This window comes from Vicia villosa, linkage group LG2 (genome assembly GCF_029867415.1).
Source record: "Vicia villosa cultivar HV-30 ecotype Madison, WI linkage group LG2, Vvil1.0, whole genome shotgun sequence".
In the NCBI taxonomy this organism is placed as follows: Eukaryota; Viridiplantae; Streptophyta; class Magnoliopsida; order Fabales; family Fabaceae; genus Vicia; species Vicia villosa.
In genome coordinates this window covers 46,574,087-46,646,175 of record NC_081181.1, presented here as the reverse complement: position 1 = coordinate 46,646,175, position 72,089 = coordinate 46,574,087, and the positions used below count along the sequence as shown (strand labels likewise).

The window sequence follows — 72,089 nt, the reverse complement described above, 5'->3', positions numbered from 1 at the left end:
AATTATGCTTCGTGTCTATCCACGCATCTGAGCAAAACTGAATCATAGTTTCTTTTGTACAGGACGTCTCCTGACGAGAAGAATTTGGATGCTAACCTTCGAAGCGTTCGCTTATCACCAATCGTAGCATCTTCGGGATACTCTTGCTTCTCAACATACCTTTTGATGTCATAATACCATGGCTTTTCGTCATACACATCTTCAGTAGTGAGACAATGAGCAGGGAATACATGTGCAGGCTCTTTGTAACGGAGGATCCTTATGTCTGGCACTTCTTTAGGGGAGCTAACTCTGAACATAGCTGCCAAAGTAGCCAAAGCATCTGCCAATTGATTTTCTTCTCGGGGGATATGATTGAAAGTGATTTCCTCGAAAGCGGGCAACAACTCCAAGATATAGTCCCTATAAGGAACTAAGTTGGGGTGTCTTGTCTCCCAATCACCTCTCACCTGATGTATAACCAAGGCAGAATCCCCATAAACCTCAAGGATCTTGATCCTCATATCAATGGCTGCTTCGAGGCCCATTATGCAAGCCTCGTACTCTGCGACATTGTTTGTGCAATCAAAACATATTCTAGCTGTGAAAGGGATGTGAGTTTGACGAGGAGAAGTCAAAACTGCCCCAATACCATGGCCCATAGCATTTGATGCACCATCGAACGTGAGAGTCCATCGCTCCCCTGGTTCGGGTCCTTCATTATCATCTAGTTTCATGATATCTTCATCAGGAAAGTCAAACTTCATTGACTGATATTCTTCTAATGGGTGATGAGCAAGATGATCTGCAAGGACACTTCCTTTGATGGCCTTCTGTGTGACATACTGGATGTCGTATTCTGATAAAAGCATTTGCCATCGGGCTAGTCTTCCTGTAAGGGCCGGTTTTTCAAAGATGTACTTTATCGGGTCCATTTTGGAGATCAATAGAGTGGTGTGAGTTAACATATACTGCCTCAGTCGGCGAGCAGCCCATACCAAAGCACAGCAAGTTTTCTCGAGTAGTGAGTAGCGGGATTCACAATCGGTAAACTTTTTGCTCAGGTAATAAATGGCGCACTCTTTTCGACCAGACTCGTCATGCTGGCCCAGCACACACCCCATGGATCCTTCAAGCACAGTTAAGTACATAAGAAGCGGCCTCCCAGGAACCAGAGGCATGAGAATTGGTGGCTCTTGGAGATACTGTTTGATCTTTTCGAAGGTTTCTTGACAATGATCATCCCAACGGATATCTTGATTCTTGCGCAGCAACTTAAAGATGGGTTCCCAAGTGTCAGTGAGATGAGAAATGAACCTGGCTATATAATTTAATCTCCCAAGGAACCCTCGAACTTCTTTTTCATTCTTCGGTGCTGGCATATTCTGTATTGCTCTTACTTTATCAGGGTCGACCTCAATCCCTCGTTGGCTCACGATGAATCCAAGTAACTTTCCAGATCGCACTCCAAAAGTGCACTTGTTTGGATTAAGCCTCAACTTGATTTTTCACAGACGAGCAAACAATTTTTCAAGATATACCAAGTGTTCCTCCTCAGTTTGGGATTTTGCAATCATATCATCAAGGTATACTTCAATCTCCTTATGGATCATATCATGGAAAAGGGTCACCATCGCACGTTGATATGTTGCACCAGCATTCTTAAGACCAAAAGGCATTACCTTATAACAATACGTACCCCACGGAGTGGTAAAAGTAGTCTTGGTCATATCTTCAGGAGCCATCTTTATTTGATTATAGCCAGAAAAACCATCCATGAATGAGAATACCGAATACTGAGCAGTATTGTCGACTAACACATCAATATGAGGCAGAGGAAAGTCATCCTTCGGACTTGCCCTATTCAAATCTCGGGAGTCGACACACTTGCGTACCTTTCCGTCCTTCTTAGGAACAGGTACGATGTTTGCAATCCAAGGAGGATATTCACACACAGATAAGAAACCAGCCTTCAACTGTTTTTCAACTTCCTCCTTGATTTTCAGAGCCATATCAGGTCGAGTTCTTCGCGGTTTTTGCTTCACAGGTGGACATTCTGGTTTGAGCGGTAACCTGTGCATAACGATATCAGTGTCTAAGCCAGGCATGTCTTCGTATGACCAGGCGAAGATGTCAACATACTCTTGAAGCAGCTCAATCAACCTTCTCTTTACATTACTTTGCAAAGCGGCCCCTATCTTGACTTCTCTCTTTGTCTCTTCTGTACCGAGGTTGATGGTTTCTATAACCTCCTGATGTGGCTGAATGGATTTCTCTTCTTGTCTCAAGAGTCTTGCCAATTCCTCAGGGACTTCACAATCTTCCCCACTATCTTCATCAGCTTGGTCAATTGGATTCTCAAGGATATCAGGACGTGGAACTGTAACATTATCATTTTTGATGGAATCCGAGCCGGATCTGCACGATGGATGATTTATGCCTTAGAATGCAACACATAAAGGAAAAGAAAAAGAAAAGCTTTGCCATTTTTGAAAAAGTTTTTAAAGTAAAAATGAAAGAAATGGAACGGTAATTGCATGCGAAAATATGATTTTCATTCAATATTAAACAAATTGAAACACATGGGGGGCCCTTCTTTATACAAGTGATCAAAATGCTTTGGGCGAAGCACATGATTTATCAAAACAAGAAAATTACATCTCCATAAAAGTGACTCTGGGGATGTCCAATATGGTCCAATTGTTGAGTTCCTGTCCAGGTGCAGCATGGCAAATGAATCTGGAGAGATCTTCTTCATCATCATCATCCACGGCGAGAACCTGACTTCCAGAACTAGTACTGGCACTGACGAGCACCTGAGAAATCGGGGGAATCACCTTCTTTCCAAGGATTGAACCAAGCTGAGTAGAGGAGGATGGTTGGTATCCAAGCCCATACTTGTCTCGCTTCTCATGGATATTAATCAACTTGCCCCAGGCACTATAGGGGACACCAGCTTCTAGGAAGGCCTTGGCATCATTCAAGGATGAGAGGGGGGCTCCAGGTTCCCTCTTGTTTTCAACCACAGGGAGTCTGTCTACCGACACAATCTCTAAGGCTTGAAAGGGTGTCTCTTGTATCTCTCCCTCCACTTCCACATAACGGTATGTTGCCAGATTATTGACTATCAGATCCTCTTCACCAGTGATCACAACAATCTTGTCATTCACAACAAATTTCAAACGCTGGTGGAGAGTAGATGTCACAGCTCCAGCGGCATGAATCCAAGGACGACCCAAGAGGCAAGTGTACGAAGGGCGTATATCCATAACGTAGAAGGCAATGTAGAACATATGAGGACCAATCAAGACAGGTAGGTCAATTTCCCCTTCTACGGACCTTCTAGAACCATCAAACGCTCTGACACTCATAGTGCATGGTCTCATCATAACCCCATCCATACTCAGCTTAAACAAAGTAGTTTTGGGCATCACATTAAGAGAAGAACCTGTATCAATCAAAACTCGAGACAACACAGCATCCAAACACTTTATGGAGATATGCAACGCTTTGTTGTGTGCTCTAGCCTCAGGTGGAAGTTCATCATCACAAAAACCCAAACAATTACCAGCAGCAATGTTGGTCACAACCCCTTCAAACTGTGGCACAGTAATGTCTTGAGTTACGTGAGCGGAAGCCAGAACTTTCATTAGAGCATCGCGGTGAGCTTCCGAGTGCACCAAAAGGGACAAGATGGAAATCTTAGCTTGAGTTTGGTCAAGTTGATCAATCACCTTGTAGTCACTTTTCTTAAAGATTCTCAGAAGTTGTTCAGCGTCTTGTGCAGTACGGGTCTCAGGAGGATCAACAGCAACTTGCTTCCCCTTCGCTTGTGCACTGGCATCTTTGTTGGTCTCTTTAGGAAGTGGAGGAGGGGCAGCGAAGATTCGACCACTACGAGTGATGCCACTAGTCCCAGCAATATTAGTGACATTCGAATTACCCACTGGAGGACAATCATACTTCTTCCCTCGAATATACACAACGTTATAACTCCAAGGAACAGCCTTAGAGTCACTCACAGAAGAGGGAGCGGGAGATGAAATTGAAGGAGTCAGAGAAGTGTTTGGAGCCTGAATAACCAATGGAGTTCTCGGAGCCTGAATAGCCAATGGAGTATTCGGGGCCTGAATAACCAACGGAGTTCTCGGAATCTGAATGGCCAATGGAGTACTCAAAGTCTGAATAACCAAAGGAGTGCTTTGAGTCTTTGATACCTCAGCAGGATTATAGGGAATTTCTAGAACAGCCACTTCTTCTTTTGTTTCCAAGTAAGATCTTCGGGGACAAGTCCGGATGCCTTAAAATTTGCTAGATCAGCAAACCATGGCCTTTCCTCAATCATGAGTAGCTTTTCGTCAGGAAATTCTTCAAGAACTTCTCTTTCTTCCTTTGTTATTTCTGGATTTACCAACCGGGACAGGTGATCCGCAACCAGATTTTCGGTGCGCTTCTTATCACGGATTTCTAAATCGAATTCTTGCAAGAGGAGCATCGAACGGATGATCCTTGGTTTGGAATCCGCCTTATTGATTAGATACTTGATGGCTGCATGGTCAGTATAACATACTATTTTGGATCCTATGAGATATGACCGAAATTTTTCCAATGCATAAACAATTGCGAGTAACTCTTTTTTTGTGGTTGCATAGTTAACTTGTGCATCATTTAGCACTTTACTCGCATAGTGTATGGCATGAAAAACTTTGGTTTTTCTCTATCCTAACACAGCTCCAACCGCGTAATCACTTGCATCGCACATGAGTTCAAAATTTATTTTCCAATCGGGTGCAGTGATTACGGGTGCCGTGACTAGTTTTTCTTTCAAACTTTCAAAAGTAGTAAGGCAGTCGTTATCAAAATTAAATAACCTGTCTTTGTTTAGGATATTGCTTAATGGCTTTGCTATTTTTGAGAAGTCTTTGATGAACCTTCGGTAGAAGCCGGCATGACCAAGGAAGCTTCGAATCCCTTTGACGTTTGTTGGTGGTGGTAGCTTCTTGATAACATCAATTTTGGCTTTTTCCACTTCAATTCCTTTTGCTGAGATTTTATGGCCAAGCACTATTCCTTCAGTCACCATGAAATGGTACTTTTCCCAATTTAATACCAGATTCGTTTCCACACACCGTTTCAGTACGGTGTCCAAATTTTCCAAGCACAAATCAAATGATTCTCCAAATACCGAGAAATCATCCATGAATACCTCGATGCTTTTCTCAATTAAATCGGAAAAAATTGCTTGCATACATCGTTGAAATGTTGCGAGCGCATTGCACAATCCGAAAGGCATTCTTCGGTATGCAAAGACACCGAATGGACAAATAAAGGCTGTTTTCTCATGGTAATCTGGATTGACAGTGATTTGATTATATCCGGAATATCCATCAAGAAAACAGTAGAATTGTTGTCCGGACAATCTCTCCAACATTTGATCCATGAAGGGAAGCGGAAAATGATCTTTTCTTGTTGCTTGATTGAGCCTTCGGTAATCAATGCACATCCGCCATCCCGTCACTGTTCTTGTTGGAATTAATTCATTTTTCTCATTTGTGATCACTGTTATACCGCCCTTCTTTGGTAGGACTTGTACAGGACTTACCCAAGCACTATCAGAGATAGGATAAATCATACCTGCCTCGAGAAGATTGACAACCTCCTTTCGTACTACTTCCTTCATTGTTGGATTCAAACGCCTTTGGGTTTGGGCGATTGGTTTCAAATTTTCCTCCATCATAATGCTATGCATACAATATGAAGGACTAATTCCTTTTAAGTCGGACAGCACCCAGCAAATTGCGTTCTGATTTTCTTTTAACACTTGGATCAGTTTCGTTTCTTCAGAATTGGTTAGAGACTTGCTGATAATGACTGGTTTGGAACCTTCCTCGTCGAGAAACGCATACTTTAAATGATCCGGCAGCATTTTTAGTTCCAGCTTGGTGTCTTTTCTTGCGATATCGTTGTCTAACTTTTCAATCTTTGTTTCCTTTGGTGGTATTTCTTTGGCTGAATCCAAATTGGTTAAGTATTGTTGGATTTCCTTTTCTTCATCAACACTAAGAACTTCACAAGCATTCATGAGGGCTCTCTCTAAAGGAGTTGTTAAATTTGCTTGTTCTTGTACTTTGGTAATTTCCTTTTCAATGGTGTCTACCTTGAAACAGGCTCCTTTTTCTTTCGGATATTTCATTGCGTCAAAGAGGTTAAAACTGGCCTTTTCGTCTTGAACACGTACTTTCATCAATCCATCATGAATGTCAATCATCATACGAGCGGTTTTCATGAAAGGGCGCCCCAAGATCATCGGCACATCATCACCCTCTTCGATGTCCATAACAACAAAATCAATTGGAAAGAGGAATTTGTCTACCTTGACCAAAACATCTTCAGCAATGCCGGATGGTTTTGTGACTGATTTGTCTGCCAGCTGCAACGTCATTCATGTATTCTTCATGTCCAGATCACCTATTATTTTTATCACGGAGAGTAGAATAAGGTTGATGCTTGATCCAAGATCGATCAATGCCTTTACAACATTTACGTTTCCGATTGTTACTGGTAATGTAACTCGTCCAGGATCTTTTTCTTTTTGGGGAAGGGTCCGTTGTATGATTGCACTGCAGCTTGCGTCAAGATGGATTGTTTCTTCATCGGTAATACGTCTCTTCTTTGTGAGGATTTCTTTCATGAATTTTGCATACGTTGGCATTTGTTCGAGTGCTTCAGTGAATGGAATGTTGATTTGTAAGCGCTTTAAGATGTCTAAAAACCGAGCATATTGCCGTTCTTTATCTTTTTTAGTTGGAGCATGCGGATATGGTAGGTTTTGTACCAGTGGACTGATCAGCTTTCCTTTTTCTTCTCTTGTTTGTTGATTCTTCCTTGTACCATTTGTTTCTATTGTATTTTCTTCTTTCTGTCTTTCTTCAATAATCTCATCATGACTTTCATATAACTTTTCTTTTTCCTCATTAACTTGCTCTCTCTCTTTTTCTTCCAAAATTTTCTCTTCGTTTTTCTCATTACTTCCCGATCCAAGCGCTCGACCACTTCGTGTTGTAATAGACTTACAATGTTCCTTTGGATTCGTTTGTGCTGTAGCTGTGAAAGTACCTTTTTGTCGGTCTGCCAATTGCTTTGCAATTTGTCCAACTTGGGTTTCGAGATTTTTGATGGAAGCATCGGTATTTTTCTGATTTGCAATTGAGAGTTGCATGAATTGTTGCAGAGTATCTTCAAGCTTGGTTATTCTGTCTTGTTGATTCGGATTCTGTGGTTGTTAATAACTTTGGTATTGATGTGGTCTATTTGCAGTTCCGGTGTCTTGTCTCCACCCTTGACCATAATTGGCGTTGTTTCCGCGTTGGAAATTCTGATTGTTTTGATACGGTGTTGTCCTTTGCTGATTTCCCATATAATTGACTTCCTCGTTGGGTGGAGGGCAAAAACCAGTCTGATGATCTCCAGTGCATAATTCGCAATAAGCCACTTGTTGTGAAGAGCTTGCCGGAGCATGCATTTCTTTGAGTTGTTGAGGAAGTTTGGACTGCTGTTTTGTTAGTTCTTCAACAGTTTGAGTGAGGAGTTTGTTTTGTGCTAAAATTGCATCATTTGTTCCTAATTCGAGTACTCTCAGTTTTTTTTGGATAGCACCTCGATTATGTTGAACTTGATGATCCGTGAGGGCCATTCTATCAATAACTGCGACTGCTTCCTCTGCACTTTTTGCAAGTAAAGAACCGTCGGCTGTTGCATCGAGTAGAAGTTTCGGTTGAGGTAGTAATCCATTACGAAAAATATGGACTTGTGATAAGCTATCGAAACTGTGATTTGGACATTTTCGTAACATGGATTTGTAACGCTCCCAAGCCTCGCACAAGGTTTCATTTGTCGCTTGAGTGAATGTTGCTATTGCTGTCTTTGCGTCCATAAATCGATTGTGAGAGAAAAACCTGTTGAGAAAATGTTTCTCCAAGACATTCCAGTTGGTCATTGTCTCCGTTGATTGGTCAAGATACCAATCTTTCGCCTTTCCGATCAATGAATGTGGAAAGAGTCTCATAAACACGGCTTCCTCTTCCGCCTCAGGAGCACCTAACGTACCAGCGATCTCGTAAAACTTTGTGAGGTGAGTGTAGGGATCCTCATGGTCAAGACCTGCAAAAGGGTTAGCATAAATGATTTGCAGCAGTCCTGTTTTCATTTCAGCGCGTCGTGCAGCTGGATTATTGGTGAGACGGGCGAACCGTCTTGGGCTGCTTTCGCAGGGAGGTTTCACATGATGTTCTTCCGCCATTTTTGTGACTGGTGTAGCTGATGTGGATTCTTTTTTTCTGTTTTTGTTAGTTTGCTTTAGTTTCTTTGCACGTCTTTTGTTGTTTTGAGCAGTTCTCTCGATCTCGGGATTGAAAGGTACTAATTCCGTTGAGTTTGTACCTCGCATACAAAAAGCCTTGCAACTCTAACAAGAGATGTTAGGAGAAGTTAAGTATATGTACAATTATATATGCAGTATTTTGAACAAATATACATACTTCTGAAAGATAACAATAATCGTTTTAGGTTCGTAATATCTAAACGCCAGTCCCCAGCAACGGCGCCATTTTGATGTTTAGTAACTCAAAAGAAAGTATTTTTATCGTATCCACATAGACTGGAGTGATATTACTAACGATCCGATAATTGAAAATTCTTTAGAAGCTAAGTTGTAAGAATTTGGTTTGATTTAATGAGACTCTATTTTGTAATGGACTATAATCAAAATGCAGATTTTGTAACAGAAATTATAGAATTTTGAGAAATCTTGCAGGGATTGGTTTTCCTCTACTGCTAGTATATGTAATTCACTGATATATCGTTTATACTCGTGCTATTATTCAGATCTCCATATACTTTTCAAAAGCGACGTGTATGTCTACACGAAGTTTTCTCGTTCCTTCAGTTTATTCAATTGATGATCTCTCACTCAAATTGAATATGCTGACGGTGATTAAGTACAAGTATTCTATATGGATCCCAAATATAATTGTATATCTAGCAATTATTATTTGAGTGATTAAATATCTTTTATTCAAAGATTGGAAGCAATTGTCATTAACAATCCAATTCATGAGATTTGGAAATTAGGATCAAGATATAATCGATAATCATAATAGCATGCTTGTATCAAACTAATAATCAGAAAATATACATACTTTTTTAGTAGAGTAATCAAATCCCTAGCAAGAGACAAAGTTAGTTATCCATTTGTTACGACCGGCTTTAAATTTTAAGTTAAATAACCTAAATTATAGAGTCGCCACCTATGTTTTTATTTTATCCTAAGGATAAGGGTAAACATGGGAGAAAAACCTAATTTTAGAGAAATTGGGTAAGTTGAGAAATTAGGGTTGAGGGAAGGTGTTAGGCACCCTTAACCCTTCCTTAAGGTCTTCTATATGTCTCTAAGGTTTGTAAGAGTATTATGGTAAGATTTATAAAAAAGTTGCGGTTAAAAGTGCACAGTAGGGTAGAGAATAAAATCTCAAACCTACTTAGTTTTGGGGAAGGGAACTCGCCTTGTTGACAAGTGCCTACGTACCTCCTTAATGGAGGATTAGAGTCAACGTAGTTCGTAGTTTTTGTTGGTGCTTTTTATGGGATTATATGCATTTATTTGTATGTGTGAAAGTGTTTTAGCAAGGATTCGTAGTTTCGCAGTTACCGTAGTTCGTAGTTTGCTGTTTTAAATGGTGAAAATAAGTTTTGCATACAATCCCTTTTTGTATTTTTTAGTAATTAATAATTAGTGTTTTAATTGAATTAGGATAGTTGTATTTTGAATTTTTAATTGTGTTTTGGATATTTGATCGGTGCGACATAGATAGTCGACCCATTCGAAAACGGGATGAAATAGATATTCACCCATCATTTATCAGTTAAAGGGAAAAATATAATTAATGTTTTTGTTTTTTTTATTTAGATTGTTTGATATTTTTATTATAGAATTAAATACTAGTATTAAATTTATACTTAATTAAATCTAAGAAATTAAGAGCTAATGAAATTTTAATTATAAAAATAAATGGACCTAAAGGGTGTAATTTGGTAAGCGGGGTATATTTTAGTAACAAGGGTGTGGGGTTTAAAAGTGTAGAAAGTACAAATTTAATAATCCTAAAACCTAACTAAATTAAATAGATAATAATAAAAATGAAAAAAAAAAGTTAGTACAAGGGCGTGCACCTTTGTTTCATCATGGCCAATTCAAAATAAATTTTTTCAAGGAACTACAAGGCCGCTAGATCGATGACACGTGGCATGTGTTAATTTAAAAAATTAAAAAAACTAGTGAACATGATATATGCTAAACACAGTAACAAGAAAACCCAAATTTCTTTCTTATTTCTCATATGCTATGTCTCTTTCTATCTGCACCATGTTTCAATATTTTATTCTTTCTCCTCTATCTTCTCCCTTATCTCATAATCCAAACACACACAGAGAATCAAAGGAAAAAATCATCTTTCTCATTCAATACAAATCCCAAACAGAGATCACATAAAGGAAACAAAATATGAGGATAAGAACATACCGATCGGTGACACAGTGACTGGACTTACGGCTCTGGTGGTTAACCGCGGGGGATCACATCGGTGGTACCAAAAGAGACGGTGGTGGATGATGTCGTTGCCTGGGCGGAAGATCCGATGATGTTCGGTGGAGCACGAGGATCTGCTACGCGGGTGAGGTCGGGGATGGCGGTCACAGTGGTATTACCGTCGATGAGGATGTCGGAGATTTTCCGACGTAGGTTGTTGATGTGGTGGGACTTCGTTGTTGACAATTATTTTTCAATGTTAATGTGAGGAAGTTTTTATGAATGTGTATATTTTTCGGTTCCTTTTCTGATAAATCTCAGTGTGTTTTTATAATGGAAAAGAGCATTGAATTTGATTAATGTCTTGCTTTTCATGTTAAGAAAGTTTTGAATGCGCTTTATTTCAATGATTGGATTCTGATTTGTGAGATTGAGGTTTTATGTTTGATATATTTGGAAAGATACAATCTGCTATGATGTGGTTTATGTTATAATTTAAATATTGAAGATTTGATCTCATGCCGAGTTAAACCAGCGGATTGTAGAGGATTTGAAATTGATTAGAGACTTCATGAAAATTTGATGCAAACAGAATGATATGATCCCATTTCCACGGCCACTTTTACTCTCTTGTCATTTTTGTTTCTTGACCTCTTGGCAAATAATAACTAATGAAAATAGTAATGACAGCAATAATAAATATATTAATAATTATAGTTAAATATTATTATTTTATATTAATAACAATAATGAGACTGTAAAAAGATGACTATCATAAACTTTCCTTTTATTTTGATTTTTTTTAATATGAGCAAAATAGTGAAATAAAATCTACCGAAACAGTTAGTTTCTAATAATACCAAAAATTAGCATTAAACTCTAATACATAAATCATTTATTAATATTATTTTTTTTAGTTATAACAAATTAGACACATAAATTAGATATAGCCAATTATACTAAACAATAATTTAAACATTTAGTCGAAATAGATTTAATTATATTTTAAATACTTCTAATTACATCTAATAGACCCAATTTACATCTTAATGGACTATCTAGTTAATTAATTTTTTTTTTTAGAAAAGAGCCCCATTTGATAAAACATAAAAATGAATATTCCTATCTAAAATGATAATGGTCTTATAAATATAAATATGATTGTAATCAAACGTAAAGAAAAAGAATTAGTAGAATAAATCGGATTGACTATTAACATAAATGCGGGCAAATTTGGGGTATGACAGCTGCCCCTATTTAATAGATCTTCGATCGAAGGGCGCGAGAATACGAAGGTCTCGCGCATTTGAATGGGAGATATATTAAATACCGGAAGACCCCAAAATTTGCCCCGAGTTTTGAAATAATTTGTGAAAATAAACAATAATAGGCTTATCAGCGTTGGTAAGGTTACCAGATGAAAAACATAGTAAAAACATTATCTTCGGTAAGGTTACCGGAAAGGGATCAAGATAGAAAGGTTACTTAACATTGGTAAGGTTACCGAGATACGTCAATCAGGTGATTGGAAAATGAACAAATAGTAAGGTTACTGGCATCGGTAAGGTTACCGGAAAACGTCAATCAGGCGATTGGGAAGGATATCTCAGTAAGGTTACTGGCATCAGTAAGGTTACTGGGAAGCAGACGTGTGATTGGATTTTGAAATAATTTTCCAGACGGAAATTGGGTTTTTATGTAACAGTCAGACGGGAACTGACTACCAAACGAGAATTGGATTTAGACGTAACAGTCAGACGGGAACTGACTACCAAACGAGAATTGGATTTTGCAGTAACAGTCAGACGGGAACTGACTACCAAACGAGAATTGGATTTTTATGTAACAGTCAGACGGGAACTAACTACCAAACGAGAATTGGATTTTCATGTAATAGTCAGACGAGAACTGACTACCAAACGGGAACTGGAATTTGTAAGGATTTTCCAGGACGAGAACTCGACTTTGTAATGATTTTCCAGGACGAGAACTGGACTTTGTAAGAATTTTCCAGGACAAGAACTGGACTTTGAAAGGATTTGCCAGGACGAGAACTGGACTTCGTAATGATTTGCCAGGATGAGAACTGGAATTTGTAAGAATTTTCCAGGACGAGAACTGGACTTTGTAAGGATTTGCCAGGACGAGAACTGGTCTTTGTAAGGATTTGTCCGGACGAGAACTGGTCTTTGTAATGGTTTGCCAGGACGAGAACTGGACTTTGTAATGATTTTCCAGGACGAGAACTAGACTTTGTAAGAATTTGGCAGGACGAGAACTGGACTTTGTAAGGATTTGCCAGGACGAGAACTGGTCTTTGTAAGGATTTGTCAGGACAAGAACTGGTCTTTGTAATGGTTTGCCAGGACGAGAACTGGACTTTGTAATGATTTGCCAGGACGAGAACTAGACTTTGTAAGAATTTGCCAGGACGAGAATTGGACTTTGTAAGGATTTGCCAGGACGAGAACTGGACTTCGTAATGATTTGGATGTTTTGATGTATGGGATAATGCTTATGATCATGCATATGTTGATTGATGTAACGAGTGGAGTGAAATAATGTCTTCTATAAGACTACCTGAAAAGGTTTCCGGAATGGATATGAACATTTGTCTTAAAGAAGACTACCTGAAAAGGTCCTTAGAAAGGATAAAATTTGTCTTAAAGACTACCTGAAGAGGTTCTTAGAAAAGGATAAGGAATGTCTTAAAGAAGACTACCTGAAGAGGTTCCTGGAAAGGATGATGATTGTCTTAGAAAAGACTACCTAGAAAGGCTCTAAGAAAAAGAAAGTCTTAAAGAAGACTACCTGGAGAGGTTCCTAGAAAGGATGACAATTCGTCTTAAGGAAGACTACCTAAAAAGGTTCCTATAAAGGATCGTAAGATTTGTCTTAAAGAAGACTACCTAAAAAGGTGTGATGTAATGTATCAACCGATGCATGACTTATATGTATTTGCATCATGCTCCAATGGTAGGTTGTTGATAACCAAAGCGTATATAACTCGCTAATGTTGTACGATAGGATGTTAGCGCGACTTCCCAATCCTGTTTTTTTTAACTTTGAAGATCGTAGTTAAGAGGAAGATTGGTTCGAGGTTGTAAAGTGTGAGGATGCCTTTTCCTTTTGCTGTGCGTCTTATGGATTTGATATCCATTGCCCCAATATTTTCGTGGGAAAAGATGCTTATGATCTTCAAGCTATGAAGGAAGTGCCCCGGGAAATAATCTTGTCACATGTTTCGACTTTTAGATTGAAGGGTATGCCCTTGATCTCCAGGATATGGAGGGTTATCCATATTGTTCTATTCTTTTAGTTTAAATACCTCCCATGTTTGACATGCCCCTGATTGAGATTGCTTCGAGATGTGACCCAAGTCAATTGGACCTTAGGAAGAATGCCCCTAGTAAATAGGATCTTTGATCGCATGCCTTTATAATCCTTGAGATTTTTCCCCTGTTTAGGAAAACCCTCTGAAGGTGGTTCCCCATTCAAGAGTTTTTTGTTAGAAATGATCGCCTTTGGTTAAACCAATTTCGAGATTTCTTTGATGCTAAGTATTTATTTGTAGATAAAGTCGTACCCTTTGAAAAGTAATTCTTAGTTATGCACATGCCAGTTTTGAAATTGAAGTTCGTTATGAAATAAAGATGGATGATTAGAGATGGATGTTTGAACAAACAAAGTGGTTAGCAATAATTTAACAAACATAGGAGTCAGTATAACACAAATTATGCTTAATATGCTTTCATAGTCGACCTAGCTTCAATTAGGACTTTCGCAGGTTGTAATGTGGCCTTGGTTCGCGGTTTAAGAAACAAAGGATATAAGGCTCAAAATTTATTTAAACCCACCCAATTCTCCTTGATTTTCTCCAATCCTAAAATCCGCTTAATCCAATGAATGCATTCAGTTTGCAAGAGAATTTTTCGTAGTCGTAGTATTGATAAAGATTCAAGCGCCAATGAAGAGCATTAATAAGATCCAAGCGTTGATAAGAAGCTTTTGATGATTTTTGAGATGGCAGTCAAGAGATTATTCTCCAATTTCCTTGTTTTTAATCCCTTATTTTTGCATGAACCAATTCTTTCGAATTTGCGGTCCATCGGGATGCCCTGATTTTTTTTTGCCTAAGTTTTACTTAGCGGGCTTTCTTTTCTTAGAATTGTTCTTTTGAAATTTTGCTTTTTTGATTTTGAACGTTGTGACTGCCGTGTTGACTTTGATTATTGTAAGCTTTGTCCTTATTAATTCATTGATCATGGATGTGAGGAAACAAATGTGCTTGAACCATTGCTTTAATTTACCAATTCTCCTGAGAATAAAATGCACCATTGAATTAATTGAAATCTACCCTGCCCCTGGTTAAAAGTAAGGTTTATTTGAAAAAATAGAAACAACTCCAACTTTTGGCTCGAGGGGGTTGACTATGGATTATCTCCTTATTTCTCCACTGTTTAGGATTTTGAAACAATGCCTTACATCGTCAGCTCGGTCTTACATTGAAAGCGTACGTTTAGCAAAATTTTAGTCATTTTAATTCGTCATTCTCCCTCGAAGTTTGTTAAAATGGAAGTGGAAAGTTGATAATTGCAATGGAAAAGTATTGATATTCACATATATGAAAGAGTGAAACGAATGGATTTCATTCAAAACATGCATGATTATTTTTTTAGAATTATTGATCGAAAAGTACAACGTTTATACCAAATAACACTTAGCGATCATATAAATTACAATTTGAGATGATAAAACCTATTGATCCTATGAACATTCTCCTTTGTTGATCCAATGACTTTGTTTTACTTCTTAGTTCTTTGACTTGTAGAATTAAAGGGTGATCTTTTATTCTCCTTGGGCATACCAATTTTGTTGAGAAGGCAGTTGATCTCAATGTAGGGGGAATCTCCAATGATAATTAAATCTGAGGCGTAGGCGTAGGTACGTAGTTTGTGAAGTGATGGGCAACCTTTTCTCCTTGTAAGACCAATCTTACTCGAATCTCCAATAGTTAATTCTCCTCTCTTTATAGTTTAAGACCTTTCGAGTTTCTTCACGGGTCTCGGGAAATCAGCTAGCACAACAAAGATTGGATAAGGTCGAAGGTGGAAATGCAAATGCAAATGCATGAGTGTATGACAATGCGTGGGTACGAGGAACGACATCCCTACAGGTTAGGGATTATGATACAACGAAGGAAATCCCTATAGGTTAGGGAATGCGTAGAAGAGAGCACATGGTGACCGTTTAACAGTCACCAGATCCCATGGCCATCTAGAGGCGATGTGACGTGTATTAACGAAGATGTTCTTCATGGGAAGAACAAGATCTTCAAAAAGGAATCCCTACAGGCTAGGGATTGCAATAAACAAAGAAAATCCCTACAGGCTAGGGAATGCGCGGAAATGAGCACATTATGACCGTTCGAGACAGTCACCAGATCTCATGGCTATCTAGAGGCGATGTGACGTGTATTAACGAAGATGTCCTTCGTGGGAAGAACAAGATCTTCAAAAAGGAATTCCTACAGGCTAGGATTGCAATAAACAAAGAAAATCCCTACAGACTAGGGAATGCGCGGAAATGAACACATGGTGACCATTCAAGATGGTCACCAAATCTCATGAGTCGTTTGCTTCAAATATTATGACCCTCAAAATAGATATCCAAGGACGTAGATTCAAAGTCTAATGAACTAATGACTTGGTTTGAATATTGATTGAGGATATAAGGTATGCGAGCGCTCGGGGATCCATCAAGAGTCTCCTCATCATGTGGTCATCAAGAGGCCATATGTTGCGCATTCGGGGACAGAGGGATGTCCACTTAAATTGAAATCTGAGAGGTCTTATAGACAATGTCAGATTAAAAGAAAATCCCTACAGGCTAGGGATCCGGGTTACGTGAAATAATACCTTACGAGTCTATGGGATGATACTTGTAAGAGATAAACCTACGTGGACATAGATTTACCAGGTAATGCCCCTCTCAGGATGGCTTCCCATGAAGGGTGGGATGATATAATTACCTTAGTACGTAGGTTCATAAGTTCGTCCTATGTATCTTCTACCCTTCCCAAAGGTGGTTTAATTCTAAAGGTCTCATGGTGCGCTTTCGTACCCTCTGAAACTTTTTGTTTCGTCGGATTTTTTTGAAAGGGCTTTTTTGTCCACGAGGTTCGAATTTTAGGGTTAGGTTCCCAGAGAGATAAACCAAATTCCGCATCCTACCCTCGACAAGGTCTAGCCTCGTCTACGATATTTCTCGGAATTCAGCCCACTCTGAGTGGAATTGTCACTAAAGCTCGTAGGTGATGCAAGTCTCCTCTTACTTAGTGACAATTCCCACACTTAAGGTTTTAACAGTATTTTCAATATATAACCCAACAATAAACAAGGCAAATAAAATAAATAAAAAATACTTGAAATTATTAAAGAAAATAAATAAAATCAAGGATATTATGAGAAAATAAGAAATTACCCAATAAATATAAACTCAAAACCTAAACCTAAGGAACATACCCCAAACCTTAAGTGCTTCTCTGCTTTAAGGTTCCCCAGCAGAGTCGCCAGCTGTTACGACCGACTTTAAATTTTAAGTTAAATAACCTAAATTATAGAGTCGCCGCCTATGTTTTTATTTTATCCTAAGGATAAGGGTAAACATGGGAGAAAAACCTAATTTTAGAGAAATTGGGTAAGTTAAGAAATTAGGGTTGAGGGAAGGTGTTAGACACCCTTAACCCTTCCTTAAGGTCTTCTATATGTCTCTAAGGTTTGTAAGAGTATTATGATAAGATTTATAAAAAGGTTGCGGTTAAAAGTGCACAGTAGGGTAGAGAATAAAATCTCAAACCTACTTAGTTTTGGGGAAGGGGACTCGCCTTGTTGCCAAGTGCCTACGTACCTCCTTAATGGAGGATCAGAGTCAACGTAGTTCGTAGTTTTTGTTGGTGCTTTTTTTGAGATTATATGCATTTATTTGTATGTGTGAAAGTGTTTTAGCAAGGATTCGTAGTTTCGCAGTTACCGTAGTTCGTAGTTTGCTGTTTTAAATGGTGAAAATAAGTTTTGCATACAATCCCTTTTTGTATTTTTTAGTAATTAATAATTAGTGTTTTAATTGAATTAGGATAGTTGTATTTTGAATTTTTAATTGTGTTTTGGATATTTGATCGGTGCGACATAGATAGTCAACCCATTCGAAAACGGGATGAAATAGATATTCACCCATCATTTATCAGTTAAAGGGAAAAATATAATTGATGTTTTTGTTTTTTTTATTTAGATTGTTTGATATTTTTATTATAGAATTAAATACTAGTATTAAATTTATACTTAATTAAATCTAAGAAATTAAGAGCTAATGAAATTTTAATTAAAAAAATAAATGGACCTAAAGGGTGAAATTGTTAAGCGGGGTATATTTTAGTAACAAGGGTGTGGGGTTTAAAAGTGTAGAAAGTACAAATTTAATAATCCTAAAACCTAACTAAATTAAATAGATAATAATAAAATTGAAAAAAAAAAAAGTTAGTACAAGGGCGTGCACCTTTGTTTCATCATGGCCAATTCAAAATAAATTTTTTCAAGGAACTACAAGGCCGCTAGATCGATGACACGTGGCATGTGTTAATTTAAAAAATTAAAAAAACTAGTGAACATGATATATGCTAAACACAGTAACAAGAAAACCCAAATTTCTTTCTTATTTCTCATATGCTATGTCTCTTTCTATCTACACCATGTTTCAATATTTTATTCTTTCTCCTCTATCTTCTCCCTTATCTCATAATCCAAACACACACAGAGAATCAAAGGAAAAAATCATCTTTCTCATTCAATACAAATCCCAAACAGATATCACATAAAGGAAACAAAATATGAGGATAAGAACATACCGATCGGTGACACAGTGACTGGACTTGCGGCTCCGGTGGTTAACCGCGGGAGATCACGTCGGCGGTACCGAAAGAGACGGTGGTGGATGATGTCGTTGCCTGGGCGGAAGATCCGATGATGTTCGATGGAGCACGAGGATCTGCTACGCGGGTGAGGTCGGGGATGGCGGTCACAGTGGTATTACCGTCGATGAGGATGTCGGAGATTTTCCGACGTAGGTTGTTGTTGTGGTGGGACTTCGTTGTTGACAATTATTTTTCAATGTTAATGTGAGAAAGTTTTTATGAATTTGTATATTTTTCGGTTCCTTTTCTGATAAATCTCAATGTGTTTTTATAATGGAAAAGAGCATTGAATTTGATTAATGTCTTGCTTTTCATGTTAAGAAAGTTTTGAATGCGCTTTATTTCAATGATTGGATTTTGATTTGTGAGATTGAGGTTTTATGTTTGATATATTTGGAAAGATACAATCTGCTATGATGTGGTTTATGTTATAATTTAAATATTGAAGATTTGATCTCATGCCGAGTTAAACCAGCGGATTGTAGAGGATTTGAAATTGATTAGAGACTTCATGAAAATTTGATGCAAACAGAATGATATGATCCCATTTCCACGGCCACTTTTACTCTCTTGTCATTTTTGTTTCTTGACCTCTTGGCAAATAATAACTAATGAAAATAGTAATGACAACAATAATAAATATATTAATAATTATAGTTAAATATTATTATTTTATATTAATAACAATAATGAGACTGTAAAAAGATGACTATCATAAACTTTCCTTTTATTTTGATTTTTCTTAATATGAGCAAAATAGTGAAATAAAATCTACCGAAACAGTTAGTTTCTAATAATACCAAAAATTAGCATTAAACTCTAATACATAAATCATTTATTAATATTCTTTTTTTTTAGTTATAACAAATTAGACACATAAATTAGATATAGCCAATTATACTAAACAAGAATTTAAACATTTAGTCGAAATAGATTTAATTATATTTTAAATACTTCTAATTACATCTAATAGACCCAATTTACATCTTAATGGACTATCTAGTTAATTAATTTTTTTTTTTTAGAAAAGAGAGCCCCATTTGATAAAACAAAAAAATGAATCTTCCTATCTAAAATGATAATGGTCTTATAAATATAAATATGATTGTAATCAAACGTAAAGAAAAAGAATTAGTAGAATAAATCGGATTGACTATTAACATAAATGCGGGCAAATTTGGGGTATGACATCATTAACATGATAACTTGTACAAAAGGGGAAGAATTGGGATGGATGAACATCAATGATGATTCCTCAATTGTTGATGTGAGTCCAGCTTGATTCTCCGATTCTCTCTTCCTAAATAACCTTATAACTTATCACCCCCTATTATAATAATCAATCTCCCCTTGCTGCTCATGTTTCTGCTCTTTTAATACCAGTTCTAGCCGCCTGAGTTCGCTACGCGAAAGGATGTTTGCTACAGCGAACGTTTGCTTCAGGGTTAAGAATTAAAATCTGACCGCCTTCAGTTAACTGCCACAGTTTGCTATAGCGAGCTGTTATTTCGCTAGAGCGAACCGTCTTCGCTGCTGCTCGCCATGAGCGAATTGGGAGAGGGTGCTTCTGTTTCCATTCGCTACAGCGACTCGGGGCTTCGCTGTAGCGAATCTGATCTTCGCTTTCCTTCGCTGCCAGCGAACTATGAGAGTTTGTTTCTGTTTGTTTCTGAGTCCTTTCGCTACAGCGAATCGGGGCTTCGCTGTAGCGAACTCTGCTTGATTGCCCTGCTTCGCTGATGTTCGCTATAGCGAATATTCTTTTACTTTCTTCTTTTGTTTTTTAGTGGATTTGCTACAGCGAATCGTGGCTTCGCGTAGCGAACTTTCTTTTTCTGGTGTTTATCAAGGCCTTCTAGTCTTTGAGTCTTTTTGTCTCTTTTCTTCTTTAACCTGCACAAATGCAATATAAGTCAATGTATTTCTTTTTCTTGCTCAAATTGTGCTTTTAACTATCTATAATTGAGTTGTTAGTGTCATAATGGTGCTTTTGTGGATATTATTCTAACAACTTGTGGCTTGTTAACAACGCCCTAGTAGGCATGTGTAAGCCGGCTCTATCTCCATCACTTGGAAGTTGATACAGAAGGTATATGGACCAACTAAAACCGGTAAGTCTACTTCCCCAAACACTGGACTCTATGATCCATCAAAGGCTTTACCCACTAGACGGCTTGGTTTGACAATAAGACCTTCCAGGGCTATCTTTTCGAGGGTTGCTTTTGGCATCACATATAACATCTTGCTTTAGTACCTGTTTTGTTCTTTTCATATTTGCAAGACTTATACAATATTACATTCAGCTGCTATTATGTTTTAGTCAAGCATGGATGCCAATAAGACAATTCTACAGAGCAGGACATCAACAATCTCCCCCTTTGGCTTATTTTGGCTAAAACTTACATTTACAATAAATTTAAGATCAAGAGCAGCTGCTTCAACTTTCAAGACATTAGGAAGAACAGTCTTTTACATTCTCAGAATTGGATCTTCTGTTCTTCATTGCTTAACCACATCATAACATCTTCAATTCACTTGATCAAAAAAAAAAAAAACATCTTCAATTCACTATGTCTTCAAATCTTTTTTTGTTTCTTTTGACAGTAGCAAAATCAGCATGCTATGTACCATCTCTCCCCCATTTTAGCCATAATATGACAAAGCTTGAACCAATGTCATATCTTTGCGGTTCAACACCTTCATGCAACACTCGTACATGAGGAGGACGATGGATGGTGGCCTTTGTCTACGAGGACTATTGGTGACAATATGAAATCCCACTCCTTCTAGCTCGAGGTCTAAGATGAAGCTTGAATGAGTTTCTGCCATCCTTCCTCGTAACTCAGAACATAAATCACAATTGTGTTCACAACTCAGATCACAAATCACAACTATAATGACTCCATTATCGAAGGCTGAATAAGGAGGAACATTCTTGTTGTTATTGCTGTAACACCACTGGTAGAGACACATGATTTCCCCACCCTGTGTTTCTCTGGACAGGTTTTGGTAAACGAACCCATCATAATACCAAACCTGCACACACCCGACACAAACACACACAAATCACATCTTGAGAGATTTGATCTCTGAAGCCTGCTGCGAAGATGCTAATTTATAGCCATTTGAGATCATAGGTAGTAACAATGGTCTTTGGTCTTGTTCAATGGTCATGCGATTAAATAGGAAACAGTTCCAAAAGTAATTACTCTTTCCAAAGCAGTTTTTTGACTGTTTTCTTCTGATAGGAGTTATCTTTAATCCAGCGCATGCATAGTCATTGATTGAACTTTACACCGACCGCTGACGAGAAGAGATAAACTTAATGCAGTTTTCCTAGTTTGACCTTGAAGAATCAATGTCTTTAACTATGTCATGACATCCTGTCAGACATTGTCCCTCTTTCACCCCTCAAGCACACTGCTTAAGATTCTTTTAAGAGATTTTGACAAATCCTCCTATGAACCAAGTAATAGACCTCCAATTACTCTACTGACTCACTAGTCATAGACTTCTGTTGTTCTGATTATCTTTAGAGTGTTTACTGCAACTGTGAAGAGCCTTCCACCACCTGTTGAAGCATGCAACCCCTGGTCCAGATAAAGAATTGTGGATACCAGATGCACATGGTTGGATTCAACCATTCCCAGATAACTGACTGTAATGATACATCTTGTTATATAAACCTTTTCATAGGAAACTCCCTCTAACTAAGTTGAAGAAGCTTCTGCTGACTTGGAACATCTTCATTATGATGGTAGAGTATAACAGACCAAGATAATTTTCTAGAATTATATCTTGAACTAAGAAGTCACTCCCCCTATCTAAGATAGTCTGAGCTTCCCCGATGGAATAAGCTTGAAATGATGAATGGAAAATATAAGACGCATCTTCATATCTTCAAGAGCCACACCCTCTGTTCAACAATCCTGCTGAACACACTCACTGTAGAAAATTTGTTCCTCTACAAAAGATACTCACATCAGAAATTAGATGTTATAACGTCTTGTATAACATTAGAATACAGTTGGGCTGTTCAGTACATTCCGCTAACTCCACTTCTCTTTCTCCAACAGATTCAAGTCTACCACCTTATCTTCACCTGATATAATTAACTGATGACCCTTTGACACTAGATGTTTCCATAGAAAAGGTTACCACAGACACAACATAAAGAACTACCACTTCTTTCACTGTTGATCATAACCCTGCCATGTGTCAATCAGCTCACAGTCTGCCAAGATAATTTAAAATCCTCCTTGATAGAACTAGAAGAGTCCTCTTTTATCGTCCGCTATGTTGATCATATCACCAAACTTCTGTCTTCATAGCCATACTCACTAGTGAAGTCTTCATCATAAAAGTAAACATGTATTGCCCGAACATGTTACAATCACCAAGATCAAAATCTGCCCATTCTAATCCACATTAAGTCAGAAATGTCACTTCAAACATTAATGTTGCTTCTTCTTCCTTCACATATAGTGATGTTGTGACATCCCACAAGACATTAGTTTATCAGACTTAAAACCTCATCCATTCCTCTGAGTGTTCCTTTACCTACACTGGTTGACGTCTTGTCTTGCTTCATACTCCCCCTGAGAATTACAACATACAGATGTTTTGAGTGATTTTCCTTACCCTTGAAGCATTCTTCATTTGGGAATTTCCACACTTTCCAAGTTTAGAATCCTTAGTTTACTTGCTACACAAGATCCAGACTGCCACTTCTTGTGCCTTGAAATAGAAGAAACTTCTGAAGTGCCCTGAACTTGTCTTCAACAGATAGGTCTGAACCTAAAATTTACTGGTGTCTTCAAGTGTTATGATGTAATAAACAAAGCATCACATACATCTTCTTCTTTAAATTATCACATAGTAGATGTTAATATCCAGCTCCCATCAAGATATTTATCATCTCTTATATGTTACTTCTGCTTGAATCAACTCACCAGCCAACCATTGTCCTTCTTAATGCTTAAGAGAAGATAACACAGAACTACATAGTTCAAACCAGACCATGGATACTTTATACACATACTCAGCTCCCGACAGAGTATATGAGTCTTGTATTCAGGATGTACATTCAATAAGTACTAAGTCTCCCGTCAAAGCACCTATTAGACACTCAGATAGAATTTACTGCTCACACCAGATCCTTCTAAATGATTTCTTCTTCATACATAAGAGCATTCTTCTTGGAAATGATGTTTCAATATCTGTTATGACATTATTTATTAAGGCTTTTAGGATCTCTCACTCATCATCCTTTTTATGACCCTTGAGGAAAGACAGAGAAAGCACGTCACACACCATCAACTCAGCTACACATCAGTCATGATTAAGGGATAATATAAGCCATATCTCAATAAACTTTTCTTCAAACTTTCATTCTGATTTTGAGATAATGGATGTCACAATCTGTACCTACAAAGGAGATTCCCTCAATAAGGTTTCTGGAATGGATTCAATTATGACATAACACTTGAAACCAACTCAGATTCTTCACAGTAATTTGATTCCCTTAAGTCATCACACAATATTTAAAATAATATTTCACTGTGAAAGAGACACAGTATTCAGTTTTCACCACTAACTGTTCTATGGTTAAGAAAACATTCCACATATCTGGTTCCTTTGATCAGAAGAGCATACCAGATATAAGCTCATCTTGAATTCTCATATAGGTCTTTTTTTTAAAAAAACCTGAATGGATCCTTTTACTTGCACTGAGCTATACTTCCACATTCCCATATACATGCCCGAAATAAACTTACAATTGGGATAGAAGTTTCAGTTGATTGTATTCTGACCAATCAACACATAAGGCAGATGTCTCCTCTTCCAGATCAGAATTTGGTTCCAAACGAATGTACTCACACTACATTAGTTTAGTACCAGAACAGCTGTTATTCAACTGGTAGCTGCATACCAGTATACCATCAGTTCCTTTTCCTTGGAACACACAACACTTGACAATCTTGAAGATCATCAAACAACTTTGCATACGAATATGAGGAACAATGATCAATTGAACCTTTTCAACCTTAATAACCATGTCGTTATGAGTAGACTTGAGAGAGATCTCAAGTATCTTTGACACTAGCACTAAAGCTGAAAAATATGCTACAAACTGTTGAAAACCCTATAACCCTAGACATTTTCTTTCAAAAACAGGATTTTGCATCAGATGCTATGCAGCGGAAAGTAGTCATATATCAACAGAGATTACACAATGCTTACTCCACGAACCAATGGTAAGTATGACACCCAAGGATTGGAGTTGAACAATCCAACAATATGCTTGCTTCTTCTCCAAGCAACACAACGAGACCTAACAAAGATTCCCTTATCATTAACTTCACTCCCGCATGAAGGTTTTTGATACTCTTCTTCTGTACTTTGCTATATGCTGAATAGAGCAATACAAATTCTTCACCCCCGCATAAAGCCTTTGGATATTCTTGGATCCAGCAACACCATCTTCTCTTGCCAAGAGAGTACACTTGTTTTGGTCAGATTGGTTTAGTCTACCACACATAGGTCCATCCTCCACTTCTAGGGACCATACAATATGAACCAAACTGTTCAAACAATCTTCTACCTTCAGCAACCAGAAAGTATCCCTCATGAATCTCATCCAGAAACAGACAGGATGCCTGCTCTGATACCAATTGAAAATTCTGGTAAGACATACTCAGAATGCCATTCACAATGTCACGACACCTTTTCAATCATCAGCTTAGCAAATGCAGTACATACAGATCCCCCAAATTTTGATTACTTCTTGCATGCAGAAGTACATGAGTGTCGAGATCATATTAGTTCAGTTAACACAAATAAATCTGTTGTGCAGATGTTCTGTGACACCACAGTCATTAAGCAAAACACTAATGTCATGCATGAAGTTATGACATCCAAACTGAACAAACAAATAAAGAAAGCAGAAACATAAACAACACAGAGAATTGTTCACCCAGTTCAGTTCTAACTAACCTACTCTGGGGGCAACTAAGCCAGGAAGGAAATCCACTATCAGTAGTCTTAATTTGAAGCTAAACTCCCCCGTTTACAACTTCTCACTTAAACCCTACCCAATGCAATCTCTAGCTAGGTTCTCCTTAGATATGGAATTTCTCCATTCCACTCCCAATCATAGCAATGATGTCTAGCAGTCAACAACTCAGCCACTGCATCGACAGCCTAATTTCCAACACTTTAAACACAAATAAACACAACGTTAACTTGAAGTTGCTTACAAGCTTTCTTCAAGGACAAAAACTTCACTCATTGCTTCACAACTTCTGAGTGATTAAAATAAACCTCTCACCTACAGACTCTGAGGCACAAATCAGTGACCATCCCACACACCGGGTGGTTCACATACACGGCTAACCCTAGAGACTACATCTTCCTAGCTCTGGCTTTCAGCACAAAAATTAGGTTACAAAGGTTTCTATTTATAACCTGATCCCAGTTGGACTTGGGCTTACAAATCGCAGCACTTTTGCTGTTACAAATATGCAGAAAATATTCTGCTACAAATAAGGTCTTTCAATCATGAGTTTCCTAAATTAGAAACCGTTGATTCTTCAATCTTCATATTTGATTCTTCAATATTCTGACTTAATTCTTTGACCTTTAAATATGCGCCACATAGGATTACATAATATTCTCATAGAATATTTTGTATCTGTTTTAAATCAAACTGAATCTTTCTTCGTCAGTTCTGCAGGCGCGATGTCATGGTTGAAGTCATGACATTCCATATAACATCTTGCTATAGTACCTGTTTTGTTCTTTTCATTTTTTCAAGACTTATACAATATTATATTCAGCTTCTATTATGTTTTAGCCAAGCATGGATGCCAATAAGACAATTCTACAGAGCAGAACATCAACAATTCCCTCTCAAGCGCCTATATATAGAAGTTCCATTCAGAAGCAGCAACAATACTCTTGCGCAAACTTACAGAAACGCTGTCAAACTGAAAAGCAAGAAGAACTTCATCTTCAACCTCACAACTTTGTAATATCTTAGTGAGTGTTAAGTATTAGAACTAAAGAGTAATATCACTTTGTGATTACAACTTTATTAGAAGCAAGTTATACTCTTGTAAACATTTATTTTACATTGATTGTGTCATACCCCAAAATTTGCCCACCACATTTTTATACCCAAGCTCATCCAAGTATCAACAACTCAAGATCTAAGTGGATGCACACTCTCCTAAACAAACAACCTACAACTAGGGTTTTTGCTTCTCAAAGTATAATCAGTTTCTGACACCTCAAATGGACTTCATAGCTTCTCATATGCCTCAAAGGATCCTCATGCCAAGTTTCAAAGCTCTGACTCACAAGTTTGATCAGCCAATGGCCCAAACGATCAACAATCAATTGGTTGACCTAAAAGGCAAACTATGGTCAAACCACAGTCAAAACTTCTGATTTTTGGTCAACATCCTCATTATGAAGTTCCATTCATCATTTGATCAAGGATTGATCACGATTCATCAAGAAAAGCTCCAAAATCATCAAAAACCTAAGTTTCTAAATTAGGGTTTTTAAGGAGAAAGTCAACCCAACTTTGACCAACCATAACTTTCACATGGAACATCTGAAAATTTCCATTCAAAGCTCATTTTGAAGGAAATTGAATTCTCTACAACTTTGTCTCTCACATGCCAATGCCAAAAATGCTTCACTTGAAAGAAATGGTCAAAGAGATTATAGGTCCACCGAAAAAGTCAACAAAAACACCTTTTGGGTCAAAGCTCATAACTTGTAAATGGAAAAATCAATTGAGATGACACCAAGAGGGCTATGTAGAGGACATCTTGGGCTTTCCAAAAAGTCCTAGAACATCCCCATACAATAAAAAATGAGAGAGATATGCTTGGTACAAGTTGGTCAATTTCGAGAAAATACACCTATTCCAAAGCGAAGATTTTTGGTTTTTCTTGAGTAATGGGCCAAAGTTTGAGTTCCTAAACATGATTATGGGCTCTTTAAAGGTCCCTAAGTCCATTCTTTTGTTTCCTATTATTTTTATTTCTTTTATGTTCAATTATATTCAATTAAATTCAATTTAAATGAAATAAATAATGGAGATATTCCAAAAAATACACAAAGATTATTTTTTTCAATCAAATCATGAGCACAATTTCTAATTTAAATGTTAAAATTCGTTTTGGTTTGAAGATAGAAAAATATGGTGCAAAAATAGAAGTTTTGGACTTAATTCAAATCAAATCTCAAGCTTTGCCAATCAGGGATTTTTCTCCAAATTGTTGACCTAAAAATCTTCCCTATAAATAGCACAATAATATCACAAAGGAGGAGAGGAAAAATTGCAAAGAGAAGAAACAAGGGTTTTCACGTGGCAAAAATATCAAGAAATTAGGGCTTGCGAAAACTTCAATTGCAGTGGCTTCCAATCCCAACCAATGATCTAATTCTCCTCCCAAGACGTGCAAGTGTAAGACTGGACCAGAGGACAAGTATTGATTCCCTCAGAACGACCATAACACATTCATAAACTTGGTTCATATTTTATTTTCGTATTTCGCATATTGTGATGTTTTAATGTAATTTGATTCCACTAACATGTTCCTGGGCGCATTTAGAACAGCCTTGACGTGCTATATGAGAGCTTTCGGTCCTGAATCAGAATACGCCATTGTTAGGGCATAAGCTCTCTTGGGCTTCGTATTCATGTTTATAGAAGGTTTCAGGCTAAACGGACCATGTATTCGAATTCAGGGGCGAATTTCAAGTTGATCTGGACCATTCTTTGTTTCTTTTAACGTTGATTTTGCAGGTTTCATGGAAGGGGAGGGACCTGCGGAAAAATCCGCAGGTAAATCCATAGCAGTTTTGGCAGGTATTTCTGCAGGAGATTCGAGGAAGAAGATAAACAGTGGTGCTGACTCTTTGACCCACGCGTGTTGAATTGTGGTTCGCCCGTTAGCAGATGTTCTCTCTCTCCGCGCGCGTGGCCCTATTCCATTGGCCAGCCGGAAATCCCACACCCTCTCTCTATTTCTAATTAGAGCGCAGCCAATTACTGGGGTCCACTTTGACTTATTATTTAATCCCACCATTAACCCTTTTGTTTTTATATTTATTTTACATGGTTGGCTTTATAAACAGATAAGCTTTCCAGCACTGTTGGCGAAGCGTTTGAGCTTGTTACCTCCATGACCTGGGTTCGATCCCCAGGATTGAAAGTTTTATCTTTCAATTATTTTCACACAAGATCCAGTGCATTGCCCCACACCTGCATGCCATGCGCCATCAATTAATCACCATCAGATTTTCTCAGGGACCAGATCCAACGCCCCAGGAGAGCTTCCTCACCATGGTCTCTCACAGGTTCAACCCATAGGATTAGAGCTAAGTCCCTTATTTATTTATTTATTTATTACATACACATTTTTTATTTCTTTCTCTTGTTTTTATTTGTTTCTTTCTCTTATTTTTATTTAACCTATTTCATTTAAATATAATAATTTCATAAAATTATAATTTACTTATTTTTAATCCAAAGCTCGATTTTTCCACAATTTTATCAACAATGGTTTTTTAAACAATAAAAATTGTTATTTTTATATACTTTTAATTAATTAATTAATTAAAAATTAATAATTAATTTTTAGGTTTGTTAACCTTGATGCATTTATAAATCCTAGAATCCTCAGGGTTACTTCAAGATCTTCCGACTACGCGCCATGCGAATCAAGAAGCTAAGTTCTAATCCTTTTCTCATTTAAATGTTATTTTATCTTTTTAATTTTTGCGTTATAGGTTAAATTAGGGTTTATTTTCAATGCCAAAGAATTCCTCCTACACTCACCCTTATTATTTTCTGTTTAATTCTCAGATGTTCAGAGTCAATCGAAGGTTCGAGGAAGATCAAGGCTCAAGATAAAGATAATTAAATTGATTATTCATATTTCTTATTTTCTGCTTTAATTCCCCCATCCCCGCAGGTGTTTATTGGAATAGCGTAGGAACCTTTATTTTTCTGCCTTTAATTTCTGCAATTTTAAACTGCGTGGTTAGTAACCCTAGGGAGTGCAAGACTATTAACTAAATATAGATCACTAACTTACAAGATAAATATCATCGAAGTTAACCACGTGATTGTTGCACCCACACACCTTTAGGGTAATCCCTCTTGTTTCCTTTGTTGCCTGTTGCCTTATAATTTTGTTGCCTCTAAGTATACTAAATAGTCAAAGTCCCTCGATTCCGAGGATACCTAAAGCAATGTTGCCTTTAAAGTTATTGAAACTCCTTCGAGGTTGCCTTATAAAAATATAACGATTGTCCCAATTGCTAAGGTATCCTCGCATGATGCCTAAAAGTATTAAATGACTATTATATCCTTCCCTTAGACTACCTGCCCTCTTTATGGCAAGGGACAGTCTTACGGCGAATGATAACTCGATGATCCTTCAACATCCAATTGAAAGACTTCCTGCCCTCTTATGGTATGGATAGACCCTTTCGCCTGAAAAGCTAAAAGAACGAATTTTAAAATTTAGGGTAATTGCTTTTTAATCGCTTGCTCTTTTTTCTCAAATTCAAATTCAAATTCAAACTCTTTTTCCCACTTCTTTTTTCAAAGAATATTTTCAAAAAGACTACCCTTATTTACAAGCTAAAGTTCTTATTCAAACATTTTCTTATTCACACACTACACTTCAAACATTTTGAAAATACAAGTGAGCTAAGCAATTAAGAGCCCATGGATAACCATGTAGAGCTGTCAATATGGGCTACCCGGCCCATATGGGCCGGCCCATATGAACTTCGGGCTTTTTAGGGCCGGGCCCAAAAAACCCATTTTTAAATGGGCTCTAATTATACTACCCAGGCCCGACCCTGTCTGGGCTGCGGGCTACCCGGCCCTAAATGGGCTTCGGCCCTAAACGGGCCCATTTCTTTAAAAAATTAAAATTTTCTCCTTATTTTTGTAAGTAACCATATAATTGCATGCAAGAATACATTATATATATATATATATATATATATATATATATATATATATATATATATATATATATATATATATATATATATATATATATATATATATATATATATATATATATATATATATATATATATATATATATACTAGTACTTAGACCCGTGCGAGGCACGGGTTAAATATTTTTTAAGTAAAAAAATATTTTAAAAACATATATAATCTAGAAATAGTATATATAAAAAATTTAATTTAACTAAATATTTTTGTAAATTATAAAATAATTTGAACATTTCTAATTTATTAATAATTTGTAAGTTTTAAAAACAATTAACTCGTTAAATAAAAAATACCACAAAATACATATAAAATCAGTTAGTTTTTAATAATTTAATCATGTGAAAATTACCCAAGGTAAACTATATTATAATTTAAAAAAAAAATATTGATATAAATAATTTTGATATAAGTTTCATTTGTAATTTAAAATATAAGTTAATTATTTTGATCTTTTATAATATTATTTAACTGTTTAAAATAAATTTAGATAAAAATAATAAATACAAAAGTGCGTCCACGGGTTAAAATTTATTTAAGTAAATAAAATATTGTAGAACTAATTATAACTTATAAATAAAGTTACAATTACAACTTTACAAATAATTTAAGTAAATAAAATATTTTACATCTTAAAAAGAATAAATGAAAACAAATTTTTCACTATATATTGCGAGGAATTATTTACGATTCAAATTCTTATTATTTATCCAAATTATATTAAAAAACTTATAATTTTATTTTAATTTTTTTTATTGTCAAGCAAATTCTAACTCAATAAAAATATGTCAAATAATATATAATCAATTACTTTTTAATTTAAGCTACTAATAAAAAATAGTTTACATCATCAACAAATTATTCTTTTAAATGAAAATGATTTACAAATTAATTATAAATAAATTTCATAAATATTACTTATTCATTAAAATTTTAATATATAAAACTAATTTTTTTAAAATTTAATATTAATTGATATATCGGTACCAATTATTTTGATTCGTCTTGTTAATTTAAACATTCAACGTATCGTTAATTTTTCAAACGAAATCAATTGAAAAAATTTCATTCAATTAAAACCAATCTTTATTTTCTATCATTTCTTCTAAACTCTATTACTTTTAAAATTCAACATATTTTCAAATGGTTATAAAATCTTATATAATAATGATTTAAATAAAACAATTAAAAAGAATATTTTACAAACAAAATCAATAACATTTTAGAGACACGGAAAATAATGACTTAAATGTATATCCGTGCGAGGCTCAGGTTAAAATTTCTTTTAGTAAAAAAAATATTTTAGAACTACTTATAATTTATAAATAAAGTTATAGTAACATTATAATCTATTAATATGTCTTTGTTATTAGTAGTATATATAAGAAATATTCTTCAAAGAATAAAGTATTTATTATTAATAGACATTAATAGATATATTTGTATTACTTAAAGATTTAATATATTATTTATATTACTTAAAAATAGTAATAGGAATGAGAATTTGACATCTTTAAAACTTACCAAACAACTCATTTTCCTATATTATATTTAATTGATTATATGAGAATTTTTCTTTTCCAAACATTGAATTTTTAAATTAAGTTTAAAATAGAAAATATTTATATTGAATCATTTATAAAAAAATGTGAGCAAGAGTAAAGGTTGGAGGAGTAACTTCATTAAAACGGTTTTTACAGAAACGATGTACAGTTGTTTGCGATAACAGGAATAATAAAATACATGATAAGAATAACACGACAAACATAGCGGAAGAAATAATAGATACCGTAGTGTATCGTTTGTGGATGAGGAATAAGTATATAGAGGACATTGTTCATCTCCTCATGACATAATTTTGTTTAGATTGTGTTATCAAACTGGACTCTTGGGTCGTTTTGTATTTAAGAGGTTTTAGAATATAAATATATATTTCTTTTTTAAAAAAAATGTGAATAAAAATAATTGTTTTAATTCTGATAAAAAATGAAAACGCATCGTTTGGTCAAAATTTATTTTTTATAGTTGATCAACATTATTAAAAATATTAAAAATATTAAATTGAAAACTAATAATAAGTACTGAAATTAATAATGAAATATTTGAATATTCAAATATAATTTCAATTCGTTCGTTAATTTCGAGTTCAATATATATAAATATAATTGTGATGCAGTTAAGAATATTTAAATCTCATAATTTTATATAAATTATTTTGAATTGAGAGGAAAAAAACATATCCTCATAATTACCATATTTAAAAAAACATATCCTCACGTATACTGCTTTTTTATCAAGTTAGAAAAGAAATTAATAAATTTATTGTCTTAATAAATAAGTGTAACACATTAAATTCTAAATAGAAATTTTCTCTTAAATGGGAAGATATCAAACATAAAAGTTCATAATTCTACTTAAATAAAAAAATTAAACAAACACTGATCTTTTTTAAATTTGAAACATATATAAATAGTTTCTCATAATACTATAATCTTACCATAATTTCAAAATTTAATATTATATATTATATTTTAATATATATCATAGTGTAATTAATATATTATATTTTTTTAAAATATATTGTACTTGTGTTAGTCTTAATAGAAATAGAAGAATAAATATTAAATTATATATTTAAATTAAAAACAACTAATTAAAATAAAAAAATTATAATAACTTTTCATTGACAAAAAGTTGTGAAAATATGTTACTGAAGTAATTTTAATTATACAAATAACATATCATAAATACAATTTTTTTATTTATAAATGATTAAGATGGTTATTAAATTTGTGTTAAATTAAAAATTAATTGATTAGTATCGATTTAAGTTTGTTTAAAAATAATAATATTTATTTTAATTACAAAATATTGTTTCAAAATAAAAAAAAAAAGGACAACGTCAACTATTCGTAATGTTAATGTTGTTGCGTTAGTAATATAGGTTGCATTTATAAAAGAGAGAAAGAGAAAAATACTAATTAAAAACTGATTTGATACTTGCATCTGGGAAAGAGAAAAAGATTTTATGAATTAAAACTGGTGTGAATGACATAGTAATTGCAATTAATCAAGGTTTGAAATTAAATATAACTTTATTTGGAAAAATCAACTTTATAGTAAATATGGCCTCAGATCAAAATACATAAATTTAAAAATATAAGTAACCTTATAGAAAAAATTGCATATAGTAAATATTGTATAAAATCAAAATATATAATTTTAAAATACAAATATAAATTTGGATTTGAAAATTCGGTTGTCGTTCTTATATCGAAAACATTTAGTATATTTTTCACATTCCGCAAAAGACTACAGAGATGAAGTTATGGATAATCGCTGAAACCATATATTAATAATTGGTTAGATATAATCACTTTTAATATTTTATCAAAGTATTTTAACATTTATAATTTAAACATGAATCTTAATAATTGTGCGTGAGAGATTAATGCAATTAATTAGCTAGAATATAAATAGGAAATGATATTAAAGGAAAAATATTATAAAATATAATAAAAATTATGATATTATAATAATGATTTTATGGTATAAAGGTCACATAATAATAATAATAATAATAATAATAATAATAATAATAATAATAATAAAAATATAAATTATAAATAAATCCAAAAGTAATGATGCCGGTTCTTGAAGTGGGAACCTGCAAGAGAACTTCAAATCCTGTATCATTTTAAAATGCTCAGCAACAGTTCTCAAAGTGGGTCTATCTGATGGCTCCTTTTAAAGGCATCTTTGTTCAATGTCGGATATTGTTCTTGCTGCTTTGGATGGAAAGCGATAAATAAAATACATGATTTTTGGCTTGATTATATGGTGCACTCATTCTTCTAACAATATTAATTTTGCCTAAAATGTTTATAACACAACCCATACAATAAATGATTAATATTTTACATTCACAAATGGTGCGTGTAAATCTTCTTCAATGCAACCACCACTTTGTATGATCATAGAGCAAAAATATGATTTGGTATTGGACACTTTCTTAGAGTTACTACTACCATATATTATATAAGAAAGCTAAATGTAATTCTTGAGCAACACATGAGCACAACATCTTATGAGCACATCATCTTACATGCTATAAAGATCAATAAAGTCTTGCTTCACCAGCAAGGCTGCAAGTCTATAAAGCCCATACGGTACAGGATTACTGACTTCCACACGCTGATAATATTGAAATTTAAATCCAAGAATCTGTAGACATAAATAGCTATATCAACAAAGATAAAGATGAACACATAATTGTAAAATAGGTCAGTGGAAACAGTATAATAATCATTGCAGTTTTTTAAATCATTTGTTCCATAACATGAAAAAAATAAACATAAAGCTGACATAACAACATAAAGTTTCTTAAGTTCAATATATCCAATATGATTTCATACTAATTCTTCATGTAAAAAAGTAAGACTTAGTGCAACACACATTACAATTTTCATTCTCGTATTCCAATCAATTGATGGTCCATCAAATCTACCATAAAATTGGAAGTCCAAGCTTCCATGGTATAGTCTTTCATATACCATCATTCTATGTTATAAACTCTCGCGTGCGTAAAAACCTAGTAATTTACAAAGGTTTGGATGTTGAAAAGTTGCAAGAGTATTCACCTTGTTTATGGATTCCTTAAAGCACTGAAAAAAGATAGATGATTTTAGGCCACTTCAGAGAGGTTCTCATGTTAGTATAGGAATTATAGAAAATACTTTTAAGTGGTTCCATGTTAGAATAGGAATTTCCAATAATCCTTATTGGTGCCAGCATCACTGTCAATCATAGCACCACTAATAACTACACAAGGTCCATCTTGAAGCTCAAATACATACTGGATTAAGTCCTGAAAAAATAATCATAGCACAATAAAGCTCAAATGAGTATCAGAATAAGAATGTACATTAAAATATTTTAGACACAGTTTTAAACCATTTAACAAAGATATCATAACTTCGAGAAAAGAAAGAAATCATTTTGCATTGGTAGATCTGTTGTACATGTATACTTAGAAGGAAAAAATGCAGTTAGTCTCTGCAACAAAATGAAATTCTCAAGCAGAGAACCAAAATTCTCTAACAATACATGTACATACATCAATTAATAGAACAAAACTAAAAAAATAAGTATTTGACCTCTTGTACATATGTCAATTAATAGAACAAATTAGAAGTTCATGCTTTTAAAGAGAGGTTAAGCAATGGCTCCAATGCAGTAGGTAAAGGAAAAAAAACAACATAAAAAACCAGATCCAAGATGCAAGCTTTGACATGTATGACAATACAAACTTACTAATAACCTAAGAGATGTAAGTTGAATGAAGAACAATTAACGATAAAAAACATTCCATTTGAGAAGAAAAACTCATTTAAACAAAAGTGATGAAAGATCAAAAATTTCAGATCCAATATTACCGTGTAGTAAATGAAGGCAAAATCGCGTCTTGCGGCTGCCATTGTAAATCGTAAAAGAAGGGAAAATTGTAATAGTAAGAAAAAATAAAAACGGTTCGAATGGATGAAGAACTGGAAATGAGGTAGGTCATATTTATACATGTAGAATAAGCAATCAATCCAAATAGTTGAAAGAAAAAACTTTGAAATTAAAATTGATGATGCAAACCTTGAAAAAACCAAGAGATTGCATCGTGAATGCAATTTTTTTGAACTGAAACCTCCCATATTAATGAGTGCTGAGAAGGAAGATGAATCGTTATGAATTTGGAGAAACAGCCATAAATTGTGGGCTCCTATTGTGCGGCGGCGTGGAAGAATTTTTTTTTGGGAAAGAGGGGATGAATATCAATAGACAGCATATTAAATATTAAATAAAAAAATTTGGGAAAGGGGGAATGAATATCTCACGTAGAATTAAACTAAATTAAATAAAAAAATATAAGAATTCAATAATAAGTATTTAAAATAGAAATAGAAATATTACTTGAAATGGAAAGTTTTAAAATAGCATGGGACCTAGAATGATGACACTTGGCAGACTTGCCAAAGTTCTCATCTTGCTTTTTTATTATAAATGATTAAATAAAAAAATATAAGAATTCAATAATAAGTATTTAAAATAGAAATAGAAATATTACTTGAAATGGAAAGTTTTAAAATAGCATGGGACCTAGAATGATGACACTTGGCAGACTTGCCAAAGTTCTCATCTTGCTTTTTTATTATAAATGATAAATGATATATATATATATATATATATATATATATATATATATATATATATATATATATATATATTAAATTTTATATCCAAAATTATAATTTCTAAATAATCCATATAAGTTAATAATTAAAATGTAAAACAACACATTAACTTAATTTAAACTATCCAAAATACATCACAAATTATATAATGTAGCACAAATAATTAAATAACTTGTTCCCACAAATTTTAAGTTATAAATATTCATGACAATTATAATTTTATGATAATTATAACAAGAAAATGTTATAAATTTTTATAATAATTATAATTAGGAAAGGATAAATTTTAATTATATTAAAAATATTTAAATTTTTTGGGCCGGTGGGCTACCCAAGGCCCATACGGGCCGGCCCATATTTTTTAGGGCTTTTTAGGGCCGGGCTAAAAAAGGCCCGGATGTAAATGGGCTCGAAAAATGAGGCCCAGGCCCTAAAATTTTTCGGGCCAAATGGACCGGCCCATGGGCATCGGCCCATTTTGACAGCTCTATAACCATGGATGCAAAGGGTGCCTTACACCTTCCCTTTGTATAACTTACCCCCCGAACTCAAAATCTGTTTAAAAGGTCTTTTTCTGTTCTTTTAGCCTTTCTATAAAATTGGATAAAATAAAAGTCGGTGGCGACTCTTGCTTACCGCAACATTTCTTTAAAACTCAGTTCACTGTATTACAGAACTGGCGACTCTGCTGGTGACGCTTTCGATTAAAAAGAGGGGTTACCTTAAAGTTTAGGATTCACTTTAAAATTGTTTGATTTGTTTGCTTTATATTTGTGGGCCTGTTTGGGTTTATTTGTGTGAAAGATCCTAACCCGGATCTGAGTACCTTAGGTAAATGGCATGAGATCAAGGAGACTGCACAACGTATACTAATGTGGTTGATATGATGGCCATCGTTAGTGTGACACATTGGTTTGTCCTGGTGTTCCTTGGGATCCGACTCGAGGAAACACTTGGCTGCTGCGTGGTGTCATTAAGCACTAACTTGCCCCTAGAACCTTAGAAAGTAGCGAGGTGGCTGGCTTTGGTTCCGATTGAAGTTGGTTGATACTCGAAGCTACACTCATATGGACTGGACTTTCAGGACCTTCTCGGTTGGTGATTCGATTGCCGAACTGAGATAAGTGCCTTCGAGAAAGGTCAATGATATGAGCTCCCTAGAACCCGATCTTTATATAGGACAGGTTGAACCAACTAAACTTCAGTGGGGAGGGTACTTACCTACGAACTTCATGCAAGCTTCTAAACCTAAGGACACTTGTGTGACTTGCGTGTGTGTGCTACTAACCCTTCTATTTCCTTGCAGGTTCTGCTTGTAGGACTTATTTGTCCCTACTATCTTACGCTTTGCTTGATGCATTGCATTCGCATAACATCATGACATCATGACATCATTAGCATAACATGATTTAACTAACCCTTTCAAGGATCTTAGGAATTTAGGGCGCACAATTTCAGGTACTCTTATCAAGGACTGAATTCCTAATCAAGGGGCAAGAGGATTTATTTTCCTCTAGCCACATACCTTCCAATTAAAAGGCTCAGCACCTATCAAGGGGCAAGAGGATTTATTTTCCTCTAGCCATGTACCTTCAAATTCAAAAGTATCCCCGAATCAGAGGCTATGACCCACTGGATACGGTGAGCTTGATTCCCATGGAAGAACATCCAAGAATCAGGGTTCTTCAAATAAAGATGCAACCAAATCATTCCCCGATGTTGCTAACTAAATTTCCTAAAGATCCTTGAAAGCATTTTCATTCATAACATCGCATCACAGGTTTCTACCGCAGGTTTCTCACCTCCTCGCTGTTTATTTCAGCATCATGAATCTCGAACAATCAGTTAAGGATCTCCAAGCTCAAAATGCCGAGTTCCAAGCCTTGATTCTGAATTTGTCCAAGGGGCAAGAAGAGCTGAAGAACATCCTTACCAAGAAGAAGAAGAAGGGTAAGAAGACTCTGGGGAAAAATCTTAGACCCATCTTGCAACTCAGGGAAGCCGAAGTCTCTGAAGACAGTGACGACGAAGAATAAGATGATAATGATAGTATCAAAACTGATGAAAAAAGTAACCATGATTCTGCCAAGCCCTCTAAAGAAGAAGAGGACTATTACCATGAGGATGATCATCCTGATGACAAATACAATTTGCTGGAAGAACGTATGAAAGCCATGGAAATTCATAAGGTACCTGGGCTAGATTTTGAGGAGTTAGGACTCATCTCTGGAGTTGTTATCCCTCCGAAGTTCAAGACTCCGACCTTTGCTAAGTATGATGGAGTCTCCTGTCCTAAGCTACACTTAAAGTCCTATGTGAGGAAGATTCAGCCTCATACTGCTGACAAGATGCTATGGATCCACTTTTTTCAAGAGAGCTTATCCGGAAATCAACTAGAGTGGTACTATCAATTGGATGGTGCCAACATTCATACATGGGAAGACTTGGCCGATGCTTTCTACAAGCAATACCAATACAATGCTGATCTCGCGCCAACCCGCATGCAACTACAAAACATGTCCATGGGACCTAATGAAAGCTTCAAAGAATATGCTCAAAAATGGAGAGACTTGGCTGGCAGAGTCCAACCTCCCATAGCTGGCCGAGAGTTAGTTGACATGTTCATGAATACACTGGCTGGTCCTTTCTACAGCCATTTACTTGGTAGCTCCTCGTCTGGTTTCACCGACCTCATACTAATTGGAGAACATGTTGAAAGTGGTATCCGAAGTGGAAAAATTCAGGTGGCTACTTCTTCTGGTACTACAAAAAAGCCATACAATGGGAAGAATGAATCCAACACTGTTGGGGAAGTCCTGGTCTCTAGTCAGGTTCCAACGCAACAACAACAGAAAGATCAACGTAAGCAACAAGGTGGCCAACGTACTTGGAAATCCAAACCTAAAAGGTCATTTACCCCACTACACATGCCATTGGCTCAAGCTTTGCAACACTTGCTCGATCGGAGTCTGATAACTCTACTGCCTCCATACTCAGCTCCTGCTAATCCCGTCCCTGGGTACAAGCATCATGCAAGATGTGCTTACCATTCAAATAGTCCTGGTCACGATACAGAAGACTGTGGGCCATTGAAACATAAAATTCAAGAATTGATTGAAGAAGGGATCATTGAATTTGGTCAACCAGAGGAGCCACACAAAGTCTAAAGGATGGCTATTTAGATCATTAATTTACTCGCATTCGCAATTTCTTTGATGTTTGTTTAAACATTCGTCTTATGTCAGACTCTATTTATTTTATTATAATCATTAATGCATTGCATACGTTTGTCTTGACTTATTTCTCCTTCTATTGCTATATTAAACTTGGTTTTACTTGGTTTTCTTTATGATATTTAACTCTCAATAAAGTTGTGAACCTTTTAAGGGAGGATGACGAAAATGATACCGCAACCTCATACAGTATGCTTTCGAACAGACTATGCCGACGATGTACAGGCATTGTTTCAATTCCTAAACAATGGAGATATAAGGATGTTAATCCCTCGTCAACCCCTTTGAGCCTAAGAAGTAGAAGTTTTCTTTCTCATACAGATTAAAACCCTTAATCATAACCTGGGGCAGGGTAGTTACTCAGTTAACTCAATTATACCAGGTGCTTTACACAAGTGATGGATTCCCGTAATTCTCAAGTCAGACAGTCAATATCCATAAAAGAAAAAAGAAGAAAAAAATGTTAAGTTAAAACCTATGAAGGAGACTTATCAAGAACTAAAACATCCCGCTAACTGTAATCTTAAAATAAACAGTTCAAGCAAAAGTTAGGGATAATAAAGTCAAAAAAGAGGTCACTACAAATCTTCGACAAAAGAAAAATAATTACAAAAAAAAAGGATGACTACCTTTTCAAATAAACTTTCGGTGCTTCAACCATCATCAAATGTCAATATTACGACTTCAAGACCTGCTAGAACTTAAATGCAAAGTTAACTGAGCATAAGATCGAAGAACATCACAAGATTGGGATGGGTACAAATAAACTTTGAGCCTTTATCCTTTGTTTCTTAAACCGTGAACCAAGCCACGTTACAACCCTTGAAAGTCCTAACTGAAGCATGGTTAGTTCGAAAGCATACTGTCACAAAAAAAGGTATCATGACTCCTTAAAGTTTACCAAAAATCCTGAGTTGATATCATGTTTTTACAAATATCACTTTCTTACATCTTTTGTTTTACTAAAACTGTTTTTAAATTCCAAGACAGACATATGCATTGCATTTTTATGAGTGTCATTATAAAACAATTTTGTCTACGTAATTTCAAATGTTTGACATCAGGAAGAATCTGCATGGGGCATAATTACTGACTAAAAGTTCTCCCGACAAATAAATTTGCAGAGACGTCTCGTATGCATGACTCGATCAGCTAAAAGCTTGTTTACACAAAGGGGCATGACATATTATTATCCCATCTACTGGGGGAAAGCTGGTCACGATTCATAGAATCTCTCAGAGGCACTGAAAAACCAGAGAAGTTAGTCCATCACTAGGGGGCATGTCACATCAGTCACCAATCTCAACCAATGCTATTTAGCTACTAGCATCAGATGATGTCAGTATCTGTCTCTTCTTTGAAGTTCTAATTCCAAATTCAAGTATCAAGCATACCAAGCTATCGATTCCAGGGGCAGGTATACTCTCGCAAGTGTTTTTCAATGGCAAGTACTCAAAGACAAGGGGCAATGAAAAATTGAAAATCTCTGATAACCTTCCCCACGGAGCAGTTTTCATAATATATCCCCACATAGCATTCCTTAAAAAGTTATCTTCAAGCAATCTCTTCCTAACAGAGACTTGGTTCCCCAACGGATTTTATACCTCCGACATTGCCGGTTTTCCGACACAGTCTTTTTCTCTAGCATGGTTTATTCAAACTCGCTATTTCCATTAAAGTTGCCGCTCAGAAATCTGGTCGGATAGTATACTCATCTCTCTTGTCCCCGGGATACATCAGGATCAGATCACTCAAGTCACTCTCATCCCCAAGCGAAGATCAAAAATCCCCAGCTGGATATTATCGAACGAAAGACAGGAATTCTCTTGTCATTATCTCCAACGGCATACAGGGATTTATTTTCTCAATCAGCAGTTGCTATACAAGAGTTATCAATATGCTTCGACTATATAGTCCATCCCTGCATCATTCATAAATACATGCATAACATACAATACTCTCGTTTATTTCGAGAATCTCAATACATACATCATGACGTTGCATAAAACTAATCTTTCCTTTTCAGGTCATTTCATTATCAAAAGAATATTATCATCCAATTGCGGTGCAAATACAATCGTATCAACGATTCAATCTCAACACTCAACCTGAAGACAAATACAATTCTGACACTTCATTCCGGGTCTTTCTTCAAAGATAATTCAAAAACAATCAAAGAACTTCTCATCCTTTCTAGGAACCTTTCTAGGTAATCTTTTCTAAGATGTTTCACCCTTTCCAGGAACCTTTCTAGGTAGTCTTCTCTAAGACGTTTATCATCCTTTCTAGGTAATCTTTTCTAAGATGATCCATATCCTTTCTAGGAGCCTTTCTAGGTAGTCTTGTTTAAGACGTATCATATCCTTTCTAGGAGCCCTTCTAGGTAGTCTTGGTTAAGAAGTATCATATCCTTTCTAGGAGCCTTTCTAGGTAGTCTTGTTTAAAACGTATCATATCCTTTCTAGGAGCCTTTCTAGGTAGTCTTGTTTAAGACGTATCATATCCTTTCTATGAGCCTTTCTAGGTAGTCTCGTTTAAGACATATCTCAACCTCTTTAGGTAATCTTCCTTAAAATAGTTATCCAATCTCTTCTAAGACATCTCTTTCCCTTTCAAGGAGCTTCTCAGTTAATCTTCTACAAGACAGTTCTTCCTGAGCATTGGTTAAAGCCTAATCTCTTTTGCATCATCCAGGGATCTAACCTATTCAAGAACCTCTTCAGGTAGTCTTATATAAGACATTACTTCATTTTGATGAATTTCTCCTTAAGACACAATCAATGCATATGCGTGGATGCACACCTATTCAAGAACCTCTTCAGGTAGTCTTCTATAAGACGTTACTTCATTACTTCATTTTGCCCACCACATTTTTATACTCAAGCTCATCCAAGTATCAACAACTCAAGATCTAAGTGGATGCACACTCTCCTAAACAGACAACCTACAACTAGGGTTTTTGCTTCTCAAAGTATAATCAGTTTCTGACACCTCAAATGGACTTCATAGCTTCTCATATGCCTCAAAGGATCCTCATGCCAAGTTTCAAAGCTCTGACTCACAAGCTTGATCAGCCAATGGCCCAAATGATCAACAATCGATTAGTTGACCTAAAAGGCAAACTATGGTCAAACCACAGTCAAAACTTCTGATTTTTGGTCAACATCCTCATTATGAAGTTCCATTCATCATTTGATCAAGGATTGATCACGATTCATCAAGAAAAGCTCCAAAATCATCAAAAACCTAAGTTTCTAAATTAGGGTTTTTAAGGAGAAAGTCAACCCAACTTTGACCAACCATAACTTTCACATGGAACATTAGAAATTTTCCATTTAAAGCTCATTTTGAAGGAAATTGAATTCTCTACAACTTTGTCTCTCACATGCCAAGGCCAAAAATGCTTCACTTGAAAGATATGGTCAAAGAGATTATAGGTCCTCCGAAAAAGTCAACAAAAACACCTTTTGGGTAAAAGCTCATAACTTGCAAATGGAAAAATCAATTGAGATGACACCAAGAGGGCTATGTAGAGGACATTTTGGGCGTTCCAAAAAGTCCTAGAACATCCCCATACAACCAAAAATGAGAGAGATATGCTTGGTACAAGTTGGTCAATTTCGAGAAAATACACCTATTCCAAAGTGAAGATTTTTGGTTTTTCTTGATTGATCAACTCCAATCAGACCAACTTCGCAAACAAGATGCTTCTCAGAAGATTGCTGATAAAGAAAGTTCTCAATCTTCTTCGTGGGATGGTGCCAGTGCTTTTAATGTCAAGGTAGAGACTTTGCAAATTCAACGCTCAAAGTATGAAGCAGAATACGCAACTTACGAGAGAAACATCAAGTCATGGGAACAATAGATAGAGGAGTTGAAGGAAAAGATACAAGTTACAAAGGATCGTCAGGGTGAGATCCGACAACTCGATAACCAGAAGTTAGATGAGGAAATTAAAACTGGCATTCGACATATCACAAAGGCCCAACAATTAGAGACTAAAATCGAAGAGTTGAAAAGACAACAAATTATAATTGAGCGTCGCCTGGCTCAACTGAAGGCTTCTCTTCCCACTGACTTCAATATTTGATCATCTTGCAACTTTTAAGCTTTAATTAACTTCGAAGTCGTTTTGTTTCTTTCTTATTTTACTTTTGATAATATTCATGGATGGTTGTTACTTTGGGATGTAATATGGCGAGATATTGCCATTTTGGCGCTTTTTTATTTAAAATGCACCATTTTGGCTATGCACTATCGTTGTTATTTCGTCATTATTCTGATTTCTTGTAGGAATGGTTTGTACTTCTTCAAGTACTTTCCATTTACTTTTAGGATCCTTCGATCCTCTGCTAATTCTTCTATCTCATAAGCATTATATGAAAATACTTTTAAAATTCGAAAAGGCCCTTCCCAATTTGGGGACCATTTACCTAAAGCTTGATTCTTTCGATCTATAGGTAAAATAACTTTCCAGACTAAATCATTGACAACAAAAACTGTACCTTTGACCTTTTTATTGTATGCTCTAGGCACCCTTTCCTTTTGTCTTCTTAACATTTCTAAGGCACGCAACCTCTCTTCGTCTAAATCTACCAATTCGTTCGTCATCATTTCCCAATAAATATTTGGAGTTTTCTTAAGCATTTCAAATAAGCCTCACCTTTCTCCTAAGCATTTCAACAAAAATCCATCAGGAGTTTTCTTGAATAGTTTGTTCCCCATTGAGAAATAAGATAGTGAGCTATATTTGGTATTTCGATCTGTGTCCGTCAAAGGGCCTTTGGGGTAATTAACAATTGGACTCCTCCAATCTATGTCTACTAGATTGTCAATTGTCAAAATTTCAAACTCCTCTTGGTTGGCAAAGCCTAACTGTGTAGTCTCCAAATCTATTAGAGATAATCAGGTAGCCATTGCTTTCCTTCTGACTTCGACCAACTCTTCCAACCTTTCTTTTGACACTTTATATCCTGATGCTATTTGTGCCAGTTCATTCGCCTCTTGATTCTTTATCCTGGGGACGTGCTTTATATCCACATATTCGAATTTTTTAAGCAACCTATTTTCCATAAAAAAGTACATAATCAAATTCTCCTTAATGCACTTATATTCCTTTGTTAATTGTTTGATTACTAATTCAGAATCTCATTTAATTTCGACTCAGGTTGCCCCCAATTCCAACAAATCTTCAAGTCCTGCAAGTATGGCTTCATATTCTGCTTCATTGTTTGAATATCGAGGGCCTTCGATCCTATACTTGAGTTTTGTTGGAATTCCTTCAGGAGAAATTATCAAAATTCTAACTCCACTACCATCTTTATGTGTGGAACCATCGAAGAACTGTCTCCATGGTTTTACTTCGACATAATGTTGATGGTTTTCGACCGCTGCATGGTCCATAATGAAATCTGATACTATTTGACCTTTCATTGCTTTTAAAGGAAAAAAGGTTAAATAGTAGTCACTAAGGGCTAAAGCCCATTTGCCAATTCGACTGTGCAATATTGGCTTTGACAACATGTGTTTAATAACGTCAAAATGTGAAGAAACATAAACATCAACAGGTTTTATATAATATTTATGTTTTATACAAGAGAAATACAAACATAGCCAAAGCTTTTCTATAGCAGTGTATTTAGTCTCTGCATCGTTCAATACTCTACTTAGATGATAAATGGCTCTTTCGACGCCATCTTCATCCTCTTGTGCTAACATGCTACCTATGGTATTGTCAGAGGCTGATATGTACAGTCTCATAGGTTTCTTCCCATTTGGAGGTGACAAAATGGGTGGATGCATCAAATACTGCTTTATCTTGTCGAAAGCTACTTGATGTTCTCCGTTCCACTCAAACTTCCCTTGTTTCACTCAAAGAGGGGGAGAAAAGGCTTGAGTTTGACCATTCAAATTGGAGGTGAATCTTCTCAGGAATTTGATCTTTGCTAATAATGACTGCAGCTCCTTTTTTGCTGATGGTGCTTTCGTTCCCATGATAGCCTTTGTTTTGTTTTGAGTAATTTCTATCCCCTTCTTATGAACCATAAAGCCCAAAAAATATCCAACCTGCACAAAAAAGGCACATTTAAGAGGATTCATCTTCAAGCCATGCTTTCGCATTCTTATGAATGATTGGCGAAGATGATTCATATGACTTTCGTCTGATACTTATTTTATCACAATATCATCTATGTACACTTGCATAAAAGTTTCTATAATATCATGAAATATAGAATTCATTTCTCTTTGGTAAGTTGCCCCAGCATTCTTTAGGCCAAAAGGCATCACAACCCATTCATAGGTGCCTATTGCCCCAAGGCATCGAAAAGCTGTTTTAGGCACATCTTCCTCAGCAATGAAAATCTGGTTATAACCAGAGTATCCATCAAACATACTAAGATATTCAAATCCTACAGCTGAATCAACTAGCATTTCTACCACAGGCATTGGATAGTCATCTTTAAGGGTTGCTGCATTTAAGTCTGAAAATCTATGCAACCCTTAAAGAACCATTTTTCTTAATAACAGGAACTATATTTGCAATCCATTCGTGTAGCGGTGAAATTGGTGAGACTAGAGTCATGGGAAGACTTAGCTCATTTTAAACAGAGTCGCCACCGCGCTTTATTATTTCCAAAAAGGAATGGATGAAAGAGCAAATAAAACCCACAGAAGTTTTTAAAATCAAAACTAATAAACTTATCAGAGTTCTGGCTATGGAGGGTTTGTTATACAAGGGGAAGGTTTTAAGCACCCCTCATATCATGGTACTCCATGGGAACCTCTTTGTTTTTGTTTTATTATCTTTTGTTTGCAAATAACATTTTTTTTTTGTGAAAATCCTATATGAAAAACTTGTTTGAAATAGAGGGTGGGGATGGGAAGAGAATTTTTTGAAAGTGAGCTCGATAAGATATCGCATCTTAGGCCCACATACCCCTTAAGTGCAATAGGGAAGTCAGAGCTTCTGTAGTTCCTCTTTTTTTTTTTAAAAAAAAGGGGGGGAAAGGGGGCCAAAGTGGCCAAAATCTTTTTGGGTGTGAGCTTTAAAATACTCACAAGTTTTTAAAAGAGGGTTAAGCTTTAAAATACTTAACAAGTTTAAAAGAAGATTATGCTTTAAAATACCTAATAAGTTTAAAAGGTTAAGCTTTAAAATACTTAACAATTTGGAAAAGGAATTCGGCTTTAAAATACCTAATAAGTTTTAAAAGGGTTAAGCTTTAAAATACTTAACAAACTCTAAAACAAATCAATGAAGGACCAAGCTTTAAAATACAAGGTCAATGGGTTAAGAGAAGTTTCACCGGGAATAACTCATCTCTTAACACCAAGGATTAAAAACAAGATCAATGGATCAAGAATAGTTTCACCAGGAATAATTCTATTCTTAATACCAAGGTTTTAAAACAAATGGGTTTGGTTAAGCTTTAACAATACTAAACCATAAACAAGTGAAAAGCTTTAAAATACTTAGCACAAATATAAAAGAGATTGGAAAAGAATTTAAGTACCTTGACAATTAAGAGATGATATTTAAATAACAATTAAGTACAAATCATGGATTAAAATCAACAAGTATGTACAAGCACAAATAAACATGGACAAACAAAGATCACCATGTTGCAAATTTTTTGGTTAGGGTTTTAAACCTAAGGTTTTTAAATTAGGGTCTTGATTTAGGGTTTCTAAAGAAATACCTAGACCTAATTGATTTTAATTGTTAAATACCTACTTCTTTAAGAGAATTGGTCTAAGGATACATGAGAAAGTCAATGACATTCTAACCTATCCCTAAACAAGTATTTACAAAAATATACTAAGTCACTTTAGAAAAATATTCAAAAGGAAACATATTTTTGTAGATATTTCATATATTAAAAGACTTGTTTTTGATTAATTTTAAAATGATGATAAAATAAATATATTTGCGATTTTTTAATATGGTATGAAAATACACTAATTAAATGAAACACACAAAAAAGAAAGGATTAAAAAGACTAATTTTTCTATTTTTAATGATTTTTCAAAATTTAATAAAAAGAGTGAAATAAACTACTGATAAAAATATAGGAATGTGGGAGTCAAGGCTTGAACCCACGCCCTATCACTCTATACACAAAACATGGACCAACTAGGCTACACGCGTGTAGTGATAGAAGGATGCATTCAGTTCAAAATATGTGAAACTTGGTTGAAATGGAAAAAATGCCAAATAAATCAAAAGTCTGAGGCGAGGGGGATTCGAACCCCAGCCCAGACTTAGAGCATGTGAGTCTTAAGGGCGCATGTGTTACCAAGTGAACTGAAACGATGTAGTCCTTTATGAAACAACTACCAATCAATATATTTTAAAACATGGTTTTAATTTGAAGAATGGCGCCAAAGGCACCATCTTCTTCCTCGTGACAACTTCAACAACACCACCATGGATGAATTTCTAACTTCTTTGAATCTTGATCAAATTCAACAAAACAAAAGTGCATTTTAATCCATTTTTAAACACGAATCCAACTACATAATTATCAACAATTAATTCACACTCAAACATTCAGATTTCTGGAAAATGTTCAAGAACCAAAAAAATGATTTTTTTAAATTAAACTCTTAAATCAAACAATCAATGTTCAGAACCTTAGGGCTATCAATCATTATGAAAAATAGAACATTTTGGTAACAAGAAGCACATGAACTGATTCAACTACCAAGGAATGGATTCATGTGCTTCTTGTTACCAAAATGTTCTATTTTACATACTGATTGAGTGTCCTAAGGTTCTGAACATTGATTGTTTGATTTAAGAGTTTAATTTAAAAAATCATTTTTAGGGTTCTTGAACATTTTCCATACGTATTAGGTATTTTAAAGCCTAATTCCTTTCCCAAAATTGTTAAGTATTTTAAAGCTTAACCTTTTAAACTTATTAGGTATTTTAAAGCCTAATCTTCTTTTAATCTTGTTAAGTATTTTAAAGCTTAACCCTTTTTTAAAGAAAAATTTGTGAGTATTTTAAAGCTCACACCCAAAAAGATTTTGGCCACTTTGGCCCCTTTTTTCCACTTTTAAAAGAGGAACTACAGAAGCTCTGACTTCCCTATTGCACTTAAGGGGTATGTAGGCCTAAGACGCGATATCTTATTGAGCTCACTTTCAAAACATTCTTTTCCCATCCCCACCCTCTATTTCAAACAAGTTTTTCACATAGGATTTTCACAAAAAATGTTATTTATAAACAAAAGACAATAACATAAAAAACAAAGAGGTTCCCATGGAGTACCATGGATATGAGGGGTGCTTAAAACCTTCCCCTTGTATAACAAACCCTCCATAGCCAGAACACTGATAAGTTTATTAGCTTTGATTTTAAAAACTTCTGTGGATTTTATTCGCCCTTTCACCCATTCTTTTTTTGGAAATAATAAAGCGCGGTGGCGACTCTGTTTAAAATGAGCTAATTCTTCCCATGACTCTAGTCTCACCAAATTCACCACTACATAAAAGTGGCGACTCTGTTGGGGAAACTGATCAAACTATTGGTGTATCTTTGGTAGGGTTGACCTAATCTTTGTTTTTATTACCTTTTGTTATTTTCTTTTTTTTTATACTTAACCTTTTATTTGTGTCTTTTATTTTCATATGTGTATACATGTTATTTTATTGGGTTGTATTGGGAAAGGGAGTCATGCGACAAGTCATAACCCGGATTTAGAGTGTACACTTATTATAGGAGACTGGTATAGTCATTTTGATCTCGAGGGAGTAGTCTCGAAGAAGTCAATTTGAGATCCATCGCTCAGTGGAGGCCTCATTGGAAGTAACTTTGTTGACCATGTAGGTGAGAATACATCGTTGCATTCAACTAGGCTGTAGAAGTAGGGTACCTAGAAACCGTTAACCAATCTTGGCCATTAAGATGTAGTATGGAAACTATGTCTGATTCATTTTCAGAATAGTTGTTACATGAGGCTACACTCAGATGAGGTTCTCTTGGATTTTGTTCAAATGAGTATGTTGATACAGAGTTTACAATCTCCAAGTTGGGCTGCTTCAGTCTGGGAAACAATAGAACCTTAATCTACAGGTATAAAATAACCATAGTACACACCTTTGGGATGGATAGACCTTTGGCGCCATGCTCGTGACTTTGAACCCTCAAGCCCGTGTATTTTCTATGTCTGCATTCATTCATCCATGCATTAAAAAACATAATATCTTTCAAGGAATTAAAAGAAACCTTTGTTTTGTAAACATTATAAGAATGGAACCTGAAAGAAGAAAAACCAAGAAATATACTTTCAAGAGTTTAGATGTGGAAGAATTAAGAAAGCCAGGATCCTTGATTGTTGATCAAGACAAGTTTTGTAGCAAGTATGGAAGATTGTTGTATCTCCTCAGAACCAAGATGGAAGAAGGAATCCTCTCCACTCTGATTCAATTCTATGACTCATTGTATCATTGCTTCACCTTCCCTGATTATCAACTATTGCCTACCTTGGAAGGGTATTCAAGTATTATTGGGTTGCCCATTACTGGAAGAGTTCCTTTCACCGGTTTAGAAAAAGATCCCAAGCCTTGTGAGATTGCAAAATCCACTCATTTGAGAAAGGGAGAAATTGATAAGAGCATGGTTACTAAAGGAGGATTACCTGGATTACCTGCTGAGTTCTTAATTGAGAAAGCTCTCACCTTGTCACAAGAAAGAAAGGAAGAAGACTTTGAAGCTATTTTTGCCTTGTTGGTGTATGGATTGTTCTTGTTCCCTATCATTAACAACTTTGTTGATATGAATGCCATCAAGATCTTTATGAAGAATCATGTTCCTACCATACTTGGGGACACTTACTATTCTATTCATCTCAAAAATTCCTATGGAAAGGGAATGGTTACTTGTTGTACTCCTTTGCTATACAAGTGGTACATATCTCATCTGCCTGACACCTCTGAATTCTGGAGCCAAAAAGAAGGATTGAAATGGTCACACAAGATCATTACTCTTACCAACACTGAGATTGTTTGGACAAACAATCACTTTTGTAGAATGAAGACTTTAGACTGCTATGGTGATTCCCCTAATGTGCCCCTCATTGGTACAAAAGGAGCAATCAGTTATAGCCCCGTGTTAGCTCGTCGTCAATTTAGGTTTTCTATGGACAAAAGACCAAGGAGCAATTTATTAGAGGGATTCTTTATGGAATAAAGAGTTGAGAACAAAGAGTTTAGAGAAAGAATTGCTAATGCTTGGCATCCAAGCCATAGAAGAGAAATCAAAGATTGGAAGACCAAAGGGGATCTCTCTCCTGAGCCCTTTGATAGTTGGGTCACTACCAGAGCTGCTGAAATGAGAATGCCTATTCTCCCTAGAACATCTGCTCCCCCAATTAAGGAGTATGTTCCATCCATTGTAGTTCCTTCAACAATTGAAAGTCTCCAAGAAGCTCTAAGAAAAATGAAGAAATCAAGAGACCATTGTGTCATACCCCAAAATTTGCCCTCCTCTTTTCATCTTCAATAACTCAAGGTTCAAGGGTTTATTCAGACGACATTCTCCTAATCGAGGACCTCCTAAACTAGGGTTTGCAATTTATCAAAAGATTTTGAATCTCGAAGGCCTCAAATGGATCTTAAGGTGTCTCATATGTCTAAAGGTATCTCTATGTCAATTATCAAGCTTCTATTCCAAGGATTGTGCACCCAATGGCTCAGATGATCAATAATCGACTATGCTGACCTAAAAGTCAACCATAGTCAAAATACAGTCAAAACTTCGAGATTTTTGGTCAACATCAAGTATGTGAGGTTATATCCATCATTTGATCAAAGGCTGATCATGATCCATCAATAAAAACTCAGAAATGAACAAATGCAAAGGTTCAAATTAGGGTTTTCTATAGGAGAAAGTCAACTCCACTTTGACCGGTCATAACTCTCGCATGGTTTGTCAGAAATTCTCCAACCAAAGCCTATTCTCAAGGAAATTTCATCCTCTACATCTTTGATGTTAGGCCCAAAATCAAGAAATGCACCATTTGGGAGATATGGACAAAAACATTACAGGTCCTTTCGAAAGTCAATAAAAACACCTTTTGAGTCAATGCTCATAACTTGAACATGGAAGCTTCAATCGAGATGAAACAAAAAGGGTCATTTAAGGGACACTTTGGGCTTTCTAAAATGATAAAGAACACCTCCATAGGGTTAAAATTGAGAGAAATACGCATGGTTAAAATTGAGCAATTTTCAAGGGATGCATAAAACTCTAATTGAACAAAACTTGGATTTTTGGTTAATGGGCCTAGAATTTTGATTCCAAACATATCCATTGGCCTGTTAAATCATCTCTAAGTAATTATTCTATTTTTATAATATTTATTTTTATTTATTTGAATTATAATTCATTTGAATATTAATAAATCATATAAACTTAGAATAATTTGTTTTAAATCAAAATTGGTTTTTCTAATCAAATATAATTAACCAATATTTCAAATATATGGTTTAAAATTATGGCAAGAGAAATTTGATCAAAATTAAAACTAAAACAGAAAGTTTTTTATGATAATTTCTAAAGGAAATTGTATTTTTCTCATAAGGCAAAAACCAAGCCCAATACAAACCCTAATGCAGCCATATATATGCTAAAAAGATTCAGAAGCAAGGGAGGACGAAAGGGAGGTGGAGGAGCAAGGGTTCATGCTTTCAAAAGTTTCTCAAAACTAGGGCATAATATTTCATCGTTCATGGCCGTTCCCATGGCATTCTAAGCCTTGAATCGACTTCTTCCACTATTCAGAAGATCATCCCAAGCAATTGTGAAGGTCAGAACATCGCATATCATTCTCACTAAGGTTGCACCGGTTTGTATCTTTCTTGGAATTCATATTTTTCGTGCAGACCGTTTCAATCGTTTTTGTGTGCATATACTTGTTTATGCTTGTGTTTAGAGTAACATAGATGGTCTCCTTTTAAGCTTTGATGCAGGGATAACGTTGTGCCATGGCTAGGGCATAACCATGTGCAAGCTTCGAGTTCCAAGAGGTAAGCCGTTTCAGAGGAAACAAACCCCACCAATGGATTCAGAGGAGGTTATTCAGTGGATATGGGCATGACTTAGATTTTTATAACGCGTTTTGTTTGAATTATAATCATTGCAAGGATTCGAAGGATTATTGGCAGGTAAATCCGTAGCAGTTTTGTTGCACCCCAAAATTTGCCCATCTAATCTTACTTCTAACTGGCTTAAGCATTGCATTCATCTGCATACATTCATCAGGTCATTCAGCATTCAGGCTTTACCAATCAATAAATCAGGTAGAGGATCAAAGATCTTGTTGGCTGGGAAATCATTATTGCTTAAGATTTTTTATCAATATTCAAAGGTTATTCAAGGAGTCTACCTTACTCAAGTTGATTTAAGATTGAATTAAGGGTTTCTTTGAAGAAGCGAAGTAATTATAAAATCGTTCAAATTCGAAGTTCAAAGTGAATTGAGGTAATTCAAATTTGAGAATATGAAGAAATATTCAAATACCATCATTATTCTAAGTGCATCTTGGAGTCAAGGCTATTTGCAAATATGGTGTGTATTATATTTATCATTCAACCATAAATTCTATAAGAAAAGCCTAAAAGGTCCGAATCATTACAAAAAATACCAATTGTTCATACATTTCAATCCATACATTACATTGTAAACTCATTACAAAATACAATCCATCCATAATCCATTCAACAATCATTCATGTATCCATACATAGATCGAGTGTATCTTCTCCTTACAAAATTCATTACAAAAAAATCTAATTCCTAAACCTAGGGTGACTTGCTCCTATCCTTAGACTTGAGTCACTTTCCTCATCCAAACATCTTCATTAAGAGTTTTACTCATCACTCAAGCTTGCTTCCAATTATTCAAAGTCAGCATCATTCACATTCATCCAAGTTCCAAATTACAAATTCAATTACAAAGATCCAAGAATCCATTACATATCCAATAGTCACATTACAAAAGAGTTTACAAAAAAAAACTTATAGGTTCTACTCAAAGTCAGTATATATCCAAGTCTCTTCATGCTTCCACTTCACCTCCATTGTGTTACCACTTAGCCTCATGATCAAGCAAATTCATGTCTTGAAGGCTATTAAACCAACTACACCAGTCCAGCCCCATACTATGTACCAGCAGCCATGCGTATATGCTGTAAAAAAAAAGGAATAAAAGCAGATAAGCTTCAGATAGTGCCAACAACAATACATACATACTTCATGTAGAAAAGAAGCTAACCCATAACAGTTTTATAATCTATTGCAGACCTACATCCATATACAATTCAAAATAGCCTTCAACATCCAATTCAAACACTTAGTTCATACAGTTTTGACACAACAAAGGAAAACAACAATACTATCAAGCCATCAGCATTTCAATCAACCACTCCAACCAAAAGAAAACTAATTCACTTCAGTTACTCTCAAAACCCCATATATACAAAACCAGTCCCTGCACCATAACTCAGTTCATTTTAATCCATAACAGTTTTACAAACTAACCTATTCTAACCAATTACTAATAGAAACTTCCAGAGAATAACAGAATCACAACAACTTATAACTGCCATGTAACAAATTTCCAACAACCAATCCTAACAACCTAACATAACTAACAGATTCAGTTACAAACTCTCAAACAGCATCAATAACAGAATCTCCTATCAATCCTAACTTCCTAACTACCTTATAACAAACCTCTTAACTGAAATTTAACAGAATGAAATCAACAGAAAATTCAGAGAGAGCTAACCTTAGACACCTCTATATAACACCATCTTCATCATTCTTCAAGCTCTTCACTCACTTTTCCACAGATCATCACAATCATTCTCAAACCTCTTCACCACTCTGTTTTCACTTCTCCACCATTTTCACACTTCATCTTCACTTTCACGATTCATCACCATTTCCACCCCATTCTCTTCATTCATCTTCATCACTTGTTCACACTCTTCAGATGGATCCTTCAATCTCCAACAATTGATTTTCATCTTCGTCAGTTAACTCATCAACACTATCAGCAACCACACAATTCATCATCTTCACTTCTCTCTTCTGAACCCTCAATCACCATAGCAAAACCTTCAAACAACTTCATCAACTCTCTTAAATCATCGGCAATCTTCAACAACTTCACGAATCTTCCATAGCTTCGACCTTCATAACCTCATCATCTTCAGTTCACCTCAGCATCCTCTTCAATGTTCCCTGCAACAACATCAATACAACAATCCTGAGAAAGAGAAAGAAGAAGAAGGAATCGAAAAGAAGAAGGAGAAGAGAAACAAGAACGATATCTGAGATTGAATGTCCTCGCGTTTATTTCGCCAAATCGACGCCGTTGAAGACGCGTCGGACGAACTCCGACAGGTACGTTGCTATCTCTGCACTTCTTGATCTCTTTTGTGTTATTTTTCGTCTTTCGCGTTGTGATCGTTTGTCTGCGAGTTCGAATCAATGTGCTTATAGCTTGATCCTCTGATTGTATGTGACTTGCTTGTTTCTCTCGAGGGACGAAATTGAATAGGAGAAGGAACGGAGTGAGAACGGGGACTGAGATAAGAGTTATGCGGTGAGGGATGATTCTCGCCGGAGCGGTTGAGAAGTCGCCGTCGCGAGTTTTTGAAGAAGGAGAGTGTCTGAGAGTCGATTCGTCACAACATTTCTCAACCCTAATTTCCCTCTTTTCTATATTTCCTTTTAATTTCAATTAACTGATTTATTTTATTTAATCCATTTTTTTATTAACAAAATTCTGAATAATAAATGGATCAAAACGAAAACTACTCTTGGGCCATTCTGTGTTATTCACCCCCCTTAAGCCCATGTTCTTTTTTTTTACAAACAAAATTCTGCAAACAAGCAACAAAAACACAGCCTGGGCCTATAACGATTTGCTTCTCACATCCCACTGAGCCCGTGTACCCCTCTTTTCTTTGCATACAAAAAATCTGCTTGGGGCCAGTTCTCTAGGCCCAGCGCCTTGTTCCTGCTAACTACACCACCATTTCAATGTACACCCCCTGTTCATTCTTTTTCCCTTAATTAGAATTTAGAGTTTTTAATATTAGTTTTGTTCCCTTGTTGGCAATAAAAATGCTAATTTTCTTCCTTTTATTTTTAGACTTTAATATAACTTTGATACATAATTTTTGACATATAAAAATACACATAAAAAAAATATTAGTTTTAGGCTAATTGTTTTAGTCTTTTTACTTGATTTGTAATCCAATTTCTCCCATAAAAATCAATATAAAAATAATAGTTCTTTTAATTCACTTTTGTGCTATATTTTGACTTGTTCTATTTCATGCTCTTGTACTATTTTCATGTATCCTACTTGTTGACTTCTAATTGTGATCTTTATTTTCATGTTTCCTTTATTCCTAACCTTAGGTAGAAACCATGATAACATTAGGTAGAAATTCCCTTCATACTTAGGCTAGTTTCTTTTCCTTTTCAACTTTAAAACACCTAACAATATCCAAATTAAATTCCCATAAAAAATACAAAGAAAACACTTAATAAAACATTAATAAAAAAGTGAAAATCATTAAAAAGGGAATGGAAGCTTGAATCTCCCTTGCTTTAGGGAATCATTCGAGTGCTTGGATCTCCCTTGCTTTAGGGAACCATTCGAGCGTAAGTTCCCAATTTCTAAAAAACACAAACCAAAGAGCAACTCGAGTCTCCCTTGCTTTAGGGTGCCACTTGAACGCTCAAACTCTTTTCTTTATCTCGCCTCCGAGGCATTCTTTAATCGGACACGTTATTTCCGCTCCATTCCCAGCCTAAGACTCCAGAGGCCGAGCAGCGGAGTGCGAATGTAACTTCGTCCACTAAAAAACATAAAAACAAACAAAAACTAAAGAGCCGAACTACGGCGCTCTGATTCCTGAAAAAGGATACGTAGGCATTGGGTCGCGGGGCCTAAGCGAGCACAATTATTTATAAACCTTATTTTCCCCGTGTTTCTTTTCTTTCATTTGCATGCATTCCCTTAGTACTAAGCTTTAGATTTATAAGTAACACACCCTTTAGATAGCAACAAACATAGGTGGATACCATCGAGTACGATGGGCGTGAGGGGTGCTAGCACCTTCCCCTTGCGTAACCGACTCCCGTACCCTATCTCTGGTCGAAAGACCTCGTTCTTATTCATCCTAGGTTTTCTGATATTCCTTTCCCTCTTTGGGATAAATATATTGGTGGCGACTCTGTTGTATCATTTTGCGAGCGTGCGACAAGTTTTCACACATAAATCCGCAGGTAATGCTGTTGAAGAAGATGAATAGTGCACCAGGAGGGTGGATTACGCGTGGGACATCTTGTGTGGTTGGTCTGTATTCTTTGACTCTTTCTATCCACATGGCGCGTACTTGTTCGCGAGTCAAAGAAGGACTCTTCTCTTTCCCTTCGCGATTGGACGAAATTGGATATGGAGGGCCCACGTTGAATGCTTCGTTGACTGTGAGCATTACCAGGTTTATTTTATATATTATTGTTTCTATGTATACTACGTACGAATAACATATATTGGTTGGCGTGGTCAAAGAAGGGATATGCAACATACAAGGCTGGGGTTCGAACCCTGGCCACCACAACTTATTTTTATTGACTAACAATCCACAGATCCCATACGCGCACCCCACGAAAAGGGCACCATACACCCTCAACTAACCACCATCAGATCTCCCATGATCCAAATCTAACGCCCCAAAAGTGTGGGTCCACCATGCACCTTCAAAGGCCAGCAACATAGGATTATGTCCAGGTTTTTCTATATATTTCTTTTTATTTATCTAAGTTATTTAGGTTAAATAATAATTATTTTTATTTAATTTAATTTATTTAGGGTTAGATATATAATTAGTATATAATTATTTAGGATTTCTCCCGATTTATTCAATTATCTCGACTATTGGATTTAATTGTTTTAGTTAATTTAATTAACATTATAACTCACAAAAACCCTATAAAGGTGTAAGTATTAGGGTTTGCCCTATCCCATTGCCATTTGGCAAAAGTATTAATTTGATTAATTCTTACTAATTCTCTCCTCGACCCGACTAAAGCTATTAGTCGCATTAGACGAGAGATAAAAAAAAATATAATTTAAAATACATTTAATTTGCTGCCCGCGATGATCAATCTATCGATCTGAGTAACCAGCAATGTCCCTTAATCCGTTAGCTATACTGATCAAATCTATTGATCATCGCATCTAACGGTGACATATTAAATCAGGGTTGTACGCCCAAATCTTAAAACACACTAAACCACGACACTACGGATTTTCATCCTTTTCAATTAGGCAATTCAAAAAGCCTTTCAAATCACAACTTCTAAAACTACGATAGGCCATTCAAAAAGCCTTAAAACCATAATCAAATGCTAATACTAAGGTGTACAACCCTGTGCCCGAACTACGTTGACTCTGATTCTCCCTAAGGAGATACGTAGGCACTTGGATAACCAAGCCGAGTCCCCCTCCCTAAAATCTCAATTTCTCCCCTATTCACTTCTTTAGCTATTAACCTTAATTTTTAGCCATAAACTGTTACCTTAGATTCAAAGCCATAGGAAAGGGTTGAGGGTGCCTAACACCTTCCCTCAACCTGATTAGAATAACTTACCCCGATCTCTAAACTGCGTAGGGTTTCCTATTCGCCCTTCAGAATAGGTGGCGACTCTAAAAACATTAATTTTTAGGGCAGGTTGCTACAGCTGGCGACTCTGCTGGGGACAACTAAAATGGTGAATTATTATGCTCCTAAGGCTTGATAGGGTTTAGGTTTTTACAAACGGTTTAGGTTTTTGGCGAAATATTTAGGGTTTGGCTAATTTGCCATTTTTAGGGTTTCGATTAGGGTTTATGGTTTATGGTAAATATCTAAATTTTATTTATTTATTTATTTACTTGCAACTAATTTACCGCAATTCATTTATTTACTACAATTCAATTAAATATTTATTTATTTGAATATGTGTTATTTCATTGCTGTTCTTGGGATATATAAATTGCTGTCAAACCTAAGCGTGGGGATTATATTTAAGACCAGAGGGGAATTACATCGCCTACGAGTCTTATTATAATTCCACTCAGAGTGGGTCGAATATCCGGAAAGGTCTGATACGAGGCTTGACCTTGTTGAGGGCTGGACTTGGTATCTGGCTGACCTCTCTGGGAACCTACCCCAAAAACTCGAACCTCATGGATAAAATGAGTCGTTCTAAAATCCAAAGAGACAAAAAGTCTCGGCGGCTACGAACGACCCCATGAGACCTTCTAGAACATACCAATGGGAAGGGTAGGCACCCTAAGCCGTTACGTCGAAACTATGAACCTAGGGCTTATGTGCTTATGTGCTTATTATGTGTTTGCAATTTATATACTGCGAATGTCTTGCAATTTTATTTTTGCAGGTGTTCCTACGGGTTCCCTGGCCTACAGGGACCCCATTTCTAAGACCATGTCCTTCCCACGAAGGACACCTCCATTTGTGCACGTTGATTGGCCTCTCGATGGCCATGAGACCTAGTGACTGTCATGAACGGTCACTCCGCGCCTGTATCTACGCACTCCCTAACCTGTAGGGAGTTTCCTTTTATATCTTTGTACTCTTACAACTACGTGTCCTCCCCGCGAAGGACATCTTCGTTTACGCACATCGATTGACCTCTTGATGGCCATGCGATCCAGTGACTACTTTGAACAGTCACCATGTGCTTACATCCACGCATTCCCTAGCCTATAGGGATTCTATTTCTAAAATCAAATCCTTCGTACGAAGGACATCTTCGTTAGCATACGTCAATTGGCCTCTTGATGGCCATGCGATCTAGTGACTGTCTTGAACGGTCACTCCGTGCTTGCCTCTACGAATTCCCTAGCCTGTAGGGATTTTCTTTTATGTCCATGTGTTTTTACAACGACGTGGCCTTCCCCTGAAGGACACCCTCATTAACGCACGTCGATTGGCCTCTCGATGGCCATGAGAGCTGGTAACTGTCTTGAACGATCAACCCGTGCTTATTCCCGCCCACCCTTTAACTTGTAGGGTTTGGATTTCCATCTGTACGTCTTTCATCCCTAGCCTGTAGGGATTTCTTTTCATCCGATATCGTCCTTAGATAGGTTGTGTTCCACATAGAGAACCTTCCCACGAGGGATAACTTCATTGGTACACGTTGAACGGCCTCTCGATGGCCATGAGACTTGGTGACTGTCCTGAACGGTCACCAGCCGCTACCTTCTACATACCCCCTAATCTAAGGGATTTCCATTGGCGTGTCATAACATCTATCTTGCAAGGATCTCGATAGGGTCTAATGTCGCCTCTAAGGCTATCCCTAGGATTATACGTCACATGTCTGCATTGCATACAGGGAGTTATAATACAAGGAGTCTCTCGCATACGCATGCATTTGCATTTTCATGCATTCATACATTTGCATTTCTATCTTCACCCGCATCCACACCTACCGCACTAGCCGATTTCCCGAGACTCACAAAGAAAAAGGATCGTAGACTATGGAGAAAGGAGGATAAATCATCGAGAACAAATTGGTCTCACAAGGAGAAAAAGGATGTCTTTCGTCATGCCAGTTATATGTCCAGGCCTTTTCGAAACAGGATTGTAAATACAACAAAGGTTATCATAGAGCAAGGATTAGTTCAACAAAAGAGTTCCGTCATAGATACACTCAAGGGGTATCTAGTCATAAAGGGGTTCATCTTAGACCATATCAAATTTACAAGGATGCTCTACGATAATTTGGGGGCAAGGGTCAGTCCAACTGGGGCAATACCCTGAACAAAGATGCCTATTTACAATGGAGGAAAGGCGACATATGTTAACTCCCCACCAAGGGACAAAAGGGTCATAGGTGATACTATCCTTAGGAAAAGCAAAAGAGGTTCAGTCAAAGGAAACTCATGAAGTTCCAATACGACGAAAACCCACCGCTAATCGTTTATGCCCGACAGGTTTGACGCGCCCAAGGAGAAATTCGAGATTATCCGTTACTTCTACAAGTCTAGGAACTAAGGAGTAAAACAAGGTCGACGGATTTACAAAGGAGATTGTCCCTAGGATCAATAGGTGTCTATCGTGTCAAAATTTCAATCCCTACGATCGTTAAGTGTTACTCAGGATAAAAGTTGTACCTTCGGATTAGCAATTCTAATGGGATGACCATGCAGGTTTTGGAGTCAATTCATTCGCTCACTACTACGACTTTCCAGTCGCACACTTCTATTTTTAGGATTATTAACAAACTTAAGGGAGAATGATGAATACAAATAACTAAGTCCAGCTAAACATATGCTTTCAAGGTAAGACCGAGCCGAGGATGTACAGGCATTGTTTCAATTCCCAAACAGTGGAAATATAAGGATGTTAACCCCTCGTCACCCCCTCGAGCTAGGAGTTGGAGTTTGTTTATACTTTTTCAAATAAACCTTGATTTCAACCAGGGGCAGGGTAGATTTCGGTTAATTCAATGGTGTATTTTGGTTGTCAAGAGAATCAGTCAATCCAAGCAAGGTTAAAGAAAAGGTTCAAGCATAAGGACCAAGAAAAGCAAAGGTTCAAGCACATCTTCTTCCTCGTATTCATCCAAGAATGAGGAAGTAATGGAGATAACATTCACAACAATCTTCTTCCTCATTACATCATTCAAGATCGAGGAAGTATCAAAGGCGAAGCTTACAAATCAAAGTCGACATGGCAGTCACAAATTTCATATCCAAGGATCAAATCTCAAAGGAGTATTCACAAAAAGGAGAAAAAGCGCCCGCTAAGTCAAAAGAAAAAAAAACAAAAACAAAAACGACTTAGGCAAAAATTAGGGCATCCCGATGGATCAAACTCAAAGGAATTGGTTCATGCAAAAGTAAGGGATAAAAACAAAGGCGAAATACAAAGGATAATCTTGTGACTGCTAAACCATCAAAGCTTCACATCAATGCTTGGATCTTCACAATATTTTCATTAATGCTTGGATCTCTACTAAGGCTTCTGCTTAACATCGAAACTAAAACGATTCTCTTACAAACAAAACACATTCATTGGATTAGGCGAACTTTAGGATCTGGAGAACATCAAGGAGAAAGGGGTGGGTTAAATAAAATTTTGAGCCTTATATCCATTGTTTCTTAAAACATGAACCAGGCCAAGTTACAATATTTAAAAGTCCTAATTGAGGCAAGGTTAACCACGAAAGCATATTAAGCAGGATTTTGTTATACTGACCCCTAGGTTTGTTAAAACTATTTCTAACCACTACATTTCTTCAAGCATTCACTTATAATCATCCAGTCCTAATTCATAACGGACTTCGATTTCAAAACTTGCACACGCATCGCATTGGAGTTACTTCTCGAAGGGTACAACGCCATCTACGAATATACGCTTAGCATCAAGGAGATCTCGAAATTGGTTAATCAAAGGCGATCATCTCTAATAAAGACTCTGGAATGGGGGAACCACATCCAGAGGGTTTTCCTAAACAGGGGCAAAATCTCAAGGATTACAGGGGCATACAATCAAAGATCCTATTTACTAGGGGCATTCCTCCTAAGGTCCAATCAACTTGGGTCACATCTTGAAGCAATAACAATCAGGGGCATGTCAAACAGGGGAGAATTTTAAAAGGATAGAACACCATGGAGGACCCTCCATATCCTGGAGATCAAGGGCATACCCTTCAATCTAAACATTAAAGCATATGACAAGGTTATTTCTCGGGGAATTTCCTTCACGACCTGGAGATCATATGCACCTTTTTCCGCTAAACATTGGGGCATCAAATCCAAAAGGTTAAAGGTGCGGAGAACCTCCAAAGGTTAAAGGCGAGGAGTATTTCACAAAATCAAACTGGGGCAAGACACACAACATAAGGAATAGGCGTTCTCACACTTTACAACCTCGAATAAATCTTTCTCCTAACTACGATCTTCAAAATTCAAAAAAACAGGGATTGGGGAATCGCGCTAGCATCACACCCCACCTTATCAAACAAACCTGCAACTCCAACGAGCTATATACGCTTTGGTTATCAACAACCTATCATCGGAGTATCATGAAAATACATATAAATCATGCATTACATACATTGGTTGATACATCACACCATACCTTTTTAGGTAGTCTTCTTTAAGACAAATCTCACGATCCTTTCTAGGAACCTTTTCAGGTAGTCTTGTTTAAGACAAATCTTACGATCCTTTTCAAGAACCTTTTCAGGTATTCTTCTTTAAGACAAATCCTACGGTCCTTTCTAGGAACCTCTTCAGGTAGTCTTTTTAAGACAGTCCTTTTCTAAGAACTTTTCTAAGTAGTCTTCTCTAAGACAAACATCGTTATTTCCAAGAACCTTTTTAGGTAGTCTTCTTCAGGACATTCTTTTTTTAAGTACCTTTTTAGGTAGCCTTCTTTAAAACAATTTGTCATCCTTTTCAGGAACCTCTTCAGGTGGTCTTCTTTAAGACATTCTACGAACCTTTCTGGGTGGTCTTTTCTAAGATATTCACTGTCCTCTCCAAGAACCTCTTTAGGTAGTCTTTGTAAAACATTTTCAGCCTTTCCAGGTGGTCTTCTTCAAGGAAAATTTCTATCTATTCTAAGAACCTTTCCAGGTAGTCTTCTTTAAGACAAATTTCTATCCATTCTAAGAACCTCTTCAGGTAGTCTTCTTCAAGACAAATTTTCATATCCATTCCATAAACCTTTTCAGGTAGTCTTATAGAAGACATTACTTCGTTCCACTCGCTACATCAATCAACATATACATAAGCATAAGCATTACCCGCATACATAAACATTACCAAGCCAACATAAGCATAGTCGTGGTGTAGGTGAAAATATGGAGCAAACAAGTTCAACGCGTTCAATAAGGAGATAAAACCTTGAGATTGACATCAGCATCAACATACATACATACGCATTAGCATATGCATATCATCAAGTGCATTCAAATACTACAAAAGCCCAGTTTCAACCCTCGTGTTGTGATTGGTGTATTTTCCGACCCACGTGTCGTGAGATTTCCAACCCTCGTGTTGTGATAGGTGTATTTTCCGACCCTTGAGTCGTGAATATCTGACATGCTATTTTCTCCGACCCTCGAGTCGTGAGTCTCCAAACAAGTGAATCTTTTTCATGCAGGTAAGTTTGCTAGAACTATAGCAAATGATTACTCTTATGCAGGTACGGTTGTCAGAACCATGGCAGGTAATTCCTTTGGTGTAGGTGAAATTTGTCCAAACCAGGGCAAATGATCCAAATGGTGTAGGTGAAATTTGTCCGAACCAGGGCAAATGATCCAAATGGTGCAGGTGAAATTCGTCCGAACCAGGGCAAATGATCCTATTGGTGCAGGTGAGTTTGCTATAACCCTAGCAAAGGATCCTATTGGTGCAGGTGAGTTTGCTATAACCCTAGCAAATAATCCTAATGGTGCAGGTGAGTTTGCGATAACCCTCGCAAATGACCCTATTGGTGCAGGTGAGTTTGTGATAACCCTCGCAAATGATCCTAATGGTGCAGGTGAGTTTGCTATAACCCTAGCAAATTATCCTAATGGTGCAGGTGAGTTCGCTATAACCATAGCAAATGATCCTATTGGTGCAGGTGAGTTTGAGATAACCCTCGCAAATGATCCTATTGGTGCAGGTGACTTTGCTATAACCCTAGCAAATTATCCTAATGGTGCAGGTGAGCTTGTTAGAATCATAACAAGTGATCCCTCTTACAAGTCCTCGCTATGTAAGACTCAGGCTTTAGCAGGACGGTTCTTTTCTCTCGCTCGAGCACAAGGTTTTACAAAAGGTTTCTTCAATTGGGTTTATCACGTGAGTCCCTCGGCAGTGATATTCTCCAAAACATCATCAATAACAAACAAAGGTTTTATTTTTTCTTTTTCAGAATTACTAACATACTTCAATTAACATAACTAACAATCATGCATCATTCAACTAACATACCTTATTCATACATAGTGCATATACATACATGGCTCTCATTTATTGTTGGGAAGCTCATTTCATCATACATCGCATGCATCATAACATTGCATAAAACTCAGGTTGCCTTTTTAGGCCGTGCTACAATCAAAGCACCTGGTTCTTTTCAAAAGCGTCAACTTCTCGTTCTAGAGGAAAAATGGGGTATCTACCTTGGGGGGCATTTGTAAGCCCATGTCCCACATAACTTCTTCCCAAACAAATGCAAATTTTAGGGCATTCTCAGTGTTCAATCATCTTCTACCTTTAGATCACGATAGGCAGACGTGCCTATCTGACTCTTCAGGTTTAAGAAGATTGAACAGGGGCAGCTGTCATACCCCAAAATTTGCCCTCCTCTTTTCATCTTCAATAACTCAAGGTTCAAGGGTTTATTCAGACGACATTCTCCTAATCGAGGACCTCCTAAACTAGGGTTTGCAATTTATCAAAAGATTTTGAATCTCGAAGGCCTCAAATGGATCTCAAGATGTCTCATATGTCTAAAGGTATCTCTATGTCAATTATCAAGCTTCTATTCCAAGGATTGTGCACCCAATGGCTCAGATGATCAATAATCGACTATGCTGACCTAAAAGTCAACCATAGTCAAAATACAATCAAAACTTCGAGATTTTTGGTCAACATCAAGTATGTGAGGTTATATCCATCATTTGATCAAAGGCTGATCATGATCCATCAATAAAAACTCAGAAATGAACAAATGCAAAGGTTCAAATTAGGGTTTTCTATAGGAGAAAGTCAACTCAACTTTGACCGGTCATAACTCTCGTATGGTTTGTCAGAAATTCTCCAACCAAAGCCTATTCTCAAGGAAATTTCATCCTCTACAACTTTGATGTTAGGCCCAAAATCAATAAATGCACCATTTGGGAGATATGGACAAAAACATTACAGGTGCTTTCGAAAGTCAATAAAAACACCTTTTGAGTCAATGCTCATAACTTGAACATGGAAGCTTCAATCGAGATGAAACAAAAAGGGTCATTTAGAGGACACTTTGGGCTTTCTAAAATGATAAATAACACCTCCATAGGGTTAAAATTGAGAGAAATACGCATGGTTAAAATTGAGCAATTTTCAAGGGATGCATAAAACTCTAATTGAACAAAACTTGGATTTTTGGTTAATGGGCCTAGAATTTTGATTCCAAACATATCCATAGGCCTTTTAAATCATCTCTAAGTAATTATTCTATTTTTATAATATTTATTTTTATTTATTTGAATTATAATTCATTTGAATATTAATAAATCATATAAACTTAGAATAATTTGTTTTAAATCAAAATTGGTTTTTCTAATCAAATATAATTAACCAATATTTCAAATATATGGTTTAAAATTATGGCAAGAGAAATTTGATCAAAATTAAAACTAAAATAGAAAGTTTTTTATGATAATTTCTAAAGGAAATTGTATTTTTCTCATAAGGCAAAAACCAAGCCCAATACAAACCCTAATGCAGCCATATATATGCTAAAAAGATTCAGAAGCAAGGGAGGACGAAAGGGAGGTGGAGGAGCAAGGGTTCATGCTTTCAAAAGTTTCTCAAAACTAGGGCATAATATTTCATCGTGCATGGCCGTTCCCATGGCATTCTAAGCCTTGAATCGACCTCTTGCACTATTCAGAAGATCATCCCAAGCAATTGTGAAGGTCAGAACGTCGCATATCATTCTCACTAAGGTTGCACCGGTTTGTATCTTTCTTGGAATTCATATTTTTCGTGCTGACCGTTTCAATCGATTTTGTGTGCATATACTTGTTTATGCTTGTGTTTAGAGTAGCATAGATGGTCTCCTTTTAAGCTTTGATGCAGGGATAACGTTGTGCCATGGCTAGGGCACAACCATGTGCAAGCTTCGAGTTCCAAGAGGTAAGCCGTTTCAGAGGAAACAAACCCCACCAATGGATTCAGAGGAGGTTATTCAGTGGATCTGGGCATGACTTAGATTTTTATAACGCGTTTTGTTTGAATTATAATCATTGCAAGGATTCGAAGGATTATTGGCAGGTAAATCCGCAGCAGTTTTCACACATAAATCCGCAGGTAATGCTGTTGAAGAAGATGAATAGTGCACCAGGAGGGTGGATTACGCGTGGGACATCCTGTGTGGTTGGTCTGCATTCTTTGACTCTTTCTATCCACATGGCGCGTGCTTGTTCGCGAGTCAAAGAAGGACTCTTCTCTTTCCCTTCGCGATTGGACGAAACTGGATATGGAGGGCCCACGTTGAATGCTTCGTTGACTGTGAGCATTACCAGGTTTATTTTATATATTATTGTTTCTATGTATACTATGTACGAATAACATATATTGGTTGGCGTGGTCAAAGAAGGGATATGCAACATACAAGGCTGGGGTTCGAACCCTGGCCACCACAAATTATTTTTATTGACTAACAATCCACAGATCCCATACGCGCACCCCACGAAAAGGGCACCATACACCCTCAGCTAACCACCATCAGATCTCCTATGATCCAAATCTAACGCCCCAAAAGTGTGGGTCCACCATGCACCTTCAAAGGCCAGCAACATAGGATTATGTCCAAGTTTTTCTATATATTTCTTTTTATTTATCTAAGTTATTTAGGTTAAATAATAATTATTTTTATTTAATTTAATTTATTTAGGGTTAGATATATAATTAGTATATAATTATTTAGGATTTCTCCCGGTTTATTCAATTATCTCTACTATTTGATTTAATTGTTTTAGATTAATTTAATTAACATTATAACTCACAAAAACCCTATAAAGGTGTAAGTATTAGGGTTTGCCCTATCCCATTGCCATTTGGCAAAAGTATTAATTCGATTAATTCTTACTAATTCTCTCCTCGACCCGACTAAAGCTATTAGTCGCATTAGACGAGAGATTAAAAAAAAAAATAATTTAAAATACATTTAATTTGCTGCCCGCGACGATCAATCTATCGATCTGAGTAACCAGCAATGCCCCTTAATCCGTTAGCTATACTGATCAAATCTATTGATCATCGCATCTAACGATGACTTATTAAATCAGGGTTGTACGCCCAAATCTTAAAACACACTAAACCACGACACTACAGATTTTCATCCTTTTCAATTAGGCAATTCAAAAAGCCTTTCAAATCACAACTTCTAAAACTACGATAGGCCATTCAAAAAGCCTTAAAACCATAATCAAATGCTAATACTAAGGCGTACAACCCTGTGCCCGAACTACGTTGACTCTGATTCTCCCTAAGGAGATACGTAGGCACTTGGATAACCAAGGCGAGTCCCCCTCCCTAAAATCTCAATTTCTCCCCTATTCACTTCTTTAGCTATTAACCTTAATTTTTAGCCATAAACTGTTACCTTAGATTCAAAGCCATAGGAAAGGGTTGAGGGTGCCTAACACCTTCCCTCAACCTGATTATAATAACTTACCCCGATCTCTAAACTGCGTAGGGTTTCCTATTCGCCCTTCAGAATAGGTGGCGACTCTAAAAACATTAATTTTTAGGGCAGGTTGCTACACATTGGAAGAAGAAGTTTGAGTATTCTGATGCTGAATTAGGAATGTTGGAAGAATCCTATGAAGATGTGCTGAAAGAAAAGAATGGTCAACTATTCCTTCAAGACACTTGGCTCATAGCTAGGGATACTACTATTGCCAAATATGAAAGAGAGAAGAAAAGGAAGCAAAAAGAAGAAGGTCTTCCTCCAAAAGAAGCTGTATGGAAGAGTATTATTGATAAGCTAGAAAAGGTCGAGTTGAAGAAGAAGACTCAAGATGATATGGATACTTCTCACTAAGCTTTGATGATCACCCTTGGATTTTACAAGCTTTCTTTGTTTGTTTCTACCTTGTAACTCTTGAAAGTAATTTATGACTTGCTTTCCCTTGTCCCTTTGTATGCTATCAAAAGAAATGGTACCTCGATGACCCTCGATGACCCTTATATGTACCAATGTTGCTTTGTCCCTTTATCATTAATGAATGAAATTTCTTTTTCAAGTTACTATATAGTGTTTACATTTACAAAACTCTTAAATAAATCCTTGAAAGATATTGTGATATATTTTGAAAATTAAAACCAAAAAGAGTCTTTTGCATTGCATGTATCATACCACATTAACATTCACACTCACATCTGAGTTAGAGTCTTATTCATTCCTCTCTCTCCTCGGAGTCAAGCTGACGCACCGGTATAATACTCGCGCCAATCGTCAAAAAATGGAAGACGGTATTGTTGATGATCAAGAGTGGCAAGAAGAAGTTGTTGTTCTACGCTCCGGTATTGAAAGATTAACTTATATGGTTCAAGACTTGGTGGCTTCTTAGAATCATCCACTAACCCAAGCTCAAGCTATTGTGATCTCCAAGATAGAGACTGCTCAGGTTCCTGCAACCCATACTCAATCCGGTTATGAATACCTACATGATGTTTGGGAATCAACTCAATCTTTGGTGAATATGCACGCTGTCTTGTGTGAACTTGATTACTTTCCTCCACGTGACTATAATGCTTGTCCAATATGTTCCAACACCATTCGTGGATGTACCCTCGTAGTTGAAGACCTTCAGAAACTGCTATACCAAGGATTTATCAGGATATCAAGAAAGAAAAGGGATGAAGAAATTCACTTTGTCAACATGGTACATGGCTGTCCTGGCCAATACCAAGTCTATGAAGTACACCAGTTGAGATGTGACCTAGTGCAAATGCATGCCACCTTATGGGTGATGGGAGGATTAACTTGACACAATTATGGCTCTTGCTGAGTCTGCTGCGGAGATACCTGTGGGTGTGCGCTGGTAAAAGCAGGAATTCAGAATCTCATGAATCGAGGGCTTATCCATATTCTCCGAGATAGATACGAGAATAATGTCAACATAATTGGGGAAATTTCCGCCGTGAAGTATGTACCCGATGTTCACAATGTGCAAGGATCCTTACGAATGATACACGAGAAATGGGTCCAAAACGGATTAATTGACTTTAGCCATGATAGTTGTCCCGCTTGTGAAGGAAGCACACGAGGTTGTGCTAATCTACAAGAAGACATTCTGACTCTGATAGGTCTGGGTTTGCTAGATGAAGAAATCAAAGGAAGAAAAGGACACAATTACATTGAGGAAGAAATGACATATAGGCCACTTGACAGTATGCTTCCAGAAGTTCCTCAAGGGATTCTGAAGCACAACCGTGACCTATACATATGAGCAAAGTATGAAGACAACATTTTGACAGATGTACTAGTAGACGCTGGTCCATCACTGAACATTATGCCATGGAGCACCTTTTAGACCAAATGGGGTTAGCGTACTGACTTTTGAAGGATTCTCACGCACTGCGATTGGAGAGATTGATCTTCCTATCCGCATCAGACCTCATGATTTTGATGTCACCTTTCAAGTGATAGAAGTTTATCCCGCTTACAACTGTTTGTTGGGAAGACCTTGGATTCACAATGCTAAAGCCGTTCCTTCCACTTTTCACCAGATGTTGAAATACCCTTTAAAGGGCAAATTAATTACTGTTTATGGAGAACAGACCATGTGTGTTAGTCAACTTTCCTCTGTTCCTAACATCGAAAAGATTACAACACAGATCCAAGCTTTAGAAATTGTCAATCCTGAATATGGAAAGAAAGTTGGTGCGTCTATTTCATCCTGGAAAGATGCCCAACAAGTGGTTGCCCAAGGATCTTATGAAGGATGGGGGCAAGTTATTGAACTTCCCACCACAAGAACAAAAGTGGTCTAGGATTCACGTCCCAAAAGTTAAAAGGAAAAGAATTTGAGTATGGAAGCTGCAGCAAGACTCTGCATGAGACTTTTCAAAGTGCTGGCTACATCAACCCAAATAAACAGGACATAGCTACTATCATTAAAGATGTTCCAGAATATTCAAGCTTCGTGACGCGTAGAGAGGACAACTCCAACTGGACTTCCGTCAGCATCTCTTCTATTGTTCACGAGTCTAAGTAATTTTCTGTCTTTTAAAAAAAAACCTTTCGCTCTGCCCAAGGCGAAAGAGTAATGTGTCGGGCTGTTTAAAATAATTCCATTTGTCCTGCCCAAGACAAAAGTGAGCTTATGTAGGGCTTTGTTTCAAATCATTAATAAAAAAGCAATTTTTGCTTCCATTTTGTTTATCGTTTATCTTTTCTGAAAATGGTAACGTCTAAAAAACCCATAAAATCAATCAAAATTGTTTTTCAAATTTGCACATACACCTTTTCTTTTACTTGTTCCTAAAAATCAAAACATAAATCATGTGCAGATTATCTCTTGATAAACCCGCTGAAAACAATGATCCTAGGCCCTCTCCCAACTTTGAATACCCTGTGTACGAAACTGAAGAAGAGAGGAGTGAAGAGATCCCAAAAGAGATCACCCGTCTACTTGAGCACGAGGAAAATATCATTGAGCCGCACAAAGAGCCTTTGGAAGTAATCAATTTAGGTACTAAAGAAGACAAAAGAGAAGTGCGAATTGGGGCATTGTTAGAAACAAGCGTCAAAGAGGAAATGGTTGATTTGTTGAGAGAATATGTGGATGCCTTTTCTTGGAGCTATCAAGATATGCCTGGGTTGGATACCACTACTCTAGAGCACAAATTACCGTTAAAGCCTGAATGCCCGCCTGTTAAGCAGAAGTTGAGGAGAACTCACCAAAATATGGCAGACAAGATCAAAGAAGAGGTACAGAAGCAAATCAGCGTTGGTTTCCTCGTCACATCAGAATATTCTTAGTGGTTGGCCAACATAGTGTCCGTTCCCAAGAAGGATGGAAAAGTCAGAATGTGTGTTGATTACAGAGATTTAAACGGAGCAAGTCCAAAAGATGATTTCTCGCTACCCCACATTGACATGTTGGTGGATAGCACTGCTAAGTTTAAAGTCTTCTCATTTATGGTTGGATTTCCAGGTTACAATCAGATTATGATAGCGCCTGAAGATATGGAAAAAAA

The 72,089-nt window shown here is 36.3% G+C and overlaps 2 protein-coding genes and 2 long non-coding RNA genes across 5 annotated transcripts; 1 reads left to right on the top strand and 3 right to left on the bottom strand.

Moving 5' to 3' along the window:
* Positions 1-7,261: 7,261 nt before the first annotated feature.
* LOC131648998 (uncharacterized) lies at positions 7,262-8,278 on the bottom strand. The gene has a single exon (XM_058918743.1). The coding sequence runs from the start codon at positions 8,276-8,278 to the stop codon at positions 7,262-7,264; it is 1,017 nt and encodes a 338-aa protein (XP_058774726.1).
* Positions 8,279-34,482: 26,204 nt separating this feature from the next.
* LOC131646136 (uncharacterized) lies at positions 34,483-36,378 on the bottom strand. 2 transcript variants are annotated; one of them, XR_009297308.1, is made up of 3 exons: positions 36,229-36,378; positions 35,226-35,452; positions 34,483-34,809 (listed from the first exon to the last, which is right to left on the bottom strand). It is a non-coding gene; the product is annotated as an uncharacterized LOC131646136 (long non-coding RNA). The 2 variants fall into 2 exon arrangements; XR_009297309.1 differs by lacking the exon at positions 36,229-36,378 and adding an exon at positions 36,021-36,174.
* A 13,940-nt stretch (positions 36,379-50,318) lies between these two features.
* LOC131648997 (uncharacterized) lies at positions 50,319-51,257 on the top strand. The gene has a single exon (XM_058918742.1). It carries the CDS (start codon positions 50,319-50,321, stop codon positions 51,255-51,257), a length of 939 nt encoding a protein of 312 aa, XP_058774725.1.
* Positions 51,258-53,995: 2,738 nt separating this feature from the next.
* On the bottom strand, positions 53,996-54,957 carry LOC131646135 (uncharacterized). Its single transcript, XR_009297307.1, has 2 exons — positions 54,858-54,957; positions 53,996-54,255 (listed from the first exon to the last, which is right to left on the bottom strand). It is a non-coding gene; the product is annotated as an uncharacterized LOC131646135 (long non-coding RNA).
* Positions 54,958-72,089: the final 17,132 nt, after the last annotated feature.

Bases quoted from the DNA above. Each gene is read 5' to 3' on its own strand.
- LOC131648998 (XM_058918743.1), bottom strand. From the start codon at position 8,278: ATGGCGGAAGAACATCATGTGAAACCTCCCTGCGAAAGCAGCCCAAGA.
- LOC131648997 (XM_058918742.1), top strand. From the start codon at position 50,319: ATGGAACCTGAAAGAAGAAAAACCAAGAAATATACTTTCAAGAGTTTA.